At 41.0% G+C, this 71,767-nt stretch overlaps 3 protein-coding genes across 4 annotated transcripts in view; 2 read left to right on the top strand and 1 right to left on the bottom strand.

Annotated features, from left to right (window-relative positions):
• The first annotated feature begins 8,659 nt into the window (after positions 1-8,659).
• SLC25A14 (solute carrier family 25 member 14) lies at positions 8,660-39,778 on the top strand. 2 transcript variants are annotated; one of them, XM_035008618.1, is made up of 11 exons: positions 8,660-8,800; positions 8,897-9,050; positions 14,339-14,432; positions 15,724-15,871; positions 18,882-18,976; positions 20,651-20,736; positions 25,288-25,383; positions 30,181-30,305; positions 31,393-31,528; positions 38,277-38,357; positions 39,334-39,778. In XM_035008618.1, exons 2-11 carry the CDS (start codon positions 8,919-8,921, stop codon positions 39,373-39,375), a joined length of 1,035 nt encoding a protein of 344 aa, XP_034864509.1. In that variant the 5' UTR covers positions 8,660-8,800; positions 8,897-8,918; the 3' UTR covers positions 39,376-39,778. The 2 variants fall into 2 exon arrangements, with proteins under 2 accessions (XP_034864509.1, XP_034864518.1); XM_035008627.1 differs by lacking the exon at positions 8,660-8,800 and having other exon boundaries at positions 8,983-9,418; positions 39,334-39,775.
• Positions 39,779-54,176: 14,398 nt separating this feature from the next.
• On the bottom strand, positions 54,177-55,431 carry GPR119 (G protein-coupled receptor 119). The gene has a single exon (XM_035006468.1). The coding sequence runs from the start codon at positions 55,182-55,184 to the stop codon at positions 54,177-54,179; it is 1,008 nt and encodes a 335-aa protein (XP_034862359.1). The 5' UTR covers positions 55,185-55,431.
• A 7,530-nt stretch (positions 55,432-62,961) lies between these two features.
• RBMX2 (RNA binding motif protein X-linked 2) overlaps positions 62,962-71,767 on the top strand; it is an 18,980-nt gene continuing 10,174 nt past the window's right edge. Inside the window, exons 1-4 of the mRNA XM_035005680.1 lie at positions 62,962-62,971; positions 63,211-63,335; positions 70,540-70,706; positions 71,482-71,715. Coding sequence (XP_034861571.1) covers positions 62,962-62,971; positions 63,211-63,335; positions 70,540-70,706; positions 71,482-71,715 — 536 coding nt within the window. The remainder of the gene's footprint in view (positions 62,972-63,210; positions 63,336-70,539; positions 70,707-71,481; positions 71,716-71,767) is intronic.

The raw sequence follows: 71,767 nt of genomic DNA on the forward strand, positions 1-71,767 counted from the left end.
TAAAGGTCTTAATGATGGGGGAGTAAAGGATGATTAGGGATTGGGCACCATTTGGTCTATAATCACATATAACTAGGAATCATTTGTTTTAATGGAAATTACTCTCTTTTTTGTTTAAAAATATAAAGGATAGATACCTCTGCTTTCTGTAGGCTTGCTTTCTCCTTATTATGTCAACCTTCCCAGACACTTAAAATAAAATCTAAAGTTTTTATCATAATATACACAGCTCTACCTGATCTCTCTCAACCCATGACCTCTCCATCCTCATCTCCTACTGCTCTCTCCCTTCATCCCTCTGCTCCAGTCACCCTGGTGACCTCAAGGTTCATCAAACACACCTCCTGCTTCAGGGCCTTTCTTGTTGTTGTTCTCTTTGCCTGGAATGTTCTCAGAAATCCTCATAGCTTACTCCCTCACCTCCTTCATGCCTCTCCTCAAATATCACCGCATTAGAGGAGTCCTTCCTATTTAATCTAAAGCAGCAGCCCCTGCCATTCTCTGTGTCCTTTCCTTGCCTCATTTTTCTTCACACCGGACGATGTCATTCACCTGAATATTGACTTCCTTTCTGTTTGCCCCTCCTCCCCCAACTAGACTATCTGCTTCATGGAGGCAGGGACTGTTTCTAGTTCACTGCTAGATCCCTCTGCCTAGCACAATGCCTGGCACCCAACAGGTGCTTCTTAAGTACCTATCCAGTGACTGGATGAATAAATTGCATCTATCTATCTATCTACCTAGCTAGCTAGCTAGCTAGCTAGCTAGCTATGTATCTATCTGTCTACGGACACTGAGTGGAGGAGAAGAAGGAAGGTATTTGGAACATGTAAGATTCCTTATTCTCAGCTCCAGAATGCCAGAATGTAGAGGAGATGCTCAATGAAATTCTCAACTTTTCTCTCAGGATTCGAGTATGCAAGCATTATGTTTAATATCATAAAACTTCTCTTATAAAGATGATTTTAGTTGCCCCTTGGAGCTTAGCCCTGTCTAAAAAATTTCTTTTTTTTTTTGATAAGAAATAACAGTTTTGTAGAACACATAAATAATGCAGAAAGAACTGAACTACACGGTGAGAGTTCTCTGGGCTGGAGGTCGGGGGGTGCCCTGTGACGGGGACAGCGGGAACAGGCCCCTGTGTCAGGTGTCAGGGCAGCTGCGTCAGGAGGGCTCACCAAAATGTCCCCAGGCATACACATTGGACTGTCTTGCTTGACTGTTTCTATCCTTCACCTATTTTTCCGGGAAAATACCGTTGTTCGTATTTTCTTTATTGTAAAGCTTGCTGTATATTAAAGACCTTTTTATCTGTCAAATTAGCTACATTTTTTCCCCCCAAATTATTGCTTACCTTCTAACTTTTTGGTGTTTTCTGTCAGTCAGCCATGATTTGTATTGTGTGGTCAGTTCTAATAATCCTTTGCTTTGATTGTCTCTGCCTTTGACAGTGTGCTTAGAAGGACTTCCCCGCCCCCAGGGTTATACTTCTAGTATATTCTATTTTTTTTTTTTCATAGAGTGTGGGGGGGAGGTGGAGGGGGGCTGAGGGGAGGCATAGAGAGAGAAAGAGAGTATCTTAAGCAGGCTCCATGTCCAGTATGGAGCCATATGTGACGTGGGGCTTATTTCACAACCCTGAGATCATGACCTGAGCCGAAATCAAGAGTCAGAGGCTTAACCCACTGAGCCACCCAGGTGCCCCTAGTATATTCTATTCTTTTTTTTTTTTAAGATTATTTATTTATTTATTTGACAGAGACACAGCGAGAGAGAGAACACAAGCAGGAGGAGTGGGAGAGGGAGAAGCAGGCTTCCTGCTGAGCAGGGAGCCTGATGTGGGGCTCGATCCCAGGACCCCGGAATCATGACCTGAGCCGAAGGCGGACGCTTAACGACTGAGCCACCCAGGAGCCCTAGTATATTCTATTCTTCGAGTACTGTGAGTACTGTCATGGTTGGATTTCATTTTTCATGTTTAAATTGTCAGGGTCCCTGAAATTTATTTGGTGAACATAGACATTTCTTGAGTGCTGATAATGAGCCAGTCTCTGTTCCAAGTGCCTTATGTGGATCACCTCATTTGAATGCTAGTAACTCCAGAGGTAGATGCGAGTAGGTTCTTTGTTTTCACGGGTGAGGGAATGTAGGGACAGGAAGTTTGGGTACTTATTCAAGACAACACTGCTGGCAAAACCTGGCCCATCCAATGGTAAAGCCTACATAGGGCTGTGGTGAGGATTAGAGTCAGCATGTGTCAAGTTTCTGGAATACAGTAGGCATTGAATAGAAGATAAAGCTTATTATTATGATTGCATAGTTCTCATAAACATAATTTCTGATGGCTGCATATTATTTGAAAAGTGGTGTATTTTTAAAGCAAGTACATTTCTAAAATATTATTCCTTCAAAAGCATGTTTAGAATTCCATGGTAACAAACAAAACCTTTATTTATTCATTTATTTTTAAAGATTTTATTTATTTATTCGAGAGAGAGAGAGCACATGAGCAGTGGGGAGGGGCAGAGGGAGAGGGAAAGAGAGAAGCAGATTCCCCACTGAGCAGGGAGCCCCATCTTGGGGCTCCATCCCAGGACCAGGGATCAAGACCTGAACCAAAGGCAGATGCTTAACCAACTGAGCCACCCAGGTGCCCCATAAAAACCTTTATTTTAAGGAACAACTGTCATAAAAAGAAATCCTGGAAGAATCTTTATGAACATGTGAAGAGTTTCATTGGATAATGGGATTACAATTTTTTAAAAATCTTCTTTCTCTCTATAGTCCAGTTTTCTTAAAAGAGCATTTTAAAAAATTTTCTGATCAGAAAAATAACCACAATGACTATTATTAATTTTTATTTATTTATTTATTTATTTATTTATTTATTTATTTATTTATTTTATTTAAATTCACTTGGTCAACATATAGTACATCATTAGTTTCAGATGTAGTGTTCAATGATTCATCAGTTGCGTATAACACCCAGTGCTCATCACATCACGTGCCCTCCTTAATGTCCATTCCCCAGTTGCCCCATCCCCCCACTCACCTCCCCTTCAGCAACCCTCAGCTTGTTTCCCAGAGTCCGAGTCTCTCATGGTTTGTCTCTGTCTCTGATTTCTTCCCATTCAGTTTTCCCTCCTTTCCCCTCTGCACTATTTCTTATATTCCACATATGATGACTCCTATTTTTTAAAGGCTATGATAAAATGGTACAGCTGCTGTGGAAAACAGTATGGTGGTTCCTTAAGTTAAATATATATAATTACCATATGATCCCCAATTCCACTCCTAGGTATTTACCCCGAAGAATTCAAAGCAAGGACTCAAATAAATTCTTGTACACCACTGTTCATAGCAGCCTTATTCACAATAGCCTAAAAGTGGGAACAATCCAAATGTCCATCAGTAGATGAATGGATAAACAAAATGTGGTACATACATACAATGGAATAATTATTGTAAAAAGGAAGGAAATTCTGATACAGTGTACAACATGGATGAATGTTGAAAACATTATGCTAAGTGAAATAAATCAGACACAAAAAGACAAATATTGTATGATTTCACTTATATGAGGTACGTGGTCAAGGTTACACAATATTATGAATGTAGGTAATGCCACTGAATTGTACACTTAAAATCGTTAAATGGCAAATTTTTATGTTTTGTATATTTTATTGCAGTAAATGGCGACAACAACAAAAGGAGTCAAAATTGGCAACTATCTCATAGAGTATTGGGCTTAAATGAGATAATTGATGTGAAGTTCTTAGCACAATGCCAGGCTTACAGGGAATCCTCAATAAAGGAAGAACAAATGTTTTTCTAATAATTAGAACCATTTAAAGATGGGATGGGCTTCCTTAGGGATGAGATAGGGAGTTCCTTGTTACTGGAAGTGTTTAATACAAGGCAGAACAGACTTCTTAAGTTTCATATGCAAACAGTTCACCTGGGCATAGTGTTAAAATGCAGATTCTAATTTAGGTAGGTCCTGTGTGGGGCCTAAGAGTCTGCATTTCTAACAAGCTCCAGGTGATACTGATGCTGCCAATTGGCCACATTTGAGTAGCAGGGTGCTAGATGATTCTTGGAGTGGGGAGGGGGGATGCTGGAGAAGGTATGTGATCAGATGGAGCAATGAGTTAGATCGCTGCTGCCCAGTATGGTGGCCAACTCACCAATGTGGCTATTGAATGCTTGAAATGTTAGTCTGAACCGAGATGGACTGTGAGTGTAAAATACACAAAAACTTAGTATCTAAATAAACTGTGAAATATCACAATGTTTTATACTGATTACATTCCAAAATGATATTATTTTAGATATACTGGGTTAAGTAAAATATTGTTAAAAAATTTTAAAGGAGGGACGCCTGGGTGGCTCAGTTGGTTGAGCGACTGCCTTCAGCTCAGGTCATGGTCCTGGAGTCCCGGGATCGAGTCCCACATCGGGCTTCCTGCTCAGCAGGGAGTCTGCTTCTCCCTCGGACCCTCCCCCCTCTCATGCTCTCTCTCTCTCTCATTCTCTCTCAAATAAATAAATAAAATCTTAAAAAAATTTTTTTAAAGGAAAAAAAATTTAAAGGGCTAGGAATGGAAGGTGATCTGGCAGTATCTGGAGGGTGACACAGGGTTAGAAGATTTTCTCTCTTCCCATGTACCCTGGGAAGAACATGAAGCTAATAAGAAGGATAAATGGAGGGAGACGTTGGCTGTCCAGGATGGGGGGGGTGGATGAGTAGGGGTCTGAGATTTGTGAGAAGCCAGGAGGTAAGGCAAGGTTTATGAGGTATATATACAATTATATAAAAGATGGAAAGACAGGAAGGAAACACATAGAAATGTTAATGGTGTTATCTGGGTAGTGGAGATGACTAGAAGGAAACACATAGAAATGTTAATGGTATTATCTGGGTAGTGGGAGTGATGCTTACTTTTTTTTTTTTTTACTTCTTTTGCATTTTTATCCTCTTGTTTATGGTTTTTATATTTTCTTTTTCCCTTTATAAAGATACATAACTTTTAAAATTGGGGAAATGTGGGAGGACCATAAGAGGTAGCAGGGACACTGACTTCAGCACAGAGGCCACCCTGTAGGAACATGTGACAGAAACATGCACATCCCAAGAATGATAGTATAGTATGTGTGCATGCACTGAGGAAGGACTAGAAGGAGGTTCTCCACACTGTTAAGAGTAGCAACCTTCGGATGTTTGGGTTTTGGGTGATTTTTACCTTCTTCTTTCCACTTCTGTGTACAGTTTAAATGTTTTATAATGACTATGTACTTTTTTAAATCAGAAAAAGAAACCATCCTAATTTTGAAAAATAGGTGTAGACTTCATCACAGAAAAATAATAGTCTCACTATATTCTGTGTTGATAAAACCACATCTTAGGCTCTCATTCTCCTGCTGGCGTCGAAGAAGCAAGTGGCCGTATTGTGAACTGCCCACGGAGAGGGCCATGTTGTAGGAAACTGGGACAGCTTCAGGAGCTGAGAGTGGCCTTTGGCCAACAGCCAGCAAGAAACTGAAGCCCTCAGTGCTACAGCTGCAAGGAAGTGAATTTCACAACAACCTGAGTGAGCTTGGAAGCGAATTTTTCCCTAATCGTCTTGAGATAAACACACCTTGATTGTGCCTCCTGAGACCCAGAGCCCAGGACCCTGTTAAGTCATGCCTGGATTCCTGATCTGCAGAAACTGGAAGACAATAAATGTGTGGTGTTTTAAGCTGCTAACTTTGTGGCAATGTTTTTTACACAGCAATAGAAAACGAATACATCCTTCTACCAGCAGTGTATGAGAATTTGAGATGCTTTCCACCAAACCCCTTGTACTGTCAGTCCTTTTAACTTTGGCCATGTTGGTGGGTGTGTATTGTGATTTTAATTTTAATTTTTTAGATGACTAATAATGTTGAACATTTACTCATATGCTTATATGTCATTTGGATATACTCTTTAATGAAGTACCTCTCAAGTATTTTCCCCATTAAAAAAATTGAGTTGCCTTTTTTTTTTTTTTGGCATGTATGCAGACTTAAGAAAAATTTTTTCATTATTGGAGTAGAATTGACATACAATGTTATATTAGTTTCAGGTGTACAACATAGTGATTCAACAATGCTGTAAGTTATGCAATGCTCACCATGGTAAGTGTACTTACCATCTGTCACCATACAATGTGATTACAATATTATTGACTATATTCCCTATGCTGTACTTTTCATCTCCGTGACTTATTTATTTTATAACTGGAAGCTTGTACCTCTTAATCCCCTTCACTTATTTCTCCCATTCCCGCATCCCCCTCCCCTCTGGTAACCACCAGTTTTGTTCTCTATATTTATGAGTCTTCGGGGTTTTTTGTTTGTTTTTTAGATTCCACATATAGGTAAAATCATATGGTAGTTGTCTTTCTCTGTCTGACTTGTTTCACTTAGCATAAAATCCTTTAGATCCATCCATATTGTCACAAATGGCAAGATCACATTCTTTTTTATGGCTGAATAATATTCCATCGTGTGTATATGTGTATGTATACATACATACTGAGTTGCCTGTCTTTTTACTGCTGAGTTTAGGAGTTCTTTATTTATACTGAATATGAGATTTTGTAGGATACATGGATTAGAAGTCTATTTTCCCAGCCTGTAGCTTGCCTTTTCCCTCTCTTAATTATGTCTTTTAATAAAAATAAAAATGTTCTCAATTTTATTTTTTGTTTTTATTGAGATATAGACATAATATTGTATTAATGATGTAAACTTCACCTTAATGAATAAAAAAGATTTCTTCTGGCTCCAAATACAATGCTCTTTTCATTCTTTAAGACCAGGTGTTTCTCTTGGGAGAGTAGAAAGAGGAAAGCATATTTTGGTTCGACATAAATGAGAACTTCCTAACAGTTATCCAATAGTGTAATGGGCTGACTTGTGATGCATACTTATACTGGAAGTATTCTAGCAGAGACTGGATAACTGTACATAATGAATATTATAGAAGGGACCTCTAAGTGCCCCTCCAACTTGAAGATTCCAGGATTCTATCCTCTTGAATACCTTCTCTCCTGGAAAGATCAGAATTCAGGCATAACATAAGACAGAGTATAATCAAATACTGGTCTGTGAGATAGAGACTACAAATAGAAGGTAATTAAAAAGGAAAATGGTCAACTTTGATAATGAGGATTAGATCTTTTTTATGTTGTTTTAGGAAAATGTTGAAAACAAACTAAACAATCAAATAGCAAAAATGTGTTAAATAAAAGTGTGGTATGTGTTTATGTTTCTACAAATGCTCCTTTTAATTCATCTATTGTAGAACTTTTAAGATAAGTCATTTGAAAACAAAGCTGCTTTTAACAAAGTTTACCTGGGTGGTCAGTGAGACTAGCTGGTGGTGGCAGTGGCTGAAGAGGCAAAAGTGCAGTCTTGTAGAAAAGTTAAGACAGTGATTTGCTCACAGAGAAAGCCTTAATTTTATAAAGTTCAGTGACTTGGATGTGAGGGACAGGACCAGGCCACAGCTGGAGACATAAAATTCACATCGTTGGAGAGAATACAGTTCTTCCAAGTAAGAAGGACTCTAAGCTACAGCCCTTTTTGGCTAGAAGGGAGTGTTCGCTGAGATGTAAATTTAAGGGAATTCACATTTTGGAATGCGAAGGTAACAAGGGTACTATTAAAGTCGAGAGCAGTATAGCAGGGCAGTTAAGAGCCTAAGCTCTGAAGTCAGACCCAGATTTGAGTCCCAGCTCTGCCAATACCAAGTTACTCCTTTAAAACCTCAGGTTTCTCATCTATCAAAAGGGGAAAATAATAGTACCTGTCTCATGGAGTAGTTGTCGGCACACGAAGCTCTTGGCACTGTCCTTGGTAAGCACTCCACATCAGGTAATATTATGTGTGCTGCCTGAAGAAATTTTTTAATGGGCGGAGAAACCTAAGTGTTAACTAAAATGAGAAAAATCCTTTCGGAACAAAGTATTCTAAATACTTATTAATTCAACAATAATTTAGTGCCACTTCCTTGCATCGACCCACTTTTACTTACACGCAACACGCAAACTCTGTTATTTTTGTATTCTCGCGTGATTATGGAACCTTTGCGTGAGCGGCTTAAAAATCGAATGTAGCCCATTGGTCAACGGAATTACCCAGGGTGCTTTGCAAATACTCCTTCCGGTCCCTGGGGGCTAGAGCTAGAAGCCGCATCTCAGGCTCGCTCCTCATTTTCTGGCCGATTGTAAGGTACGGATTAATTTGGACTCTCCCTTTAGGTTTTCTACTCTTCAGATTCTTTAAGTTTTTATGGTCTCCCTTTCTGTTTCCAACCTGTTTTTTCTCAACTGTGTGCTTTGAGTACAGGGCCCAAGTATGATTCCTCAGTCCCTAATACCTGGCGCCCATTCGGTGCCGCGGTTTATTTACTTGATCTTTATTTTCTCTCTGACTTCGGGCACCTCACTAAATACCCTTCACTCCTTTCCTTCATTTTCCTACTTTTAAGTCCTCTGCCCCGCCCCCCTCACTTTCCCTCCTTTTTCGTACTTTGCGCGCAGGCGCCCCGCCCCGCCCCTTCACTACGATTGTCCCGCCCCTCGCGTCACTTAGGTTCTGGCTGGCCGCTCTCCTCTTAACCCCCGCCCCTTTCCTAGCCCTAGTACGCGCGAGGTGGGTGGTAACGCGGTAACCAGGCGACATCTCTGCCCCCGACTGGCGAGCATGTGAGCTGCAGAAGCTGTCAAATTCTCACGCCTTAGTTCTCTCTCCCTACACCTTCCAAAAGGTTGCCCTTTCTGGGTCTTGGCATCCGCAGCCGGCTCGACTTCCCCCGTTAAGACCCCTGTCGTTTCCACCTCTCATTTCGTGCCTTCTTTTTTAGGCTTTGAGGAGGTGGTGTTGGAATGCCTGTGCCACTGTTGCCGGGGCGACGACTTGGTTACTTCCGTTGGTCTCAATGCTTCCGGGTTGGCATTGCGGTGGCGTTTCCGATTGTGGGAGCCTCGGCTTCCCAGTCGTCCGATGAGCCCGAGCAGGTGAGGGGGAGCTCCTGGACTTCCAGGCTGGGGAGCGGGGCTGGGCCGCGCCAGGCCGCGCGGGGCCGGGCTGGCCTGGTTCCCGGCCTGGGAGGGGCTTAACGGTCCTTTGATCTCTCTCTCCCCTCAGCTGAGTCCCTTCCCTGTCTTTCACTCTTCTGGCATCGGTGGTTTTACTTCTTCGATTGAACCCTGCTTCCTCGACCCCCTTGGGAGGCCGCCTTCTTCAGGCGCCTCCCTTCTCTCCACGAACTCGCTCTGACAGCTGAGGAACTGGCAAGATCCTGCTACCCAGAGGGTGAATGGGTATCTTTCCTGGAATAATCCTAATTTTTCTAAGGGTGAAGTTTGCAACGGCGGCCGTGATTGTAAGCGGAGTAAGCAAACACCTCCATTGTGTTAGTGTGAGGGATGCTGTTAAAAGATGCTCCCCTTCAGTTTCTATCCCCTGCCACTCCTTAAGGTCAAGGCATTGAAGGCATCTATTAAAATGCAGTTCAGCTAACTAATTGGGATGACAGCCATTATCAACATGAATTAGATTCTCAGACAAGGTAACAGCAGGGACGTTTGTGGTTTTCTGTCAGTGTTTGCTTGTTTTTTCCAGGCTAGGGATGCTTGCAAGGAGTTATTATGAACTCTTGTCTTGATTCCCTACATCATCAAGTTCCTTTGTGTTTCTATTTTATAAGTTTATCTCTAACCTCATTGCCAACAAGCATCTTGTCTGCTTTACTTTGTCTGCTTTACTTCATACCATCTTAAGCTAGTTTCCTTGCCTCTCTCCTTTGTAATCCACTGCTTGCTGCAGCCCTAGTAAGCTAACTAAAATGTGGATATCCTCATGTCCCTTCCCTGTTCAAAAACTTATAGTATCCCTCTCATGCTGCCACACACGCATTTTGGTTTTAAGCTTTTCAGTGTAACCTTTTCCTTACCGTACTTCTTGTCTGATAATTGTTTCAATCTGTTAAGGGAATTCTCTGTTCCAGTTAGGTTCCACTCTTCCTTCTCGGAACAAACTCTACTGATGCCTGCCTCCACCTGCTGTGCTTTTTCAACATTTGTGTCTCTGTTCATCCTGTTTTCATCCTCCACCCCTCTCTTACCTACACCTATCCTGATTCTGCCTGCACTCTGGCAAGGCCCATTTTAAGTCTTTCACATCTAGAAGCCTTTCAAATTATTCAGGCCCATGCTGTTTGTCTCCTTTTCCATGCTCCTGCTCTTGTAGTTTATAATATATAATTTAGTGCTTAATTTTTCTCTAATGAACTACTTTGATTTCTTCTGCCAGACTATAAGCTTTTGAAAGGCAAGTGCTATAATTTGTACAACTTTATCCCCACCCCAATCTCCTTGATTATCCAGGAAAGATAGGTTGAATGATAGATATTGTCATATGTTAGAACATATGTTTGTTTTCTTTTAACATGACGTTTATACCCATAGCATGTTGCAGGTTTGGGCATTAAGTATGCCTTCAATAAATATTTGCTTCTCTTTCCATTATTACCTCTGAAGTCTGAGAATCTGTAATGCCTACTCTTTTTTAAAGGAGAAAGTGAGAAAAGCACCCAGATTTATCTGAGCAGATATTTGGAATAGTGTAGTGCTATCTAACTTGTGTTCTAAGACATTCTTCTCACTCTTTAGGAGATCAGATTTTCCTTAGACTTCAGAACACATTTGCATTTTAAAGACATTTTTCATTGGCTGCTTTATGCGATAAATATTTAAGGTACTATATTTCTGTTTTAACTCAGATGTGACTTCTTTCCTTTTACCCATATCTGGGGATAACCCTCACAAGTAAAAATCATTTTTAGCACTCTTGGGGTCTTTTACACAAGTAATTCTCTGCAAAAAGCCAAGGGAAGAGAATTAGAGAATCGCTGTGTTGTGTACAGAGTGTGTAGCATTGCTCAGGTCTAGCAAGTTAACTTTCTAATTTCTCACATAATCTTTTACATACACACTGCCTACATAGATAAAGGACATTTCACTGGAATCAACCAAGTATTTAATGGCTATATACCCAATTCTGTGCAAGGCTTATGAAAAGTACTGTGAGACATGGTGTTTGCCTTCAGAAATCTTACCTAGATAAGAGAGAAAATAACATGGGGCAACTAGAAGAGAAACCTCATCCTATGTGCCTGAAATTAAGATACAGAAGGGGTAAATGAATGTTCAAAAAACGTTGCACAACTGTGGAATAGATATAACAGGACATGCATGTATGTGTATGGCCTTATGTAAAAGACTTAGAGGTTTTAGCTGGCATTTTAATGATTTCAGTAGTGTGAGATGGCCTCCACAAAAGTGACTGCAATTTTCAGCTGTAGTAAATGGAGTATAATATAGTGAGTGATGAAAATTATTGTGGATGTTTACACTGAGAAAGATGTAGGAGAACATGATAGCTGTCTTTAAATACTTGAAAGACCCCCATAAGGAAAAATAATATGTTTAATATTACCTCCCCAAATGGTTGAAAACTAGAGGAAAGCAGACTTTTGGCTCCGTATGAGGAAAGAATGTCTAAAAGCAGACCTAATTAAAGATATAAAGGACTTTTTCGTAACAAGATTCTTTCCTAACATGGAGGAAAAGGGATTTTACTGACAGATGAGGGAGTGGTAGCAGTGTTGAATTTGGCCAGTGGTCCCTAGACTTTTGGATTTCGTGCACCAATAACATTTAAGTGAAAGTGTGGGGAGGAGGCACAAATTAAGGTAGCCAGTCTTATTTTACTAAGAAGAATACTAAACCAAATCAACTACCAACTACATTTCATACAGGAAAGGTGATTTAAAAAAATGCTCCAGGAGGAAGAACATGATTTCCTAATAGATAGTTCTTTAAATTAAACATATTCAGCTGAAGAAAAAAGCACTAGGTGCCCTTATTTTCTTCATTTCACCTCAGAATTGTGAAAACTTCATTAAGGAACCACTGGGCTGACTGACCTAAAATTCCATTCCCTGCTATGGCTCTGCCCCCTGCCTTTAACTGATGTATTGTTCCCTGAACCCTGGGAACATCTTCCTTATTAAAAGTCTGGGCAGCAGGTAGTGAAGTTCTGATAGAGGCTTTCTCTGTAATGAGATGAGTGGAAAGAAGTTGTAAAAAGAAAACTTTGGAGAGAAGCATAGCAGCCATTTGAAATGCTTGACTGTTTTGGGAAATCTCTAAATTGTGTGTGTGTGTGGGGGAATGCCCTCTCTGTTGACTAAGAGAGGGGATATGCCATGGTCCTTGCTTTTCCATGCTTACCCTCTCACCATGTGTGTCACGTTTTACTATCAATTGTAATAAAATGTGGTCATAACTGAAAATGTTAATAAGATAATAGTACTCAAGACTCATTTCAAACTGCAGCTCGTACTTGAAGTGCCTATTCCTACTTTGCTTTTTAGAATTTCTTTCAACAACTTTCCTCCAAAAGAGCTATCTATTCCAGACTCTATGTATCAGATGGACTGGCTGATCACACTATGCTTAAAGGAAGTGTCCATAATTATTTTTGTGGCCTCTTACTAAAACATTTGTCTGCATGTTTGCTGTCCTCTTTGGAAAATTGTTCATTTGTGCTTACTTACAGAGATTTCCTTTTGTGGAAATAAAGCAAAACTTTGTCTCCCCTAAAAAGAGACTGTGACTCAATGGTGCTAACCTCAGTTTGGGCAGTGGGGGTGGTGAGCAGCAAGTAATAGCTGTTAAAATGTAATTTTGAGTACTTTTCAAAATGTAGTAATGATAATAGCTAATAGTTGAACTAGAGGGTGCTTGGTTGGCTCAGTTGGAAAAGCATGTGACTCTTGATCTTGGGGTTGTGAGTTCGAGCCCCATGTTGGGTATAGAGATTACTAAAAAAATAAACTTAAAAAAAATAATAGTTGCACTAGGTGCCAGTTACTTTTCTAGGTATTTTACATATATCATTTAATTTTCACAATAACCTATAAGATAGTATTTATTATCATCCCCATTTTATGAAAATGCAGGCATGGAGTAGTTAAGTAACTTGGTCACAGAGCTAGTAAGTGGTAGTGTCAGGATTTGAACGTAGGCAGTCTGACTTCCGAATCTTTATTCCTGACCGTAAAACACTTGAAGATGTTTTTGAAATTCAATAGTATACGTACTGTGAAGTTCTGGAAAAGGAATAATTTAAAAGAAATCTCAGAGTCCATCTTAAATGAGATTACTTCCATCTGGACCAGGATTTAGTAGGTGATGCATAGAGCAGTAGTAGATCTTAAAGTGTGGAAGCACCAGCATTATTTGGAAACTTGTATATTCTTAGGCCAAACTTGGGCACTAATCAGAAATTCTGAGGGTGAGGCCCAACACTATGTTTTAATTCACCTTCTAGATCATTTTGGTGCACCTAAAATTTGAAAACCACTAATCTAAAGGGCAGAGCTGTGGAAAAAAAATAAAATCCAACAGAGAAATAGCTGAGAGTGGCAGGAAAAACAAAAATGAAAAGATTGAAGATGACAGGTCTAATGGGGGTGGGATGGGGAAGAAGGATAGGGGGCTGGAAATAGAAGTACATTGTTAAAGAGTCTAAACATCAAAGAAAAACAATATTTATATGTATGTGCTTTAAAAGGCCAGGGAAAAAGAAATTCACTAGATGGATATATGTTAAATGTCAGAGAGAAGAGAGACATCATTATATTGTTTTCATTCCTCTGGGAATCAGAAGGAAGACGAAAAAGTACTTAGTTCAGCTTGGGCTTTGAGGGGAGAAGTTGTATACAGCTAGAAGTAGCTAGATGAACTAAACCCCTGAAGTTTAGTAGAGAGATGAGAGGTCTAAGAACATGAAAGGGGAGTGGTGTCAGCCTTTGCTTTGCACCTGAATCAAGGTAACAGAATACCATGAACTGCTTTTATGAGATGCCTCAGCCTATATAATTTGAACTCCAGGTTCCTTCACTTGTAATTGTCTAGTTGAATGTCTAAGTTGGTTGTGCTGGATGGACTGAAACCTCTTCTTTGGGTGGGGACATGGATAAAATTAAACTAGAGAGAATGAAGGGTGCAAGTTGATCTTTGAGGGAATTGCACGCCTACCCATACAGAATGGCAGTAAAGAACACATTCATGATCATCCAGCACATAAAACAGGATTCCCCATTTTGTTTCATTCCACTTGGTAGGGTTTTTCCTCTACATCTGTTTTATTTGTCAATTTTGTTGATATAAATAATATGATCAGACACAAATGCTCCTCACTCTTGTGCCTTGTTCTGATTTGTGTTTATTTTTAGCACCAGAAAAGTGCCACTGTAAGCCATGAGATGTCTGGTCTGAATTGGAAACCCTTTGTATATGGCGGCCTTGCCTCTATTGTTGCTGAGTTTGGTAAGAATGTGAAAACTGACAAATCTGCTTCTATGTTATAGATGGTAGCTTATGGTGACAGTTATTTTGGTGAAAACTAGAAAAAAAGTGAAAAGAAGCTCATTCTGTTTGTTTTAAAACTATTGTCTCTAAGCCATCAAGTAATATTTTCTGAGAAAGTACTACAAATGGTATGGTGAGTGAGATTAAGAAAAGTCAAACTTAAGAAGCTCTTTTGATAGTTTAATGATTTGTTAATTTGCTCTAGGCTTAAGTAATATGAAAAGGTAAAGGGAGTTAGATAATATAGGGGTTTCTGCTATATTTTTGCACTAATGGTCTTTCCTTTATGCTAAGTTGTTTATAGCTTTCTTAGAGAGTATCCAAACTTTTTTTTTTCAAACCTCAGTCCCATTTTAGAAGAAAATTGACTAATAAGATCAAACTAGATTCTTCTCTATTTGGTTTTAATTTTGGAATATTTTTAGATTGTGTTTTTTCATTTTCCAAATTTTCTCTTTCCTAAAATATTCATAAGTGACTCTAATCCATTAATCTTTGTTGACTTTCTTGGCAAATGCTCTGGTGTTGTGATATCAAGGTCATCAGTGGCCAGAGCTACATAATCACCTTGTTAGTTTTAGACTTTGAAAGATTCCCTGGAACATATTTTGTCAATGTAATGGCCACTTCTGTGTGTTGATGTAATAAAAGAAGTTGGTTAAAGAAATTTCCTAAGCACTCTGCTGGCATTAGTCCCAAATTACCTGGGAATCCAGATGAGTAGACCAAATAGGACTTTGCCGTTATCTTTCATAATATTAGGGAACTATTTGTTTCTTGTAAACAGGTAAAAGAAAAAAAACCACAAAGCTTTCTAATAGTATATAAGGGTACCTGGAACAGCAATCCCATGCTTTCTTATCCTCTTTGTGAAAATTTGGGGAGATTTTATGAAGGCAAAGTGGGGAGATGAGATGGGGGACAGAGGAAGAGACAAATGCCAAATTGAATGTTACAGATGAATAAAACATTTAAATTATTTTGTATTTATAGTATATTAGGACCATCTTAAAGCACTTCACAGTTTCAGTTATACTGTGGGTCAAATCCTACTGCCTAGATACAGTACAGTATATTTCACTTTACCACATTCAACTCTTCTGACAGTGGTACTCCTAGTAGAGATACCCTCTGTGTGTTATAAAAAGAACTTTGTCTTATGTTTTAAAATTGTCATTGGCTTAAATTTGGCCAAAATTTTAACTGTGACTCTTTGGAAAAACTTATAAATCATTGTGTTCCTTTATAGGAACGTTCCCTGTGGACTTGACCAAAACGCGACTTCAAGTTCAAGGCCAAAGCATTGATGTTCGCTTTAAAGAGATAAAATACCGAGGAATGTTTCATGCCTTGTTCCGCATCTATAAAGAAGAAGGTGTATTGGCTCTGTATTCTGGGTGAGAGTGGATTCTTTCCTTACATCATGAAGGGAAATACTTTTTAAAGGAGCCATGTATTTCAGCTGTCTGATAGTGTGTGCCCTTCATATTCACCATTCCAATTTGTAATTCAATATTGACGTGCCAGTTTATATTTCACTTGCTTGTAGGTCTCGAGCTTTGGATTTTGTGTTCATCTGGCTTTAAGTGATATGTTTTAAAATGGATATCTCATTGCAGCATTGGCTTTCTCCTGTTTTCCTGAGAGTCATCGATAGCACACTGTGAATAGCAGCACCAGTTAACTGTATATATTTCTGTAATATTCCTCCTGAGTTGCCAAATACTCATTTCTTTTAAAATTTTCCTCTTTAAAGAAATACTGTTCTGGGAGCTGAAACATAAAATGCAGAATGAGAGAGAGGGAGACCCATCTATTTGTCAACTTTTAATGAGCTGTAGATTTGTGCTTTATCATCCATTTTGCCATGTATCTGTTGCCATTTCCTAGGTCACTCTTGCATTCAGGTTACCAGTTTACTGCTCAGAAAATGGACATCAATTTTACTATTAACCTGTGTTAGACTTAATTTTATTTATTTATTTATTTATTTTAAAAGATTTTTATTTATTTATTTGACAGAGAGAGAGATAGTGAGAGAGGGAACACAAGCAGGGGGAGTGGTAGAGGGAGGGAGAAGAGAAGCAGGCCTCCCGCGGAGCAGGGAGCCCAATGCGGGGCTCGATCCCGGGACCCTGGGATCATGACCTGAGCCCAAGGCAGACATTTAACGACTGAGCCACCCAGGTGCCCCTAGACTTAAATTTTAAAAGATAATTTTCTTAGGGAAAAAGATCAAGTAATACATTCTGAAGCTAGTGAATCATGGATCAGCTGTTTCATCTTATTCTTTAATCAGCATGGATAATCACAAGATTATTTTTTTCTAATAGCAAGCAATAATGTCAGAAATATGCATATTTAGTCATCATTTTAAAAATCATAACCATCCAAGCTGCTGTCTTCTTTCTATTTATAACTACTAAAGTGTAGTTCTGCAATTTGGAAGAATCTCAAAGGATACGGTATGAGTGAGAATGTCTTCAGTTTATAAGCAGAACTTAAATAGGGTGAAATCTTGGCTCTGTACCTCCTTGATAGATTAAAGATGTATCTGCAATTGTTAGGAAGTACGGTTGATTTTTAAAAAACCTCCATGAGGGGGTTGGGGGGAGGATAGAGTAACTGGGTGATGGACATTAAAGAGGGCACGTGATGTAATAAGCACTGGTTGTTATATAAGACTGATGAATCACTGAACTCTACCTCTGAAACTAATAATACACTATATGTTAATTACTTGAATTTAAATTAAAAAAGAATTTAATAAAAAACAAATGATACCATATAACCCCCCCAAATAAATAAAAAAAATAAAAAATCTCCATGATGTGAATAGTGGTGTATACTTCTTTTTCTCATTGCTAGATTTGGTTTGCTAATATTTTGTTAAGGATTTTTGCATCTAAATTCCTGAGAGATATTGGCATATAGTTTTTTTGCTTTTGTACTCTTTTTGTATGGTTTTGGTATCAGGGTAATACTAGCCTCATAAAATGAATTGGGAAATATTCTCTCTTCTCTTTTCTGGAAGAGATTGTGTAAGATTGGTGTTGATTTTTTAAATGCTTGGTAGAATTCCCCAGTGAAATTATCTGGGCCTGGAGATTTCCTTTTTGGGAACTTTTAAATTATGAATTAAAAATGTTTTAATGGTTATGAGACTATTCAGATTATCTGTTTCATCTTTTTTTGATGATTCCCATATTTTTATCTATTTCATTTTGAGTTTTGGTAGTTCGTAGTTTTCAAGGAATTAGTCCATTTCTTCTGAGTTCTTGAATTTATGAGCATAAAGTCATTTATAGCATTCCCTTATTATCCTTTTAATGGCTGCAGAATTTGTGGTGCTCTCCATTTCATTCCTGATATTGGTGACTTATGTCTTCTTTCTTTTTATTACTGTGAACCTTGCTAGAGTTTTATCAATTTTAGATTTTTTTCAAAAGAGCTATCTTTTTGTTTTATTGATTTTTCTCTGTTTTTCTGTTTTCAATTTTGTTAATTTATGCTCTTTATTATTCCTTCCCCTTATGCTTGCTTTGGGTTTACTTTGCTCTTCTTTTTCTAATTTCTTGAGTTAGGGACTTAGATTATTGATTTGAGACTTTCCTCCTCTCTTTCTCTTCTTTTTTTTTTGGGTGGGCAGCAAAGCAAAGTTTATTGAGATAGTAAAGTGATAGTACAAAGCTCCTAAAGAGGGAGGGGACCCCAGAGGGTTGCCCGAGACTTTCCCTCCTTTCTAACGTAAGCATTTTGTGCCATAAATTTCCCTCTCAGCACTGCTTTGGCTGTATCCTACATATTTTATTTTATTTTATTTTTTTTAAAGATTTTATTTATTTATTTGAGACAGAGAGAATGAGAGACAGAGAGCATGAGAGGGAAGAGGGCCAGAGGGAGAAGCAGACTCCCTGCCGAGCAGGGAGCCCGATGCGGGACTCGATCCCGGGACTCCAGGATCATGACCTGAGCCGAAGGCAGTCGCTTAACCAACTGAGCCACCCAGGCGCCCTATCCTACATATTTTAATAGGTTGAATTTTCATTTTCATTCAGTTCTGCATATTTTTAAAATTTCCTTTGAGAGTTCTTGTGAACCATGGATTGTTTAGAAATGTGTTGTTTAATTTCCAAGTGTTTGAGGATTTTCCTTATTGATTTCTAGTTTAATTCCATTATTTATGGTCAGAGAACATACTCTGTATGACTTCAATTCTTTTAAATTTGTTGAGGTTTGTTTTATGATCCAAATGTGCTCTCTTTGTGAATGTTCCATGGGTTCTTGAAAAACATATTCTGATGTAGTTGGGTGGAATGAGGTGAGTAATGGAAATGAGTAAACTAGATATGTATAATCTACAAGTGCACATTGAATATAATTGACTTTTTCTTTCTTTTTTGGCAGAATTGCCCCTGCCTTACTAAGACAGGCATCATATGGCACCATTAAAATTGGCATTTACCAAAGCTTGAAGAGATTATTTGTAGAACGTTTAGAAGGTCAGTATACACTCATTCTCTTTTAGGGTAATAGAGGGATTATTGAAATCATGCTTACTGAGAAGCATGCATCATGGGATGCCTGAGAGTGGGTGACAGTCATTGCAAGGACAAAGCAAGGTCCTACTGACTTGGGATTAATCCTTGCAGAGGTGATATATGGGATAGAGGGACCTGCTCTTTAAGTTTGTCCCTTTTCCTATCAAAGAAAAAAAAAAGGTTTCTGCTCATCACAGAGGGAACTTGAGTTTGTCCAGAAAATTAATGCTGTCCTCATCAACAAAAGGACTTCAGCTATAAGCAATTCTCTAGCTGCCAATTTTGATAAGCTTTTGTTAGATGGAGTAATTTTAGACTGTTCTAGATTCTGTTATACTGTGGCCACCTTACCCACATTCAGCATTATCCTATGTCTCTAAATGTGCTGCTGCAGTGTTTCCAGCTTGATACTGTACTTAATGGTTATTTTACCACAGGCCTAGGGCTTTTGCATGGTTGGGGATAGCTGGAGAGCCTTTTGATTAGTAATGTCTTTGAATTACTTTATTGTCCTAAATTGACTTTTTCTGGAGCCTCTTTGAGGATTCGGAAGGGTTTGCTTCCTAAAATAATTTCCTTTCACAGATGCTTCACTTGGGTTTACCTAGTTTCTATTTGTAGGCTCTTCATGGTAAGGAGGCATGGTGAAGATGGAATTTTCATTTTGGAACATTATGCTCTGTGGTTTCTTTTTCTCTCTCTCTCTTTTTTTTTTTTTTAAGATTTTTTATTTATTTATTCATGAGAGACAGAGAGAGAGAGAGAGGCAGAGGGAGAAGCAGGCTCCCAAGGAGCAGAGAGCCCGATGCGGAACTCGATCCCAGGACCCTGGGATCATGACCTGAGCTGAAGGCAGACGCTTAACCATCTGAGCCACCCAGGCGCCCTCTTTTTTTCTCTTTTGCTGAGCAGATTTAGTTTCAAATGACTGGTTTTTCATATTTGTCTACAGAATCTTCTTTAAATAAATAGAAGCTAGTAGATATCAAGGCCAGTCAAAATCAATATTTAGGTAATCTTTTCTGTTAACACATAAGTTTTTATTTTTTAACATTTGGTTCCTAAGTCTTCTAGAGTTGATGATTCTCCAGAAAAGGACAAAAGAATTTTCTTTAGGTGTTTGAAATGATTGAAGAAGAAATACCACATTCTGAATTTATGTGGGTTACTGGCAATTGCTGTATATAGAATAATAGGACATGTTCCAGTGTCTTTTAGAAATACTTTTAAAAAATAATGATTTATGTTTCAGTACTGATTTGGGATCTAGAAATATTTGAGTTTCTTTAGTTTCGTAAGCTTTGTGGTTCATTTCTTTTTTTTTTTTTTTTTAAAGATTTTATTTATTTATTTGACAGAGAGAGACACAGTGAGAGAGGGAACACAAGCAGGGGGAGTGGGAGAGGGAGAAGCAGGCCTCCTGCGGAGCAGGGAGCCCGATGTGGGGCTCGAACCCAGAACCCTGGGATCATGACCTGAGCCGAAGGTAGACGCTTAACGACTGAGCCACCCAGGCGCCCCTGTGGTTCATTTCTTACAGTCATTTCTCTGCCCAGGGTTCCTTTCCTCTGATAGATGAGTACTCTGTTCTTTGAAATTAGTACTTAATACAGACTTTTTTTTTCCTTTTTACAGATGAAACTCTTCTAATTAATATGATCTGTGGGGTAGTGTCAGGAGTGATATCTTCCACTATAGCCAACCCCACTGATGTACTAAAGGTAAGAGAGGTCTGGTAGCATTGGATGTATACAAAGTGTTATGAAAAGAGCATGAACTTTGAGTCAGATTTGGGTTTATTTTTTTTTTTAAAGATTTTATTATTTATTTGGCAGAGAGAGACACAGCTAGAGAGGGAACACAAACAGGGGGAGTGGAAGAGGGAGAAGCAGACTTCCCACAGAGCAGGGAGCCCGATGTGGGGCTCGATCCCAGGACCCTAGGATCATGACCTGAGCCGAAGGCAGACGCTTAACGACTGAGTCACCCAGGCGCCCCCAGATTTGGGTTTAGATCTCCACTCTGTCACTTGCCAGCTATAAAACCTTGGGCAAATAACTGCTTTAAGCCTTGGTTTCCTCATTTGTAAAATGAAGATAATTCAGTACTTATTGCATAGGGTTGTTTAGGATTAGAGATAATATATGTGAACTGCCTATCATACTTGGTAGATGTAGGTGCTCAGTAAATAGTAGTCAATTTATTATGATATGCATTAATCCATTGGTCTTTAACTTAGAGTACGCAAACCCCTGTAAAATTCTTTCCAAGGACTATGCAATTTTAAGGGAATCAGTTTCTAGATCCCTTACTTCCATTTGTTTTCTTCTAAAATTGATCTGAGAATGAATATATGTTTTTTTTTTAAATTTATTTATTTGTCAGAGAGAGAGAGCACAAGCAGGGGGAGCAGCAGGCAGAGGGAGAAACAGGCTCCTCACTGAGCAAAGAGCCCAATGTGGGACTCGATCCCTGGACGCTGGTATCATGACCTGAGCCGAAGGCAGATGCTTAACCAACTGAGCCACCCAGGCATCCCAAATTTGTGTTTTTAAAAGTTCTTTCTCCACTTTACAAAAGAAAGGCATATTCCCCACACATTTCAGATCTTAGTATGGTATATTGACCTGTGGTGTAATCTGGGGTACCGGACAAAGGGATAAATTAAAATACAGTTTTTGGAGAAGCCTCCTTTAATAGCTAATTGAGGTACCTTAGTCTATAATGCATCTGTTTTCTTATCTTACCTATATTTCCATGAAGGGTGAGATTTGGCTTTAAAATGGTATATTTTGGTCTGTGTTGGGATATTTTGAATTCAGAACTAGAATAGCATAGATTAGTGGTGTTGATTTTTTAAAGATTTTATTTATTTATTTGACAGAGACGTAGTGAGAGAGGGAACACAAGCAGGGAGAGTGGGAGAGGGAGAAGCAGGCTTCCTGCTGAGCAGGGAACCCTGTGCGGGGCTCGATCCCAGGACCCTGGGGTCATGACAGCCGAAGGCAGATGCTTAACAACTGAGCCACCCAGGTGCCCCAGTGGTGTTGATTTAAAAAAAAAAAAAATAAATAAATAAACAAATTTTGATTTCTTTCAGATTTTATCAAAACAGGATGAAACATTTAATAATATCAATACTCATTTTATCTCATAAAGTGGTACACATTTTCTGCATAGTTAATAACTTATTTAAACTTATGATTAATTAAAAGCAGTAAATATATGATTATAATGTGTGAGAGGTTCCCTAAGTTTTTGTCATTTATTTTAGGGGAAATGTGAGAAAAAAGAGGACATATGCTTTATTTATTCGAAACCACAGGTGACTAGGTTAGTGAAAGAGAGACCTATTGCAATTCAGAGAATTTTGAGAACTGAGAGGTGACTTGAAACACAGCACACCTGAAAGAAACCAGTGATGGTTGATGGAGAAAAGATATGACATTATCTTTCTGGGTTAAACTGAGAGTAATGTAGCTACAGAATTTTTATATCACTTTAGGTTTACAGAGCAAGTATTTATGAGGAGAATTGATTGTATCCTAAAAGTCCAGAACATTTGCAATATAATTACACTTGACCTTTTCAAGAACAACAATACTTAACTCCCTAAAGCTTCCTTTCTTATCCATCTGGATCCTCGATTTAATCACCTAAGTGATTTGCTTCAAGTTCCTGTCCCTCTGACCTGCCTGGTAAGATTACAACCATGGACCAATGCTATAATCTCCCTTTTCCTTTCTTATACCTAGGTAGGGCTGAGGGTGCTGGGAATGGGGAAAATCACAAACTTAGACCATGACAGTAACTATATAGGATCTATAATCACAGTTGAGCTGTTCACTCCTTTCACATATCCTTGGACAACTTTTTCTCTGATTTCTTTTGTGTTACTTCCTTGCCTTTGTGTATGTAGCTGTCTTTCTGACTGTAATGCCTTTTCCCCCTTTCTTCATGAATTTATCCTTCAAGGCTGCTCAGGAACAGGGACAGGACTAGGATAAGTGAGGTATTCCCTGGATGCAAAATGGAAGGGGACACCAAAAATTCAGTAATCAAGAGAAATAACACTTTTATGCAATATTTTTCAAAAACTAAAATGAATGCAAAATACTCATGATGAATAAAATACCAATATTTTGTATAATTCATCTCACTTCACCCGAATCTCACCCCTTTGGATCCTGTCTTTAGTTAACTACAGTTTTGATATTTGGTTCATTGTGGGTTTTGTGCATAAATTTTCATGTTTTGAAATATTGCATTATTATTTGTCTAGATTACTGAGGTTTTTTGAGTCCCCCTCCTACATTTTGTGCTAGAGGAAAGTGCCACACTTACCTCACCATAGTCCCAGCCCTGCTCAGGAATCCCCTCCTTCAAGAAATCTCCTACTTAGAATAGGATATTTGTAGTTCCCATTTGTCTTTGTGACAGTTTCTATTCCAATTTAATTGAGTTTAGGTTTTTATTTCAAAACTCTTACTAGCAATTGACTTTCCACATAAAAACATGCTGTTCCATGATATCCCAGAGACATTTATTGAAACCTAGAGTTGCACGTCATGAAAATCAGGCCACATCTGGGCGACTAATATTTAGTGACTGACTACTATGATTCTAAGTGTGCAGTCAGTGGGAAATTGTACCAAATCTTTCACAGGGCTTTTTAATGTTAGCTCTACTTTCTTGCACTTCTCAAAGGCTACTTTGCAGAATACAGTATCATGCTTTTTACAAATAGAATTCTATTTAAGGTCTTGTAAGCATGAAATTATATTTTAAAACCTTTTTTTGCTTTTAATAATTACATAAAGAATGCATGTTCAGTGTAGAAAAAAGTAGAAGGCAGGAGAAAAACACAAAAGAGGAAAATGCTCCCTTGTCTTATCATTCAGACTTAAACCACTGTCTACATTTGGGTGTGTATATGTTCATCCAGTCTCTTTGCTGTGCATAGTTATTTTTAAGTTTACATCTTTTTTTAAGGGTTTTATTTTTTATTTATTTATTTTTAAAGATTTTATCTATTTATTTGAGAGAGAGAGCACAAGCAGGGGGAACAGCATAGGGAGAAGGAGAAGCAGGCTCCCTGAGCAGGGAGCCCGATGTGGGGCTTGATCTCAGGACCCTGGCATCATGACCTGAGCCAAAGGCAGATGCTTAACTGACTGAGCCACCCAGGTGCCCCTAAAGATTTTATTTTTAAGTAATCTCTACACCCAACCTGGGGCTGAACTCACAACCCTGAGATAAAGAGTTGCATGCTCAGAGCGCCTGGGTGGCTCAGTCGGTTAAGCATCCGACTCTTGATTTATGCTCAGGTCGTGATCTCAGGGTGGTGGGATAAAGCCCCGTACGTATCAGGCTCTGCACTCAACAGGAAGTCTGCTTGAAATTCTCGCTCTCTCTCCCTCTCCTCCTACCCCCACTCATGCACATATGCACACTCTCTCTCAAATAAATAAGTCTTAAAAAAATAAATGTATAAAAAAAGTCTCGGGCGCCTGGGTGGCTCAGTTGTTAAGCGTCTGCCTTCGGCTCAGGTCATGGTCCCAGGGTCCTGGGATCGAGCCCCGCATCGGGCTCCCTGCTCAGCAGGAAGCCTGCTTCTCCCTCTCCTACTCCCCCTGCTTGTGTTCCCTCTCGCTATGTTTCTCTCTGTCAAATAAATAAAATCTTTAAAAAAAAAAAAAAGTCTCATGCTCTACCAACTGAGTCAGCTAGGCATCCATTAGTTTACATGTTTTTAATAAAAATGACATACCATGCATACTGCTCTGCAACATGCTTTTTCTATGTAGCAGTTAATTGTTGACATTTTCCAATGTGAACAGATACTCTACAACAAAATTTGATGGCTGCATAGTATTCCATTAAATGGACATATCATAATTTATGCAACCAGTCCTTTGTTTTTGCTTTTAGACCTGCAGATTGTTTCTAGTTTTTTTACTAAACTGATCACATTTTAAATGAATTATTTTCTACCCTCATTGAGTACTTGTTCTCTCTTTCCTGCAAATTTTCTTTCAACTCCAGAATTGATGGACTTAGTATAAGGGATGTGAGGCTCATGAAAATAATTTTTATAAAATATACTTTGACACAAATTACATTTTTAAAATATATAGTTTGTCATTAATTTCATCATCATAGCAGGCTAATAGTTCTGATAATTCCTAAATACTGTTTTCTTTATTTTGAATAAGTGAAACATCTCATTTTGGTCTCTGTTAAAACAGAGAGTAAGAATCTTCTTATTTTAGATTCGAATGCAGGCCCAGGGGAGTTTGTTCCAGGGCAGCATGATCGGCAGCTTCATTGATATATACCAACAGGAAGGTACCAGAGGTCTGTGGAGGGTGAGTACTCTTTTCCTGGTATTATTTTATGCCCATTTCCTATACTTTGCAAAGAAATCTTTTTATATAGAGCCCTATAATTATGAATTGTCATCTTACACTGTTTAAGATTCTTGGTAACCCAGAAGATAAGGTAAGAAACTTCTTATCACCTATGAAAGGACCAAAACTTACCAGTTGTCTTTATTTCTGCTTAATGTTTGGGGGTTGTGTGAGAGAAGGTTATTATATTATTTGAGGTAGTCATTTGGTTTGCTCAAATTGACAGTGAATTTAGTTCTTCAATATATATTTTTGCTAGTTTTGTACTAACACAGCAGTATATGTTTATGATAGTCTCTGTTTACCTAAAACAACTTTTTTAACCTTATAGAGAGTAAAAATTGTACTATAAAATTTTGAGATCTATAGAAGAGAAAAAAACCAGTAGTCTCAGTAGCTAGAGATAATCACTGTTAACTTTTTATCATATTATCTTCCAGTTTTTTATCTATACTCCTTTTTTATTGTTGTTCCTATAACTTTTTATCTTATTTTAATCCCTTAATATTGTAATACTAAGTAAGACTACTAGTAGAATATGCAGAGAGAGTAGAATGGGAAATCCATTAATAAGCTCTTAAAGAAGAGAGCTTTGTTTTTTTCTTCCTTTATATTTTCCCCCAACTTCCTATAAAAATTTTCAAACATACAGAAACGTTGAAAAGAACAGAAGATACCCAGATTAAATGACTGTTATAGTCTGGCTATATTTGCTTTATCTGTGTGTATGTATATACACAGATAAACACACACACATTCTTTGTTTTTTGTGTTTCTTTTTTTGTTAAACTATTTGAAAGGAAGTTGCAGACATCCTGGTACTCTCCTAAATAGTTCATTATGCATCTCCTAGGAATAAGGACATTTTCCTACATAGTAATACATAATAACAATATCATTATCACACCTAAGAAAATTAACAAGTCCCTAATACGTAACATCTAGTTTATATTCAAATTTCCTTTATTGATGAGACCAGGCCAATTTTCTTACAGAATGTTTCCCCTGTATTTCCTGCAAACTGGAAGTTAGGTCTGTTGGCTTGATTAGATTCATGTTAAACATTTTGGTGTGAGAACTTCATAGGTGACACTGTATATTTCATATTGCACCACAGCATGAAGCACATGTTAGGTTGTCCCACAATTAATGATGCTGAATTTGATTACTTGGTAAGACAGTGTCCACCAGATCTCACCACCGTAAAAGATTTAAGTTTTCTCACTTTGTAATTAGCAAGTAATCTGTAGGATGACATTCTAGCAATATGCATATATCCTGTTATTTAATAACCTTTCACCTAATGGTCTTAGCATCCATTAATGATCCGTGAGGTTTGCTTTTTGATAACAGGGTGCACTTTCTTGATTAATTTAAAACCAGAAAATGGGCCTAACTAGAAATTTTTCACAAACTAATGCTAAGGGAAAGACAAAGAGCAATAAACACAGCAGGGAGATTTTGTCAGGGGAACATAGCTACTTTATTTTTAATTAAAAATTTTAATTGTGGTAAAATACATATAACATAAAACTTACCATCTTAACCATTTTTAAGTATACAGTTCAGTAGTGTTAAGTACATTTACGTTGTTGTTCAGCCAGTCTCTGGAACTCTTTTCATCTTGTAAAATTGGAACTCCATACCCATTAAACAACTCCTCCCCATTTCCCCCTGCCCCTAGCCCCTGGCGTCCATCCTTCTATCTGTCTCTATGAATTTGGCTTTTCTGGGTACCTCATGTAAGTGGAATCATACAGTATTTGTGTTTTTGTTACTGGTTTATTTTACTTAGCATAATGTCCTCCAGGTTCATTCATGTTGTCACATGTCCTTCCTTTTTTAAGGCTGAATGATCTTCCATTGTATGTATATGCCACATTTTATTTATCCCTTCATCTGTTAATGGGCATGTAGATTGTTTCTGTATCTTGGCTCTTGTGAATTATGCTACTCTGAATATGGGTGTGCAAGTATCTCTTCAAGACTCTGATTTCAGTTCTTTTGTGTATATGCCCAGAAGTGGGATTGCTGGATCATATGGTAATTCTGTGTTTAATATTTTGAGGAACAGAGCATAGCTACTTTTATGATCCAGGCTGCTCACATCATCCAGGCATGTAAGATAAAGAAGTGAAGTACATTGTGTTATGTGTTCTTTTGACACAGACATGTATCATTTGCATGTTAAAATACAGGAATATTTTTTCATTTCAACAAGGAAATAGGTTTGCATTTTTCTTCAAACACATGGTCTTCTTTGTTAGTGTTTTATTTTTCTGCTTTGATTTTCACATGGGTGGGTACTGGAAACATTTTATTTTCTAACTCCATTGTAAGAAATAACAGCACAAGTGCAGTAACAAAGTGTAACTGGTACTTATATCAGAGTTGGAGAGACTGTAGAGAGTGATGGGGACTCTGGTGAACTGGAGATCACCTGCCCTGTTCATTGCTGTCATGCATGATGGGAATCCAGTGTGGCCAAATTTTCTGGGCTTTCAAGAGAAGCTGGAGATCTTCATTCCTGTGTGAAGTATCCTGTTTTTTATAAGTTGACAGGTAATTCATCCTTCTAGAAATACTTTGTAGGCCACACACAACATTTCTGTGGCCTGAATTCGGCCCATGGGCTCCTGTTTGGGGCCTTACTATTCAGCAAGGTTGTCTTCTGTGCAGATCATCTTCTAACACAGTTGAGCAGGTGGGAAGGTCAGAGAGAAAGGCACTGTTGGGCCAGCCAGCCTGATCAGCAGAATCAGACATCTCCTAGTGATAGCACAGCTATATCATTTCCATTTTATAAATTGAGTTTGGCAATTTATAGATGATTGAGCACTTTAATATAACAGGTATCCAAGAAAGCAGTTGTTCCCATGGTGTATTTTCAATTTTAAATAACATTTAAACAGAGTTATAAAAGTAAAACATTCATTGTGAATTTTTTAAAATATAAGAAAGGCATAAAAATAAAAATTAATTTATGTTACCCTAATTCCAGATAAAGAAAAATATTTTGGTATATTTTCTTCTAATCCTTTATAAAAATTTGGTGTTTGTGCATAATATCCTTTTCCCCAAAGTTAGAATAATGCTATGTCTTGCCTTCTTTAATGTTACCAGCATTTTCTTGTGTCATTAATATTCTTCAAAAATGTGACTTTTAAAGTTCTAGCAGCCCTGTGTTGTAACATGATTTGTGATAGGAGTATTCTGCTAGTGAGTGAAATGCTGATAGCATCCACAGGAGGACCGCTTTGCCTTTCCTTCTCCCTGGCTGCATTATACCTTTGCTGTCATCCTGGTGTGTCTTTTCTGCATATCCTAAAATTCTGTAAATTAAACTTGGAAGCTCTCCTCTCTCCATTGACTTTTGCTTCATGGTTTTATTTTTTTTAATAACATCTTTATTGAGATAATTTGCATACCGTAAAAATCACCATCTTGAAGTGTGTAATTTTAAAAGATTTATTTATTTATTTTGGAGAGTGAGCGTGTGCGTGCATGCAAGAGAGAGAGAAGAGTACATGTGGGCACGTGAGCAGAGGACGAGGGAGAGAGAATCCTAAGCAGACTCCCCGCTGAGCAGGGAGCCGGACGCAGGGCTTGATTTCATGGCCCTGAGGTCATGACCTGAGCTGAAATCAAGAGTTGGACACTCAACTGACTAAGCCACCCAGGTGCCCCTTGAAGTGTGTAATTTAATGGTTTTTAGTTTATTTACAGACTTGTGTAACCATCACCAATGTGTAAGTTTAGAACATTTTCATCACCACTAAAAGAAACCCCCTATCCATCAACAATTACTTCCATGTCTCCCAACCTTCCCAGCCCTAGACAACCACTAATCTACTTTCTGTTTCTCTAGATTTGCCAATTCTGGCATTTCATATAAATGGAATCATAAAATATATGGCATTTGTGACTGGCTTCTTTCATTTAGCATACTGTTTTCAAGTTTCATCTGTGTTTTAGCATTTATCAGTACTTCTTTTTATAGCTGAATAATAATTAATTGGTGTGAAATTGCTAAGTCATATAGTAATTCTGTATTTAACTCCTTGAGGAATTCCCAAAGTATTTTCCACAGTGGCTGCCCCCCATGTTACATTCCCACCAGCAGTGTATAAGGGTTTCAATTTCTCCACATCGTCACCAATACTTTTTATTATTATTATTATAGCCATCCTACTGGTGTGTAGTAGTATGTCACTGTGATTTTGATTTGTCTTTTCTAATGACTGATGATGTTGAACATATTTTCTTAATGCTTATTGTCCATTTGTGTATCTTCTTTGAGGACATGTTTATTCAGATATTTTGCCCATTTTTAAATTGGGTGGTTTGTCTTTTTATTGTTGTTTTGTAAGAGTTCTTTATACATTCTGGCTACTAGCCCCTTATCAGATATATGATTTGCAAGTATTTCCTCCCATTATGTGGGCTGTCTTTTCACTTTCTTGGTGATACCCTTTGAATCACAAAAATGTTTAATTGTGATGAAGTCCGTTTTATTTTTGTTTCTTTTGTCACTTGTGCTTTTGGTGTCATACCAGTGATTTTATTTTTAGTACAGTAAGTGAATTGGGATTTATAAGTGTTCCACTATTAGCCACTGATTTGAAAGGATGGCCTCTGTACTTCAGACTTGGATTTTTATGTCACTTTGTAACTTCCAACCTATTTTCTTCACTTTTAGACTTATGTTACTACTTGTGTATTTCTTTGGTGTTTAATACCACTTATGTTTTGCAGGGTGTCGTCCCAACTGCTCAGCGGGCTGCCATCGTTGTGGGCGTGGAGCTGCCGGTCTATGATATTACAAAGAAGCACTTAATATTGTCAGGGGTGATGGGAGACACAATTTTAACTCACTTTGTGTAAGTGTGATAGGTTGTACTTGTTCCGTATTTCCATTATTTTGAGCACAAAAAGCATCTTTCACTGAAGTCCTTATATAGAATCAATAATGGGTACAGGTGGTCTAAATACCCCTGTCTTTCTTATCACCAGAACTTCGAGCCTTCCAGTACTTGTACAGAGATCCCAGATGCTATGGGTACTTTGGTACTTGGTAGCAGTGTCTATTACAATAGCCTATCAGATGTCTGTAGGATTTGAATTTGTTCATACACAGCCTCTGTATCTAAACTTATCTGTTATTTGCTCTGGTTAATTTTGGATCAGAAAGCAAACTTTTCTCAATGAGAATGAGAAAAAAGTGAAAATTTATAGGGCCTGTGAAACAAAACCACAGTTTTGGGCTGAAAACTGTTGCTAATCTCAATTTACATTCTCTTCATCTTACAACTTTTATGACACTTTACTGCTCAAATGCATTTGGTATATGATGCTGTGGTATGAAAACTTTATATAACTAATAGATGACTTGTGATACTTTCTGCTTAGGGATCTTGCTAGACTTAAAAATTGCTCCCCCCCCCCCAAAAGGCTGAGTTTTGGATTAAAAAGTGAAGGGGATAAATTTTTTTAAAAAAGATTTATCTATTCATTCTAGAGAGAGAAAATGAGTGAGTGGGGGGAGGGCAGAGAGAGAATCACCAAGCAGACTCCCTGCTGTGCACGGAGCCCAAGGGGCTCGATTCCACAACCCATGAGGTCATGACCTGAGCTGAAACCAAGAGTCAGAAGCTCAACCAATTGAGCCACCCAGGTGCCCCTAACTTTTTTTTAAGATTTTCTTTTCAAGTAAATATGGGGCTCAAACTTACTACCCAGAGATCAAGAGTTGCATACTTTACTGACTGAGCCAGCCAGACATCCCATGGAGATAACTTTTGAGTGATGTTTCTTTAGAAAATATTTCTCTTTAGATTGTAATGAAAGGGCAAGAGCCAGATTTTATCTGATGAGTCTGACTCACTGTACATTTATGCATTTATGTTTGGCTTAATTTCTGTTTAGTCACGGTTAGAAGTGAGGCAGTCTAAAAGTTTTCACCTTTAGTTCCAGCTTTACATGTGGCTTGGCTGGGGCTCTGGCTTCCAATCCAGTTGATGTGGTTCGAACTCGCATGATGAACCAGAGGGCAATCGTGGGACATGTGGACCTCTACAAGGGTACTTTGGATGGTATTTTAAAGGTATACACACTGTAGACTTGTTTTACATTTTTAATTTTCTTTGATATCTCAGACATTCATTCCTTATTCTTAGTTGCTATGTATCATTTTGAAGATGGAAGAATCATGATGTATATATTTAATAGCCTCTCAGAGTAATTCCCAGGTAGAAAAGCTATCTCTTTGGCAATCTGCTGATACACATTGGTCCTTAATATTATTATTCCAATTTGAATGCTTGAGACTGCAGGATACTTTTATTGATAGTACCTTGTAGAATTATTGACAGAAGGGACTTAACATATCCCACATTTGCCTGCTTCAGACAAGACGGAGACCCTGTAGTAGAAAATCCAGTACTCAATTTCAGTTTAGTATTGTGCTGTTGTTCAGACTTTGCCTTTGAAAAGTTTCTGCTCTTATATTTGTAGGAAGCTGAATATCATAAATGTATGATGTAATCACTAGTGATCATCCTTCTACAAAAAGCAAATTTGCGGCTAAAATATGACATTTCCATATGGTTTCTCTGCTGCTATCAGTTTAGTTTAACAACCATTTATTATCTACGAGGCACCATTTTGTAGATACAGAGAAATTAGAGTATACTGCAGGTGTGCAAACAACTAACACAGCTCGGTAAGTGATAAACTCAGGGACCTATGGGAGGGAATTTTAGTCTAATTTGGAAGTTTAGGATAGGCATCTTGAATAATAGTAACTCACGTCCATTGAATGCTTTACTGTGTATCAGAAACTGTCCTAATGAGACTTACATATATTCATTCACTTAATCCTCGTCATTATCCCATGAGGTAGATCCTGAAGCACTAACCTGACCAAGGTTTCACAGCTAGTGGGATTTCAGCTCAGACCATTTGGCTTCAAAACAACATTTTCAAGCTCTATACTATAGTGCTTTTCTCATGTTGATGGCTAAGGGTTAATTAAGTTATAAAGGATATTGAATGCCATGCTGAGGTGCTTGGGCTTTTTTCTTTTTACTTGATGAGGAGCTGTTGAAAGATTTTAATCAAGTCAGATTTGTATTTTAGGTCACTTTGGCTTTGTAGAGCCTGGATCTGAGATAGTGGTTCTCAGTCTTTGATGCACGATTGGAATCACCTGGGGAACTTTCACAGCTCCTGTGTCTACCTTTTCGACCAGTGAACTCAGAACTTCTGGGGGTAGGACCCAGGTTGAAAGTATTTTTAAAACTCCTCAGGTGATTGCAATGTTCACCTAAGGTTGAAAGTCATTAGTTTAAGGGGATAAGCCTGGAGCAGTGGTTCTTAAGACATTAACATGGAACCTAATTACCTGGAGGGCTTATTAAAATGCAGATGGCTGGTTGGGCCCTGTCACCAGAGGCCCCATCACCAGATTCTGATTCAGTAGGTCTGGAGTAGGACCTGAGAATTTGCATTTCTAACAGTTCTCAGGCAATATTGATGCTGCTAATCTGGGTACTACACTTTGAGAAGCACTGACTTAGAGATAGGGAAGCTGATTAGAGGGCTTTTATAGTAATCTAAGTTAGAGGCAATGAAGCCTGAACTTGAGCATTGTAGTGGGGATACAGAAGGTGGGATAAAGCTGAGAATAATTTAGTTGATAAAGTCAATAGGATTCGATTGACTGGGTGTGGAGAGGTGTGGGAGAAAGGAGGTGTCAGAGATATCTTCCTGGTTTTTTTGTTTTGGTGACCATGTGGTGATACTCACTGACAGGCATCACAGGAAGAGGAGCAGATTTTTTGGGAGACAGTACAGTTTTGGACACTTAGTTTGAAGTGCATGAGGAACACCCAGTGGATCTATTTGGATATCTTAGTCTTAACTCGGGGGGAGAGTTTGGGGGTATAGATAGGAGCCTGGGGAATCAGTAGTGTACAGGTGTTACCTAACTGTGGAGGGGAAGACCAAGGAGAAAAGGTAGAGGAATTCCCATCTTTTTTTGCCTTTATAGCACACTAGAGTATTATGAGCTCCTTCCATTAATAGTGATTCAGAGTAAATGATTCTCAGACTCTGGGGAGTAGAGTTTGGTAAAAGCCTCTCCTTAATATTTCTGACATGCTTATCCTTCCACGTGACAACTGGTGTAGGGACAAAGGTAGGGCCAAGGAAATAACTCTGGGGAGTACCGATTGCTAAGGGCTTGGCAGGTGGGGAAGCTAGGAAAGAAACCAAAAGATAACAGTCAAAAGATATGAGGAAACTTGAGTCATGGAAGCCAAGGGAGTAATGAGTTTCAAGAAGAGTACTTATTTAATGCCAACTGGAATAGAGAGATCCCGTATAAGACCTACAAAATATCTGTTGGATTTAATATGCTCTAGAGGAGGTTTGCTGGGTTGGTGTTTGCAAAAGCTAGATTGCATTGAGGAGTGTGTTTAATTATTCATTGAATACAAAAATGTTTAAGTCTTTTTTAAATTATTTATTTATTTGACACAGAGAGAGAGACAGCTAGAGAGGGAACACAAGCAGGGGGAGTGGGAGAGGGAGAAGCAGGCTTCCCATAGAGCAGGGAGCCCGATGTGGGGCTCGATCCCAGGACCCTGGGATCATGACCTGAGCCGAAGGCAGACGCTTAATGACTGAGCCACCCAGGCGCCCCCCAAAATGTTTAAGTCTTAAGTGCCAGGTGCTGTTCTAGTTGGGTGAACAAAAAGTTTCAGCCTTCATGACACGTGTAATAGAGACAGATAAACACATAGGAATCAAGGGTAAGTAGACAAGTGTAAAATGCTCTTTCAAGAAGGTTGGTTAAGAGGAGATAGAAGGTACAATAATAGAGTAATAGGTAGCATTTAGTGAATGCTTATTATGTGCCACACACTGTGGTATATCCTTTAACTCACAGTAACCCTATGGAATAGATATGTTTTCCATTTTTATAAAAAAGGGAACTCAGGTCAGAGTGGCTAAGTATTTACCCAAGATTACACACTTAATAAGTGGCAGATCTGGGACTTAAACCAGATTCTGATTCCAAAGTTTATATAACCACCATGTTGTGTTGTATTGGCAGAAACATATTTTCATATTGGCAGTAATCTTTACTTATATTTACTCATTCATTCACTTATTTGCTGTTGAAATTCTTTATAATGACTGCTCTATATTGTCATTATATATAATCACATCATGCTTTATTTTTTTCATCAGTAAGAGTCCCAGAGCACTAGTGAATGGAGTTAATGCATTCATCCTGACATTAGAAACAAACGGCAGCAAATCTTATCCTGTCACCTCTATCTTAAAACCTTTGGCCTCTCATTGACTGAAGGCTCTATATGATTTGGCCCCTTTTTCCTTCTACAGCTTTATTGCTGCTACCTTTATTCTACATTCCAGATGGACTGTACAAGTTCTGGTAGACTTTTTTTCATTCCCAAATTTTCATCCATGCCACATACTTTGTTAGATGCCCCCACACTAGCCTAAATATCCTTTTCACTTGGCTAGCTCCTATTCATTCTTCAGATCTCATTACTTTTTCATAAAGACCTTCCCTGACTGTTGAACTAGGTTATGTGTACATAGTTTCTTGTACTTGCTCTGTCAACATTTATTATATATATATATATTTTTTAAAGATTTTATTTATTTATTTGACAGAGAGAGACACAGTGAGAGAGGGAACACAAGCAGGGGGAGTGGGAGAGGGAGAAGCAGGCTTCCCGCTGAGCTGGGAGCCCGATGCGGGGCTTGATCCCAGGACCCTGGGATCATGACCTGAGCCGAAGGCAGCTGCTTAACAGCTGAGCCACCCAGGCGCCCCAACATTTATTATATTTTTTAAGACATCTTTTTTGAGAACTAATTTACATATCATAAAATTACCTATACAAAGTGGCTTTTGGTATATTCACAGGTATGTGTGACCATTATCACCACAGTTGATTTTAGAACATTTTCATGAATTCAAAAAGAAACCTTGTACCCTTTAGTTATCACCCCCCTTTTCCCTCCCTCCCTCCCAGTCCTAAAATACCACTAATCTACTTCCTGTCTCTGTAGATTTGCCTATTCTGGATATCTCATATAAATGGAATCATAGGATATGTGACCCTTTTGACTGGCTCCTTTCACTTACCATAATGTTTCAAGGTTCATTCATGTTGTAGTGTGTATCATTGTGTTTTTCTTTTTATGGCTGGAAAATATTCCATTGTATGATTATATCACATTTATTTACACTTGTTACATTTTATTGTAATTGCTTTTAATGTCCGTCTGTCCCCCTAGACTGTCCCCCTAGACATGTAAGTTCCATGAAGGCAGGGCTATGTGCATCTTAATCACTTTATCCACAGAAATTATTTATTGAATGGGTGCATAACTTTACGAAGTAGTCTGTTGTCTCTGTTATCTACAGAAGTTCTTGTTTGTTTTCACACAACTGCCTGAAGCCCAAAAGTGGGTCTCCCAGTCCTAATGTTCTAAAGGAGTTGGTCACTGTTTTGGGGCTCTTTAAAGATTCATATGGCTCATGGGAGTGTTAGAGATCCTCACTGTGTTTGTATGTTCATTTACTCAACAAATATTCATTAGGTATTTATAGGGAACTTTCTTGTGGCAGACAGTGTTAGGTGGTGGGGTTATAATGGTGAACAAGATAAACATAGTCCCTGTTGTCCTGGGGACCACATTCTAGTTGGGGGAGACAGACAATAAACACAAAAAATAATATAATTTTAGGTAGAAGTAAATGCTATGAAGACATTAACAGAGCATGAAACAGTGACTTGGTAATGATGGTAGGGAAATACTTCGGCTAGGCTAGCCAGGAAAATGCTGTGAGGAGGTGACATTTGAGCAGAAGTCTGAATGATGAGAAGAAGGTGGCCACATGAAAATCTGAGAGAAAAACATTTCATAAAGAAGGAACAGGTACAGAGGCCCTGAGTTGGGAATGAACTGGATATGTTCAAGGGTTAAAAAGAAGGCTGGTGTGGCTGAGTGTGGTAAATGAAGGAGAGAGTAGCAGGAAATGAAACTGGAGAGACTGGCAGAGGCTGAATCATGTAGGATCCTGCAGGTCATCGAAGAAAATATGCAATTAGGATGAAATCCACAGGGAAGCCATTGGAGAGCATCAGGCAGGAAAGTGACACTATGATTTAATACATAAATTAACTATTTATTATATTGGATTGTATCTCTAAGGTCCTTTGCCATTTTAGCAGTCTAACTCTAGGTTATCTGCATCTGGGCTTTATTTTGGCTGAATTTCACAATTTTCCAACATTAATTTTGGTCTGAGACCTTCAACATTGGCTGGTAATCCATTGGGGGGAAGCATATTACCACTCTGTTTCTATAAAAAGTGCCCTTACTCTGTTACTGTTGGCTCGAGAAAAGTGGTTATGATAATTATCTTGAGTATTCTAATCTATAGGATGGGATAGGGGACATTTATAAGTTTGGATTCTCATATTATTGTCTTATCCAAATATATCCATTTTTTAGTATAGTGGTGGATTTTACTTTACCAGTGGAAGGGCAGAATAACATTTTCAATGACCCAGTGCCTAACATACAGGAGTTACTTAATAGATATTTTAAAACAGTCTGTCCACTAAATAGGAACTGTTTCTGTTGGCTGAATTCAACACACACCACCAGTTTACGACCTTTAGTATGCATAATTTGTCATTTAATTTTAATAACCACTCAGTGGGTGTGTGTAGGGCTCCCACTGTATAAAACAGGAAACCTAAACTCAAAGCAATTCACACTGTTCCTCATGTAATCCTGAAAGCATTTGCATGAGGTAGTCCACGTTTCTGATGAAACAGAAGGATAGTGACTTACCCACCTCCCTATTCCCTTACCCTACTTCCGTTTTCCTACTAGAATTTGTCATTTCTGAATATAATATATATCAATCTGTGTATTTGTTTATCAGCTCTGCTGGAGTATGCACTCCATGAGGGGAGGAGCTGTATAAGTTCTCTCTTCCTGTATAACCAATCACTCCAAAACTCAGTGCCTTAAAACAACAAACATTATCTCGCTGTTCCGTGGGTCAGGAATTCAGAAGCAACCTAGCTCCATGATTTCAGCCTAGATTCTCTCATGAGATTGTAGTCAGATGTCAAGCTAGGGCTGCAGCCATCTGAAGGCTTGGCTGGAGCTGGGATATCTGCTTCAAAGATCACTCACATGGCTATTGGCAGGAAGCCTTATTTTCTCACCATTTGGGCCTCTCCTCATGACAGGACAGCTGGCTTTCTCTACTGTGAACAATTCAAGAGAGAAAAAGAAGCAAAAGCCTTTTAGATATAAAACATCTTTTACAACATAACGTGGAGGTGACAGAGTACTGCTGTATTCTCTTGGTGACACAGACCTCTCCTGGGATGTTGTGGGAGGGGTTACACAAGGGTATGAATAACTGGCGGTGGCTTTCATTGGGGTCATCTTGGAGGCTGGCTGCCACAGGTACTTCTCTGGTTTACTATAATAGTAATATTACTACTAATAATGTTACTATAATAGTAATAATAGTAAACTAGAGAAGAGTATAGTAAACATCAAGAAAGAGTACCTTGCATATAGAAGGTGCTTAAATATTTGTTGAATGAGTAGGTAGATTCAGAGTACATATGAATTCAAAATGTATGTCTTTAGAAAAACAGCATTCATGGAGCCATAAGTTGTTGGAGAGGGACATGGAAAAGGAGTACTAAAATAAAAGTTATTGTCAGTTATAAATAGTAAGGGGAAATCACTCTGTTTTTTATTATGTCCCTCAGATGTGGAAACATGAGGGATTTTTTGCACTCTATAAAGGATTTTGGCCAAACTGGCTTCGACTTGGACCCTGGAACATCATTGTATCCTTTTAGAATATGAGAATGAAATCCGATGCTTCAAGCTCCCAGGTAATTCTAGATTATGGGAAGGAAAATTTGATTATTGACACCTTTAGGCAAGTGAGAAACTGAAGCATTCTAATTGTGACCATTGAGGATGGAACTAATAGAGAAATGACTTTCAGCTGGAGTCTAGTACAAACTGAAGGCAGCAGAAAAGATATACCAAAATTTCCTCTTTAAAACAGAACAAGTACAACCAAAGCTGGAATGGGTTATGAAGTTTTTGGAAACCCTGTTGGGATTTGCCCTAGGAAAGTACATGCTGAGGTGGTCCGTATTTCCTACTCCTAACTATAGGACCAAAGTAATGGGAAATAATAAGACAGAAAACACTCTTAGAGCAAAGGAATCCAGGCCAAGTAGGGCTGTTTCCTCATGGGTGGATTTCCTTTCTTTAGCCATGTTTGAGTGCCTCCTCTGTGTAGAGAGATGAATTGGATATTGTGTGTAGTTTATGTGTATAGTGGTGAGTATTGCAGGGTTGAAAAATAACTCCTTGCCCTTGCGGAGACTATAGGTTGATGGAGATAGTATCTCTTCTCCCTCCTTGGGATTGATCTAATCACCTAAAGTCTGTAACAGTTACTCTTAGCATGGAATTATATATTGTCATTAATATTCTTTGGGGTGGAGGTGGTGGTGGTGGGTGTATCTGTGTGTGCGTGTGTCTGTGTGTGTCCCGTTTGCCCCTGAAGACGATAAGTATGTTAGTTTTAATCTGTTTTTATTACTACATGCCAAATCATAATGGGGACATGGTGGGCACTCAGCACATGCTTGACTTGCCAGGTATTGTTTTTAAAAAGACTTAAGCAAGTGCAACTCAGAAGAGCCCAGACTAAATACCTCAATGTAAGAGAATGCAGTACACAATTTTAGAACTTGGTTAGGTTTTCACTATCAATCCAGTGATCTTCCATGACTTACTCTTCAGTTTTTTATTACATACGAGCAGCTCAAGAGGCTTCAGATCTAAGGACTGAATTATATGTGAGCCAAGCCCTGCAACCTTTCTACTCTTTTCCCTTTTTCTGTGTTCTAATGTATTTTGACAAAGTTGTGTTTACTGAACCACTGATCTCCCAGGAGCCTCCTGATGGAAGAACTATAGGATGGTTCAAAATTGTTCATGTGTTTGTGTTACCATGTTAACTTTTTCCCTGAGAGGAAGTGTTAACATTGAGACTCTGGCCCCAGATTGGTATCTTCTATGAAGATGGATACTGATGGATGACATTCAACATGGCCTTCTTTTCAAATGTTGGTTAAATGTAGTTGGTTAGCCCCAGACTTGGGCTAGAGCAGAAGGCATAGGCCAGGGCAGTTACTGCTATGTATGTTTCAGACCTCGGTTCTCATTAAAGTATTTATTGGCAGAATCACTTTGGCTTTGTTTTCATTTACTGCTTTCTCTTTTGCCAGCTATTTAAGTTACATTCTCCAGAAAGTGATAAAGGTTACTATGAAATTGAGTCTGGACTCTTAAAGCACATTTATGGGAATAGACAAAGTGCATTGTGTTTTCCCACTGCCACTCGTCGTCATAATGCTACTTACTTGTAAACATCTGGTAAATGGTTCTTTCCTAAGCATGAATAACCAAACAAGTGGCTCATTTGGAAGTTTCTACAGATTAAATGTAAAAAGAGGCTTAAAATAGAACCTTGTGTCCAGGGTTCTAATTGTCTTATAGGCAAAAAGTTTTGGCTACTTTCTTGTACTAGAAAAGTGCCTAGCACATTGTAGGCACTCAGATATTTGTGGATGGAACTAGAGGGTGTTGGTATTACGCTAAGCGAAATAAATCAATCAGAGAAAGACAAGTATCATATGCTCTCACTCATATGTGGAATTTAAGAAACAAAACAGAGGATCATAGGGGAAGGGAGGGAAAAATAAAACAAGATGAAATCAGAGAGGGAGACAAACCATAAGAGACTCTTAATCATAGGAAACACTCATATGTGGAATATAAGAAACATTGCAGAGGATCATAGGGTAAGGGAGGGAAAACTGAATGGGAAGTCATCAGAGAGGGAGACAAACCATGAGAGGCTCTTAACTCTAGGAAACAAACAGGGTTGCTGGAGGGAAGGGGGCTAGGGTGATTGGGTGATAGACATTAAGGAGGGCACATGATATGATGGGTGTTACATGCAACTGATAAATTATTGAGCACGACATCTGAAACTAATGATGTACTATATGTTGGCTAACTGAATTTAAATAAAATAAAATAAAAATTTTAAAAAATTTAAAAAAATCACAGGAAACAAACAGGGTTGCTGGAGGGGAGGGTTACTGGAGGGAGGGGTGGGTTGCTGGATGGGATAGCTGGGTGGTGGACATTGGGGAGGGTGCGTGGTGTGGTGAGCACTGGGTATTATATAAGACTGATGGATCCCTGAACTCTGCCTCTGAAACTGGTAATGTACTGTATGTTAATTAATTGAATTTAAATTAAAAAAATTAAAAAGTATTTGTGGAATGAATAGTTTAGCTCTTCATCTTTATCCATTCATTGATTTGTTCAACAAACATTTATTGTGTGTCTATTATGTCCTAGATGCTGGGAATATAAAAGTAAGTTAAGAGAGAGTCTCTGTTTTCAAGCTCACATTATAGGAGGAGAAAGAGATATGTAAGTAGATAATTATAGTAGGTACTAAGTACTATGTGAAAGATGAACAAAGTGCTAGAAGCACGGAGAAGGGAACAGCCAGTTACCTAGGGGATTGGCCAAAGGCTTCATAGAAGAGATGACATTTGAGGTAAATAGCAGATGTTACCATATGGATAAGGCAGGGAAGGACATTCCAGGCAGGGAAATAGGGGAAAGTTCAGTAGCTAAAATGTAGGGCAGTGGTTTTCAAATACTGTGTGAGGCAGAATCTCCTGGAGATCTTGTGAAAATGTAGATTCTTACATTCCATTGCCCTCCTAACCTTATCTGGGGCAAAGGCATTTGCTTTCATCACGGATACTTGACACAGGTGGTCCTTGGACTACACTTTGGGAAGCACTTGTACAGAACTGTGGGCTGGAATGAAATGAAATAAGAATACTGTGACCAAAAGGGTCAAATTATGAGGGATCTTTATATGCACTAGGAAAGAGTTTGACTTTCTTATCCTGGAGTGGGGGGTAGGCAAAGGAAGTTAAAAATAGGGGAATAATATAACCAGCTTTTAATTTTAGGAGGATAACCCTGTTGTGGAGGGTAGCCTGGAGGGGAGCAACCCAAAAAAGGTTAAGACCCGCTGAAATCTACTCCTTTTTATGTACAGGTAGATAAAATACGGTCCACAAAAATGAAGACAGTTTGTCCTAAGTCACATAACTGGATTGTGGCAGATTTGAGACTAGCGCATAGTTCTCAGATTTCTTCTCTGTCTCATTCTACCACTCCACAGTGCTTTCTTAACTATCAGTTTAAAGTACTATCTTTTTAAAATTAATTTTAATATACTTTATTTTTTTAAAAGATTTTATTTATTTATTTGACAGCATGCACAAGCAGGGGGAGCAGCAGACAGAAGGAGAGGGAGAAACAGGCTTCCTGATGAGCAGGGAGCCCAATGCGGGGCTCGATCTCAGGACCTGGGATCATAACCTGAGCCGAAGGCAGTGACCCAATTGACTGAGCCACCCAGGCGCCCCAAATAGACTTTATTTTTAAAAGAAGTTTCAGGTTCATAGCAAAATTGTGTGGAAGGTACAGAGATTTCCTGTGTACCCCTAACCCTACTTTGAAATTCATCACCAGAGTGATTCATTTGTTACAGTTAGTGAATCTACAATGGCATATTATTATCACCCCAAAACCATTATCTACATTAGGATTCACTCTTAGGGTTATGCATTCTGTGGGTTTTGATGTGTGACATGTATCCATTGTTATAGTATATAGAATCGTTTCACTGCCCAAAAAATCCTCTGTGCTCTGCCCATTTATCCTTCCCTCTCCCCTAACCTCTGCAGTCCACTGATCCTTTTATGATCTCTATATTTTTGCCTTTTCCAGAGTGTTAGACAGTGGTATGTAGCCTTTTCAGATTGGCTTTTTTACTTAGTAATATGTACTTAAGTTCTTGTCTTTTCATGCCATGTCTTTTCATGGCTTGATAGCTCACTTTTTCTTTTCTTTTGGATGTACCACAGTGTATTTATCCATTTACCTACTAACGCATGTCTTGGTTGCTTCCAAGTTTTGGCATTTATGAATAAAGCTGCTATAAATACGTGCAAGTTTTCGTGTGGACACAAATTTCAACTCATTTGGGTAAATACCAAGAAGTACAATTGCTGGATGGTATTGTAAGAGTATGTTTAGTTTTGTAAGAAACTGCCAAACTGTCTTCCAATAGTAGCTGTACTGTTTTGCATTCCCACCAACAATGAACAAGAATTGCTCTTTCTCCACATCCTTGCCAGCTTTTGGTGGTGTCAGTGTTTTGGATTTTGACCATTCTTTTAGGTGTGCAGTGGTATCTCATTGTTTTCTTTGTTGTTTTTTTTTCTTATCAGTTGTCACTTTAAAAAGTTTTTTAAAGTTTTCAACTTTAATTTCAGGATAGTGAACATATAGTGTTATATTAGTTTCGGGTGTACAGTATAGTGATTCAGTAATTCTATACATTACTCATTACTCATATGATGAGTGTACTCTTACTGCTCGTCACCTAGTCCACCCATCCCCCCACCTCCCCTCTGGTAACCATCAGTTTGTTCTCTATAGTTAGGAGTCTGTTCCTTGGTTTGTCTCTTTCATTGTTTTTTCCTTTGTTCATTTGTTTAGTTTCTTAAATTCCACATATGAGTGGAATTGTATGGTGTTTGTGTTTCTCTAATGGACTTATTTTGCTTGGCACTATACTCTCTAGCTCCATCCATGTTGTTGCAAATGGCAAGATTTCATTCTTTTGATGGCTGAATAATATTCCATTGTGTACATATGCTTTTTAAGACTACTACACTAGTCAGATACCCTACTCATTCCTGAATAGATTAGCAAAAAGGAAGTCATTTTTTCACAAGGGTATAGACTGGAAGGTAGTTTCTTAAAGGGTTTATATATATTGGAAATTGGCATTCTATTCACCTCAGCTTAAATGTTATTCCTTTGGGGAAACCTTACATTGATTTTCTCTCTACCAGTCTAACTTTCTTCATTATAATTCTTTTTTTTTTTTAAAGATTTTATTTATTTGACAGAGAGAGACACAGCAAGAGAGGGAACACAAGCAAGGGGAGTGGGAGAGGGAGAAGCAGGCTTCCCGCTGAGCAGGGAGCCTGATGCAGGGCTTGGTCCCAGGACCCTGGGATCATGACCTGAGCTGAAGGTAGATGCTTAACGACTGAGCCACCCAGGCGCCCCTCATTATAATTCTTATGCCACATATTTATAACTACATACTATTATTTGTGTGATTATTTGATTAATATCAATATCTCCCATTAGTCCGTAAGCTCCATAAAAATAGGGATTCTGTTGATTTTGTTTACTGCTGTGTTCTCCATGCCTAGCACATATACTCAGTAAATATTTGTTAAATGAAAAAATGAATTTATCTGTATCCAAAGAGCTGATAAAATACCTAAAACATGGCAAAGATTAAACAAATACTGTGGGATTTAAATGGAATGAAATTAAGTTTTGAATTACTAGATAAGGCTGGAATGATAAAGAATAGGTTATTAAGGATAAATAGAGGTGCTTGGGGAGGGAGATGCACCTAATCTTTTATTTATTATTGTTATTGTTATTTTATATAATAAAGTAGGCTCCATCTCCAGTGTGGAGCCCAACGCAGGGCTTGAACTCATGACCCTGAGATCAAAACCTTAGCTGAGATCAAGAGTTGGATACTTAACCCACTGAGCCAGCCAGGTACCCTGATACACCTAATCTTTTTAATTGATTATCTGTTCAATCATTAAACAAATGTCCCTGCCTCATTGAGCTTACTGTGTACAGAAGGGAGATATAACAAAAAGATTAATGAGTAAAATATATAGTTTACTGGATGGTGATAAGTCATTTACAGAAAAATAAAGCAGGGGAGGGGGAATATTGGGGTAAGGTCACATACCGAGAAAGCCAAATTTAAGTCTATGGGGGTGAGAAAAGGAGCCATTCTAGGGTTAAAGCAAATGCAAAGTCTCTGAGGTGAGAGTCTACGTGGAGTCTAATGATTCAAGCAAGAAGTGATGATGGCTTGGATGAAGGTAGCAGCAGTGGAGGCTTTGAGAAGTGGTTGAAATTCATATATTTTGGAGAAGAGTGAATAATGACCCGCTAGGGCATAGAATGTGGGTTGTAAGAGAGAAAGTGAGCAGTGGTAAGGATTACTCCAAGACCCAAGTCTCTAGAAGGGCAGTATTGCCATAGAGATGGAGAAGGCTCTGGAAGGCACAGGTTGATTTTGTTTTTGGTCAGGAAAGTAGTAGTTTTGTTTTGTACATGTTAAGTTTGATGTGCCTACTAGATTTTAATACAGATGTAGAGTAGGCAGTGAGATGTGGAAGTGTGGAGTTCAGGGGAGAGGCATGGGCCAGGGATGTACATTTGGAAATCATCAGCATATAGATGGTGCTTAAAGCCATGATGAGATCACCAAGGGAGTGTCAGTAGCAAGAGAAGAGGTCTAAGAACTGAGCCTGGGCCAGTCCAGCATAAAACAGTTTGGGGAGGACATTGCAGAGGACACTGGTGATGACTAAGAATCAGTCTGAAGTATTAAAAAACCCAATATTTTAATGGTAGAAACAGAGTAAAAGGGCAGGAAGGGCCAATTATTTTCAATACAAAATTTGAAGAAAAAGAGTTTGAAGCTGATGATATCTTTATCCAAATTACCAAAGCTTTAAAGATTGATACCTTTATAGTAGCCATAATCATGGGTAGGTAATTCAAATTAAAGAATTTGACTTGTTATTTTTATTTTAGGTGTGTTATCCTATCCTATTCTTAGCCATGGATTAATACAGTAGCCCCTCGGATAACCAATATGATGAAGAGAGTATTTTGATTGAACACTAGGGACTAACCCATTTCTATAGTGAAATAGGCTACTACAGTAAGAGCGCCTCAGAGAGTAAGTAAGCGTCTCTTACCACAGAACATTTGAAGGGAATTATTTTACGTGTATGAAGAATTCAGTGTTTCACAAAAATATTCACCATAGAGTTCCCTTAAGTAATAGCTCCCCATTGTATATATGAATTGCAATTTTTGATTGAAAAATAACTTTTTAGGGACATAACGGTATGAAATAGACCCACCAGTGTCTTTTGAAGGGAGATTGATAAGGGAAATCTTTCAGAGTCCATGAGTACAAGGAAACAGTCTTTAAAGGGACTAAGGACTTTGGATGAAAACCTTTTTATCAGGGAGCCTGGGTGGCTCAGTCGATGAGCATCTGCCTTCAGCTCAGGTCATGATCCCAGGGGGCTGGGATCGAGCCCTGCATCGGGCTCTCTGCTCTGCAGGAAGCCTGCTTCTCCCTCTCCCTCTCCCCCCGCTTGTGTTCCCTCTCTCGCTGTGTCTCTCTCTGTCAAATAAATAAAATCTTAAAAAAAAAACAACCTTTTGGTCAAAAAACAAAATAAGACAAACTCTTTGTACTGTCAGCTCAATTTGTGTGTAAACTTAAAACTGTTCTAAAAAACAAAGTCTGTTGGGGCGCCTGGGTGGTCATTCGGTTAAGCGTCTGCCTTCGGCTCGGGTCATGATCTCAGGGTCCTGGGATCAAGCTCCACATCAGGCTTCCTGCTCAGCGGAGAGTCTGCTTCTCCTCTCTCTGCTCCTCCCCCCACTGCTCGTGCTCTCTCTCTCAAATAAATAAAGTCTTTAAAAAATCAATAAGAAATGAAGTCTATTAATTTTTCAAAAATGCTAGAATGAAAAGGTGTAACACAAAGATGAGCAGGCACCACTGATGTGGTAGAGAAATGATTTTCCCAGGTAAAAAGCCCAGCATATTAAAAAGAAAGCCAGACAGTAACAGGAGTTGGTGAGGATGTGAAGAAATTGGAACTTGTACATTGCAGGAGAGGTTGTAAAATGATGTAGCCCTTTTGGAACACAGTTGGGCACATTCTCAAAAGTTAGACATAAGATTACCATTAGGCCCAGTAATTCTGTACCCAAAAGAATTGAAAACAGGGACTCAGATACTTGTACACCAATGTTCATTACAGCATTATTCATAATAACGAAAAGATGGAAACAACCGAAATATCTATCAACTGATGAATGGATAAACAAATTGTGGTATATCCATACAATGGCGTATTCAGCTGTAAAGAGGTATGAAGGGCTGACAACGTTGCTACAACATGGACGAACCTTGAAAACATGTTAAATGCTAGAAGTAGACACAAAAGTCCACCTGTTGTTATGATCCCAGTTTTATTTCTTTATTTTTAAAGATTTTATTTATTTGAGAGAATGAGAGAGCCCAACCGGGGGTGGGGCATGCGGGGAGGAGCAGAGGGAGAGGGAGCAGACTCCCCGCTGAGCAGGGAGCCCAGTTCGGGGCTCAATCCCAGGACCCCGGGATCATGACCTGAGCCAAAGACAGACGCTTAGTCAACTGAGCCACCCAGGCGCTCCTGTATGATCCCAGTTTTATTTTTTTATTTTTTATTTTTAAAGATTTTATTTATTTGACAGAGGGAGACACAGCAAGAGAGGGGACACAAGGAGGGGGAGTGGGAGAAAGGAGGTCAATAGCTGTGGTGGGTCACTCTTTGACACTTCACTGTAACACTGGCTTTAAATTATTTTCCTGGCGACCTGTAACTGCAAATATATAATTTCCCTCTTATTCTCCACTTTCTACTTCTTCCCTCTCTTTTCTCTGTTGGCCTTCTCCACAACCTCCTTCCTCACGAGCCCACCCCTTCTTTCTCCAGTCTAAGTGAGCGCAATTCACCATACACACAGGAACTTGTTTTTGTTGTATGTTGTTATATTTGTTGAAGAACTTGGAATTATTGATAAAGAAGCCACTAGTTTGAAATGGAATAACTTGGACATGGGGCTAGACTTCTCACCCTCTCTCCTCCAGCACAAACAAATGTGTTGTTAGGCTTATAAACAGATTTATGGGAGGAATGATTAAACTACTAAGAACCTGATTATAAATACTTATTTTCTATTTACTAAAGCATATCACTTGAGGGGTAATATTTTTGCTAGCCCAGCCCAGTCAGAATATTGCATGTAGGTTAAAGTCATAAAATTGCTTTTTAAAAAACAAATATCTTTGGGGTGCCTGGGTGGCTCAGTCGTTAGGCGTCTGCCTTTGGCTCAGGTCATGATCCCAGGGTCCTGGGATCGAGCCCCGCATCGGGCTCCCTGCTCGGCGGGAAACCTGCTTCTCCCTCTCCCACTCCCCCTGCTTGTGTTCCCTCTCTTGCTGTGTCTCTCTCTGTCAAATAAATAAATAAAATCTTTAAAAACAAACAAACAAACAAAACCCAAATATCTTCTTATAGTAGCTACTCTGTATTAATTCCTGAGATTTCACTAGAGGATGTTTCTTCTAATAACTTTCTCAGCATCAGAATTCAGTTGTATTTTGGGCTGTGCCTAACTCACTATAAACACTCTTTATGCATTCTTTCCTGTTTATTTAGCAAATAAGAAAAACAATTTAATGCATCATTGCTTAACATTACTAAGAGAGGGGCGCCTGGGTGGCTCAGTCGGTTAAGCGTCTGCCTTCGGCTCAGGTCATGATCCCAGGGTCCTGGGATCGAGCCCTGCATCGGGCTCCCTGCTCAGCGGGAAGCCTGCTTCTCCCTCTCCCTCTGCCGCTCCCCCTGCTTGTGCTCTCTCTCTGTCAAATAAATAAAAATAAAACCTTAAAAAAAAGATTACTAAGGGACCTGGTAATCTTAAAGTGGTAGTTGGAATTTTGGATTATGAATCTTTTCCACACTTGAAATAACCTCATAGCCATTTGGCTATAGTTTCTTGGTTTAGGTTTCTTACTTTTTTTTTTTTTTGAGAGAGCATGCCAGCAAGGGGGGTGGGGGCAGAGGGAGAAGGAGAGAGAGAATGTCAAGCAGGCTTCACACCCAGCACAGAGCCCGACACGAGGCTCGATCTCATGACCTGAGCCAGGATGAAGAGTCGGATGCTCAATTGTCTGAGCAACCCAGGTGCCCCTAGTTGTCTTACTTTTTGAGCCACTTCTGAGATGACATGACACCAGTTTGCTTTCCTATAGAAAGTGCTTTAGTATTTGTTGAATGGCTCAGTGGGCAAATCTGCAAAAATATTATGAGTGGTAAAAGCACAATGAACAGCTTTACAAGACAGTGTGGCATTTTATTGGGCCAACGACTGTTATCTCTGCATGTTTATCAGCTTTTTAGTACCTTAATGTCAACACAACCGAGACAGAACTGGAACTGATACAGATTTATTATAGTAAATAGGAAATATGATTCAATCATGGGATTGTTGGGCAACATACACCAAATAAAAATAAACCTAAACCAATAAAGAGACTGTCCTCAGGCTCTGGGTCTTACATGACTTTAGTCCCCTCCTGTGTGTTGGAGCAAATGGATCCTGCCTGCCCTATTGTGTAGAAGGCATTTTCCAGAACCAGGAACTGCTTTGTCATTAAAACAGACTCAGACCCTTAACATCTGCATTGGTTGTTTCTAGGACTCCTCATGAGAGGGCTCTTTGAGCCCAGTGGCTGATTATGGTCCCAACAGCTTGTAAAGCCAGTGAACATATGGCTGGGTAGTAGCATGTTAAGCTCATGCGCTTTACCCTGCACGGTTGATCCATTAGGTGGAGCACACCTTTCACTTTCAGCAACTCAGCAAAACTATGGCTTCAAGATCTCATGTGCATCACGACCGGTCTCCTGGCTCCATGTGATTATGTGTTCATATTCTCATGCCTACTTAGCATTTTATGGTGTTGCACAAAGCAACTAACTCAGAAAATTTGAAGAGTGAAAACACACTGAAATTGATACCTGAATATTACACAGTGCCATATTGATGATGCAGTTTTAAGAGGTGTTCTTAAACTGCTGTGTCCCATTAATCCAGATTTCTAAATCTGCAGATTAACTCTAGCAGTAGGATGTGTCAATAGGCTTTCTTTTGTAAACAAACAACAACAAACAACTGGTTAAACCCTTGGCATGGTTTATGCCTTCAGAAACCATGTACTTTTATTTCTTTGAGATATTCATATCAGTGTGGTCTTTTCATTTGTGGCTTGCTCTTGACTTCTCTTAACAAATATCTTAGGCAAATGTTACACTTTAAGAAATGCCAGCAAAAATATGAATCAAAATTCTTATATATGTTTAATGCTCCTTGACCTGGTAATACTTCTTTGTAGAATTTATCCTAAGGAATTAAACAGATGTGTCAAAGATTTATACACAAAGGTATTTATAGGGGTATTATAACAGTGAGATATTGGAAATAACAAATGTACAACTATAGGGAAATGGTTAGAATATTATATACTCATATGTTGAAATAACATGCAACCATTACCAGTCATGGTTTTTAAAAATTTATTTATTTATTTATTTTAGAGCAAGCGAGCACAGGGAGGGGCAGAGGGAGAGAGAAACTCCAGCAGACTCCTCTCTGAGCTCAGAGAGGGACACGGGGCTCAATCTCAAGACTCTGAGAGCACGACCCGAGCCGAAACCAGGAGTTGGATGCTTAACCAACTGCACCACCCAGGGGCCCCACGAGTCGTGTTTTTGAAGAAAAGTTAATTACATAGGAAAATATGCGCAATATAATGTTAAGTCAAGAAAACACATAGAGAATAACAGTGATCATCCCTGGATGGTACAATTACGGGGAACTTTATGATTTTCTGTATTTTCAAAAATTTCTGAAATGAACAAAGATTATTTTTATAATCAGAAAAGAATAACGAACCTCATATATACCATCATCATATATCTCTGAAAGAAATCCCAGCAAAGCTGGGGAAATTTTAGCACCTAGCTCTCAAAAAATGTTTGTGGAGTAAGTAGATAGATAGATGGACAGATGAATGAATGAATAACAGTTGACACTTGTAGGTACCATTTTCTAGTTTATATGACTGCAGAAATAACAAATGATTTGTTAATTAAAAGGAGAAGATTCCAGACCAGGCAGCAGTTTGAAGGATGGCATGGGAGGTACTGAAGGAGTCACAAAATGAGTGGCTGATGGCAGCTAAGGAGTTGTGGTCTGGCCTTGGGTCCATTGCTGCTCTTGTTGCCCAGCTATCAACACCATGTTTCTTCATGTTCTATGTGTGTCCTTGAAATATAACTTGTGCTTGCTATTTTCATTGGTCTCTATTCAGTTTGGCCATTGATTGAGCAAGTGTGAATGAAATCAAAGTCACGAGTTCATTTTCCATTTGAATCAGTAAATACTTTTCCATATGGGGAGAAGATATCCCAAGGCTAACTCTGGCTGGCCAACTCTCAGAGATGGGCTTATTACACAAGCAGGAGAGTTTGGTAGATCAGGGCAACCTGCCTCTACCACTTGTGAGACCACTCAAAATGCCCCCGGACAGAGGATTGTGTGTTCTTATGTATTGGAGAGTAGTCCTCTGAAACAGGTGTGCTATGCATAATGTTAGCTACCCAAAGAAGTAGCAGAAAACTTAGTCATGTTGCAGTTTTTATAACAAATTCACAAGCTCTTTATGGTAATTATAAATGGAACCGATTGACCTACATTCTGTCCTTGTAATATCTTTTGGCTATTTTGATCAAATTGCTGAACAGGATCTGGCAAGTCCACCAGGAGACAGCGTCAGAAAATCTAAATGTTTCCTCCCCAATGCATTCCCTTACCTGTGCCGGAGCCTACATCAAAGAGCCATTAGATTTTGCATAGCATTCTGTATCTCTGCTCTTGGTGGCTTATTAAATACCGTGTCCATGATTGCAGTTACTCTTAAACCCAAGTGTATGATAATAGTGCCTTGTTTGTATCTGCTGTCTCTTGATCCTGCTAAGGTATTAGATTTACTGTTTGTCTTTTTCAACCTGAGTCATCTCTCATCACTCATTTTCAAAAACATTCAGGGGTTGAGGAATTCACAGTTTGGAGCCTAATTGTCCTTGTCCTGGTGGCCATATCTACAGATATGACAGACTCCCTAAATTGGTCAGCTAAATATTTTATTCTTCAGGATTTTTAAGGATGAGGAAGAGAACATTTTCTGAGTACTAACCATCTGCTGTAGTTTACTAGGCATTTTCCCATACATTATCTGAGCTAATCTTCTCTATAATCATATAAGGTAGGCATTATTACCCCGGTTTTACAAATGAGGAAACTGTAGCTTTGACAGTTTAAACAAATGAATCATAATTTGAACACTGGTCTATCGGACTTCAAAGCCTGTGATTTTTCTACTCAACATACTGCCTCCCAGGGATAGCAAGGTTTCTTACACTGAACCTAACAAACAACACAGCAGTCACTTAGCTTCCCCTCAGCTCCTGCCTTTCTCCTGTAACTGACTAATTTCCATTCCACTTTGCTTGTATTACCTTGGCAGGATCAGTCCTTTGCAGCAAGGCCAGGAAGTTAAGCTTTGAACCACCAGTAAGGAGGGCATGGATTTGAGCCAGCTTCCCATCTTGTCCCCAAACCCAGTTACTGTTTGTGTTTTACATAGTTCCCAGTAACTCCTACCCCAGTCCAAGAGGGTGCCTTACTGGTGGCCTAAGTGGTACTTGCTGGGTGCTCAGCACTTCAAAGCACATGGGGTTCCATCATCCACTTGGAAGCCAAAAAGTTCTTCAGTTGTAGGAACATAAAGCCTGCTGCGGTGAAGGCACACACGATTCTCCTCTGGGCCAGAGTGGCAAGCAAAGCAACCGCAAAAAAAAAAAAAAAAAAAAAAAAAAGTCTACCAAAGGAGGGTTGGTGTGTATTAGAATAGATCAGTGAGCAACAGACCATTTGTGCTGAAGGAAGAGGGTGAAAATAGAGAGAAGGGAATTTTCCAGAGTATGGAAATGGAAAGGGACGATCATGAACCTCCAAACAACCGAGGGAAGCCAGCGGGGCATTAATCTAAGACTGAAGGGGAATTAAAACCCAAGTGCAAAATATCATGGTGTGGTGCCATCCTTTGGAGAGGAGGATGGCCAGATTCCCTCCTGGTTCCGAACATTATAGTTTCAGATCTGAATGAAAAATTTCATGGGCCTCTTGGCATTAGCCTTTACACATGGGATTCAGATGCATCCTCAGGCCATCAATTTACACATATCAAGGGGTTAACCTTCCAAGGTTGTTTTGGCACCAAATCCCAGACAAATTTAATCCATTCTGTATTGGTTTCTTCTTGCCTTCTTTGGTTGTCCACTCAGCAGCTTTCTAGGGAGATAATCTAGTTGAGGGCCTTAAGAGGCAAACTTTCCTGCAATCCACTGTAGAGACCAGGAGATTGAGGAAGGGATTACATGGACGCTCAGGAAGATTGAGCATATTTCCCGGGTTTCTTCCCCACTCGGTTCTTGAATTTCTGCTGCCAGGGGTGCCCAGGGGGAGCCCGGCCACAATTCCTGGCTGCCAACAGCCATTTTCTGTACCCACAGAAAGCAGGAGGAGACACCGCTTCCTCAGCTGGTCTCCTGGGCCATGTCAGAGGCATCCTCTTATGCCACTGAGTTTCTTAGGAAAATGCGGATTTAAGAAGGTCAAGCTCAAAGGGAAAAAGTGGGTCCAGTGTGGAGAGCTTGGCAGTGCCTTTCTTGGTACTACCCCTTTTCCCTCTTCCTTCCCTTTCCAGTGTCTCAGAATTGGTGGTTCAGCTTTGTTATCAGCAAGTAGCTACACATGAGATAAGAAGCCAACTGAGGGGAAAGGGCACCACAGAGTTAGTTAGAAAAGTGGTGGATTGGGAGGGGTAGTAGCAGAAATAACCACAAGATTGGCTATTTCCAAAGAGACGGTGTTTTGAACACCATGAAATGTAAAAGAAGACAAGCTGTAGAATCTAATTCAAGTCCCTACATTTTAGGCAAACTCACTGCCTAAAAAGTCTGATTTACATCAGGGTGGGCAGGACTCCTCACTTTATTATAGTCAGTCACCAGTTAACAGTTAAAAGGAACCACCTCATTTCTCTAGTACTGTGCTATCCGATATGGTAGCTACTAGCCGTGTGTGGCTACTAAGCATTAGAAATCAGGCTAGTTTGGATGGAGACGTTCTGTAAAGGTAAAATACACGCCAGATTCAGAGATTTAGCATGAAAAACACAGTGCAGTAATTTTTATATCGATTACATATTGAAAGAATGTTTTAGATATGTTGGGTTAAATGAAACATTAACATACATTTTGCCTGGCTCTTTCTCTTTACCTTTTTAATGTGGTTACGAGAACATCTAAAATTATATGTGACTTGCGTGATATTTCTGTCGGATAGTGCTGCTGTAGGGCATTCAGAAATAGGATTTGATTTTTTATGATCATTTCAGTAGTACCTTTCCTTCGGTAAGTATACCTGTACAGGAGAAACAGACTCATTGCAAAAGAAAGATAGGGAGGAATGGAGATTTGCCGAGAAGGAAATGGATTATAGAAGAAAGTCAGCACCCTACCTCGGTTTCTCTCAGTCTGAGGTGAGGGGTGGTCAGCTGCCTGAAGCAAGGACTCTCATTCTCCTAGCTCCATCTGATTTCCTAGTTGGGGGCCCAGAGAGGGGAGGGAGAAGACACTTTGAAACGTCTCTGCCCTTACCGTCTTAGCCATCAAGATGTGAGTGGGAGATAATGGCAAAAGGATAGGAATTTTCCCTGCGCCCCTCTGGGCCACCATCCCTGGCTGAGAGAAGGCGGAGGCACGAGGTGAGCCCCTTCTTCACTCCCAGGGCCATCTGGTAGAGCTGCTGCTGCACCTCCTTCTGCCAGTAGGCGTAGATGAGTGGGTTGAGCAGGGAGTTGCCCACACCGAGCAGCCACAGGTACCGTTCCAGCACCAGGTAGAGGTAGCACTTCTGGCAGGCCACCTGCACAATGCCAGTGATAAGGAAGGGGGACCAGGACAGAGTGAAGCTCCCAATGAGAACAGCCACGGTGCGGACAGCCTTGAAGTCGCTGGGAGTCCGCGGAGACCGGTAGGCCCCGGTCATGGCTCCTGCTTGTTCCATCTTTCGGATCTGCTGGCTGTGCATGGAGGCAATCTTGAGCATGTCGCAGTAGAAGAAGACAAAGAGGAGCAGGGCTGGGAAGAAGCCAATGCAGGAGAGGGTCAGCACAAAGCGTGGGTGAAACACAGCGAAGAAGCTGCAGGTACCGTGGTAGCTGGTCTGCTGGAATATGGGGACTCCGAGTGGGAGGAAGCCAATGAGGTAAGACATCAACCACAGCCCGGCAATGCAGGCCCCGGCCACGAACCCATTCATGATCTGGAAGTAGCGCAGGGGTTGCTTGATGGCAAGGTACCTGTCAAAGGCAATCAGCATGACCGTGAGGACAGAGGCAGTGGCGGAAGAAGTAACAAATGCCATCCGAAGGCTGCACAGGGTCTTCTGTGTGGGCCGAGCTGGGCTGGAGAGCTGGTCTGTGACTAGGCCAGAGATGGCCACACCAAGCAAGGTGTCAGCCACAGCCAGGTTCAAGGTGAAGCAGAGACCGACACCATCATTCTTGTGGATCAACAACAGCACAGCCACGGCCACTAGCACATTAGCAGCAATAATGAGGGAGGCCAGGACAGCAAGGATCGCTCCAAATGGGAAAGATGACTCCATGTCTTGAAGTGGCAGGATTTCCACTTACCGGGGCATGCCGGCTCTCCAGCTCAAGTGGTCACGGGCTGCGGGAGAAAGAGCGGAGTTCAGAACCGCAACATAGCTCTGGCCACCGCTGGCAGTGCAGGCCGGCAGCCTGCCATCTGGAGATCTTGCGGCTCCCCACGAATCTCCCGCCCTCGCTCAGTCCTCAGCCTCTTGCCTCTCCCGCTCTCTGAAGGCGGCAATCCCAGTGCGGACCTCCCCCTGGGCCCCGAGCTAGGCCCTCCCCCTCCAACACTCCAGTTGCTAGACAACTCCCGAGTACCTGGTGCACCCTGTCTCCCCAGGCTTTCTTCCTCACTGATGCCTCAAGGACTTTCTCTGGAGGGACTGGGGCATTCATCGGGTCTCCTGTCTGGCAGCAGAGACATTTGACTCTAATCACACTTTTTCTCCCTCCATAGCTTGATATTGAACTTCCACTTCTTTTCCTAAGCCTCAAGGACTAGCTTAACAGCTACTCTTGGCTTAATGAAGCATTTACTTAATAACGAATTCTCAGTCACTACTATTACTGCCTTCAGTCCAGCAGGATGATCATAATCAGTTGAAGTGGGAAGTGAGGGCAGGCAGGCAATTTCAGGGCCCAGCATACTTTAAGGGGAGTCACCACACATTTAAGCTGGTTTGTTTTTTTTTATCTTTTGTTTCCTAACACCTCGGATTCTAATTCTCTCAAATAGGGTGTGCTGTTCCCCCCGTTCTCATCCCTCATAACTCAGCTGAATCAGAGGGGCAGGAAAATGAAAGGAGAGAATTGTTAATGGTTGTTATTCAGTTTAGAAGAGAGCCCACTCCCTGTCTAAAGCTGCTGTCTGGGGACACCTGGGTGGCTCATTCAGTTAAGCATCTGCCTTCGGCTCAGGTCATGATCCCGGGGTCCCAGGATCAAGTCCCACATCGGGCTCTCTGCTCAGTGGGGAGCCTGCTTCTCCCTCTGCCTGACGCGACCCCTGCTTGGGTGCTCTCTCTGACAAATAAATAAATAATTTTTTTTTTTAAAGCTGCTGTCTGTTGGGTATACTCATTGAAAACATGTCTCTGATCATAAGTAGTGGCCGCCAACCCTGCCCTTCTTGATCCTGTAGACCCAGGGGTTGAGACAGGAGAAGAGGAGGTGGGCTGCATTCTGCAAAGTATCTGTTCTCATGTTTGGTTGTGGAATTTTCCATTTTCCATTGTGGAATAGCGTTAGGCTGAAGGGTGGCAGTGTTGCTGAGGTAAGGGAGATGTGCTCAAGAAGGCAGCTGTGTTGGTCACTCCTATTTTAGGTTGTATATCCATTTGTTCGGGTACATTAGAACTAACCTTTTGCCTGCTACTCTCGGATACCAAGAAGAGAGGGGTGGGGAGAAGAGTGGTTTGAAGCGTATTTACTCAGTTCAGGTGAGAGCACAAATGGGCGAGGTTAGTGTTTTAAGTGAGGGAGCGGAGAGCAAGGTACAGGGTTGGAGGCAAATATTATATTCCAGGATGTTTTGACAGCCTGAGAGGGCCTCCGACAGATGTCTCTTCTACAAGGAGCAGAAGGGCCATGGCATGGGGGCTCGGTATCCCAGTTGCCAGTCTGAGAACAGTTCTTATTCTTATTCTTTGGTACCCCCGTTAGGAAGCTGACTTCACTTGCTTGGTACCTGGCCTGATTTTATGCCTGGATCGAAGGTTGTGCTCTTGTTTCCCTAGCTCTTGAGTACGTGCATGGTGTCAGGATGGTCCTTTTGAAGCCCATGCTCAAACTGGAGAATGCACCAGAATCCCCTGAAGGGGGATGTGCGTGTTTGTGTCCAGAATCTTGGGCCTCACTCGGAGTTTTGGATTCTTTATGGCTGGGGTGGGCCTGAGAATCTGCATTTCTAACAAGTTCCCAGGTGATGCTGATGCTGACTCAGGGACCCCATTTGAGAAGCACTACTCTAGTGAAATGTTTTTTAACCTTAGCTGTGCTGTGGAATTACTTGGGGGTTCCAAAAATACGGATGTTTGGGTTGTACACCAAGAGATTCTGATATCATTTTACTTGGACAAATGACTTCACCTCTCTGACTTAGCTCTGGCTTCCTCATGTGGTAACATGGGGACAATAATTTTGATGTTGCAGGGGTGACAAAATGAGGTATGATGGATAATTTGTAAGTAATCTCGATACTCAACGTGGGGCTTGAACTCACGACCCTGAGACCAAGAGTCACATGCTGCATGGACCGAGCCAGCCGGGTGCCCCTGAGGTATGATAGATATTAAAAGGCTTAGTGAACTGTAAAATGTTACACAGGTATTTTTATGGAGTGCCTTCTAGTCTCTTGTTAATCAAGGTGTGTTTCACATCAGGAGCATTGGTATGACCTGTGAGCTTGGGAGAAATGCAGATTCTTAAGCCCTGCCCAAGACCTACCGAAGCCGAGTCCGTCTTGGAGCAAGATCCCCAGGTGATCTGTATGCACATTCAAGTTGTCCTTTCTTCCCTCCCACTCTCAGGTGCCTGGTTATATTCGTCAACTTTTGCTGCTGTAACAAACCGCCACAAACTTAGGTTGGGTATAAATGTACTATCTTACCATTCTCGAGGTCAGAAGTCCAAAATAGGTCTTACAGGGCTCAAATCAAGGTGCTGGCAGGGCCGGATTCCTTTGGGAGGCTCCAGGGGAGAACAGTTTCCTTGCCTTTTTCAGCTTTTAGAGGCTGCATGCATGCCTTGGCTCATGGCACATCACTCCAGCCTCTGTTTCCATAGTCACATCTCCTTCTCTGACTCTGACCCTCCTGCCTCCCTCTTTTAAGGACCCTTGTGATTATATTGAGTCTACCTGGATAATCCATGCTATCCTCCACATGTCAAGATCCTTAACTCAATCACATTTGCAAAATGACTTTTGCTGGGTAAGGTTAAAAAAAAATATTCACAGGTTCTGGGGATTAGGACAGGCACACCTTTGGGGGGGGGCATTTTTCTGCCTACCACACCAGTCTTCTCTGCTGCTCACATCTTCTCCCTCCATTCCCGAAAGGTGCTCTTCTCAGTGTAATCTTCCTTTGCTCGTGTCCTAGACATTTATTTCTTTTAGCCATCAACACTTTCTTGTTTTCTGTCTTGTCCTCTCAGGCATCCACAAGCTGATTTAAACTAATCTCAGCAGCTTTGGAAAATAGTGAACTCCCTGTCATTGGAAGTATGCAAGCAGAACCTGAATGCTCACCTGTCGGGAGGGCCTTAGAGGAAATTCCTGCGGCAGTGCAAAACATCTGCAAAACATTGTTATTCCCATTGAGTTGGCTTTCAGTCCCTATACAACCTGGTTTTGATGGGCCCCTGGGAGTCTTTTCCCTCCCTCAGCCCCCTCCCTTCCTTCTTAGCTATCCCCTCCTCTGTGTCCTCCTTGGGCTTTTCTGTCCCCTTTCTCACACTACCACATGGACTCAGCTGTATGTCCTATGACTGTGCCCAGGCTGGGGGATCAAAACTACAGAGAACATGGTTCCTTCCTGGAAGGTCGGTGGTTGGTCCTCACGATCCTGAGGCTGAGGGTTCTCAGTCTCTAGAGTGGAGCACTGACAAGGTAAACAAGCTGGGGTTGACAAAGGGGAGGAAGGTAAAGGATGAGAGGGCTTATTCTCTGGTCAAACTATCACGTAACCAATGCATTAAATGCTGGTCATAGCGGGCTGTCACCAACGATGCAATAGGGTGCTTCATCCACCCTGAGGGCATGGGACCGAGGACCAGAGGCTTCACCTGGAATGGGTGTGGAGGAGAAGCCAGGCTTCAGCAGAGACCACCTTCAGAGTGGGGCCTCTGGGAGAGGAGCTCTAGGAAGCTATCCAAGACAAATCATGCCTGATTCCTTGTGGTGCCTAGACCAGCCATCTGTTTCTATAGTTTAGCTGCATCTTGCCCAAGGACAAAGGCAGCAGTGACATTTAATATCTCTTCATGAATGACTAGACTGGTACCTCCATTGCTGTTAGATATTATGCAGTGGTATGAAAAGAACGGGCTAGGTTTCTATGTCCTGACACAGACCTCCAAGGCATATTGTTGATTGATAAATCAAGTCACACATCAGTATGTAGAGTCTGGACCCACTTATGAAAATAAAGCCCCCAACCCCAGCTTTGTGAAAAATACATAGAAATCACAATAAATGCATGTTAACAGAGAGAGAATAACTGAGGAGAGTAACTGTCACAATTTACTTTGACTACTTCTGACTTTCTATGTATTTTCACAGCGAGGATGTATTCATATAGTTTCAGAAGGAAAAAAACCCTCAAACCCCTCCCCATTCCAGCTCAAGCACCACTTTGCCAAGGCCCTTTGCAGACCGCAGAAAAACATATGTGGCACACACACACACATTTTATATATGAATATATATATAGTAATGTATTTGTTTTGCTCATATTGTTGTTACCTGCCTGTGCTGTAGTTGTAGAAGGAGGTGTGTGTGCGGATTGGGAGAAGTGGCAGGGCCAAACGGGGGAGAAATCAATCCGTATTTGAGGCTTTAGTCTCTTCGTGGGGTGGGAGGCACTTGAAGGAGGGCCCTAGGTTTCTGGGGCTTCTGAGCCTCCTTGTAGCAGTGATACAAGCTAACATTTATGGGACCTTTATTTTTTATTTTTTAAAAATATTTTTCTTACTTATTTGAGAGAGAGAGAGGGAGCATGAGCAGGGGGAGGGGCAGAGGGAGAAGCAGGCTCCCCGCTGAGCATGATCCTGGGATCATGACCTGAGCCGAAGGCAGAGAGATGCTTAACCAACTGAGCCACCCAGGCGCCCCGGACCTTTATTTTATTTTTTTTAAGATTTTATTTATTTATTTACGAGAGAGAGAGAGAGAGAGCAGGGGGAGAAGCAGAGGGACAAGGACAAGCAGACTCTGCGCCCAGCGTGGAGCCCAATGCAGGGCTCTATCCCACGACTCTGAGATCATGACCGGAGCCGAAATCAAGAGTCGGACGTTCAACCGACTGAGCCACCCAGGTATCCCTTATGGGGCCTTTAAATGCCGAGCATTTTCTCCTTTTATCATCACAAAAATTCTATAAGGTAGGTACTAGTAATACCTCAATTTTACAGGTGGGAAAACCCAGTCATGCAGAGGCTGACTTATTTGCCCAAGGCCACATAGCTCATAAGCAGCAGGTGTTGGAAACAGGTCAGAAACCTGTGTGGAACAGCCACCGAGAGTTTGTCCTGGCTCTTGTCAACCATAGAGACTACATGTTGTCCCCTTTTCTTGCCAGTTTGTGCCTCTGTGCCTTTGCCCATCCTACGACTTCAGGCCTTCAAGCTGACACGTCTATGCTTTAGGTTTTTTCACGGGTGCTTGAGCTGAACTTAAGTAGAAGATCCTCCCCTCTTCTTTGGTCACTAAAGCCCAGTGATTGTGGAAAATGAGGATTATTTTTTACCCTGAGCCCAAGGAAATATAGGATTCTGGACTCACTTACACTTCTCCATTTATCTTCCCACTCCTGCTTTCCATTCTTGCTAGTGCCTCTCTCATTTAGCACTTCATTGTCTTTCTTTTTAAAAAAGATTTTATTTATTTATTTGAGAGAGAGCGCGTGCAAGCATGAGTGGGGGGGGAGGGGCAGAGGGAGAGGAAGAAGCAGGTTCTCCGCTGAGCAGGGATCCTGATGCGGGGCTCCATCCCAGGACCCTGAGATCATGACCTGAGCCAAAGGCAGATGCTTAACCCACTGAGCCACCCAGGCACCCCTAGTACTTTATTATCTTTCATCTGCGTTGTGGTCATAGCCTTCTAAATGCTCGTCCTATCTTTCCCCATGTTAACTTCCCCTTCCAGCGTGTTCATGGAGCACCTGCTCTGTGCTCACTACTATGCTTAGAGCTTTTCATACATTCAAGTGTATGACACCTTGTGAGCTAGGTGGTATTATTCTCCCCAGCTTACAAGTGAAGAAGCTGAGGCTTGGAAAGGCCAAGGGACCTGCCTGAGGTTACCCAGCCAGGAAGCGGCTGCAGAGCTGGGAGCGGCATCCAGTTCTCATCACTCTTTGTCCACTAGCTTTTTGCTCCTCCAGGCTGCAGAAGCCTGGGTGTGGTAGGCTGAAGAATGACCCCCAAAGATGTCTGTGTCCGAGTCCCTGGAACCTGTGAATATCTTGCGTTACATGGCAAAAGGGACTTGCTGATGTGATTAAGTAAGGATCTTGAGATGGGGTGATTATCCTGGAGTTTCTGGGTGGGCCCAATGATATAATCCCAAGGGTCCTTATAAGAAGAAGGCAGGAGATCAGTGAGTAATATTGGGGAAGATGGAAGCAAGAGATTGGAGTGATGCCAGAAAGGGGTCACAAGACAAAAATTGTGAGAGGCCTCTAGAAGCTAGAGAAGGCAAGGGGACAGAGTCTCCCCTAGAGTCTCCAGAAGGAACTGGGCCTGCTGATGCTTTTTTTTTTTTTTTTAAGATTTTATTTAAAGGGTTTTTTTTTTATTCATTTGAGACAGAGATACAGAGAGAGAGAGAGAGCATGAGCAGGGAGAGAGGCAGAGGGAGAGGGAGAAGCAGGCTCCCCGCTGAGCCAGGAGCCCGATGTGGGGCTTGATCCCAGGACCCTGGGATCATGACCCAAGCCGAAGGCAGACGCTTAACCATCTGAGCCACCCAGGCACTCCTAAGATTTTATTTATTTACTTGACAGAGAGAGAGCGAGAGAGAGCGAGAGAGAGCGAGCGCACAGACAGGGGGAGCGGCAGGCAGAGGGAGAAGGAGAAGCAGGCTCCCCGCTGAGCAGGGAGCCCGACACAAGAGGTTCAATCCCAGGACCCTGGGATCATGACCTGGGGCGAAGGCAGACGCTTAACCCACTGAGCCACCCAGGCTCCCCCCTGCTGATGCTTTGACGTGAAGCTGATTTCGGACTCCTGACCTCAAGAACTGTAAGGTAATAAATTTCATGTTGTTTTAAGCCATAGGTTTGTGGTGATTTGTTACATCAGCAATAGGAAACTCATACATTGAACTAAAGGGTTAATATGAGGAGACAGTTCAAAAACTGTGTTCTGGTTATATTGCTGCTTGGCAGCGCCTGCCACCTGAGAGACATTTGGTTGTGATACGACAAAGATTTCTACTTACCAGGAAAGAGCAGCTTGCTGGACTGAGGTGCCAAATGCCAATGACCATGAAGCCCAGCAGAGGGCAGGCACTCTGCAGGGAGAAAGCAATCCTTGGAAAGCTTTGCTCCAATCTAGCTATATACAGAGGAGGGGTCTTTAAAAGGAAGAAAGTTCCTTCTAGGCACTTCTGGGTTGCTCTGATTGTTTTGCATCTTAGCTATGCCTTCATGCAGGCCAGAGGGGCACGGCGAGTACAGAAATGTTTTCATTTGCCACCCAGGGCTCAGAAGTTTCTTGCTCCTTTTATTTATTTTTATTGTTGGGACTAGAGCATGGAAAGCCTTCCCTCTCCTGCAGATTAGGAGTTGGGTAATGAGGTACAAATACTTTTGGTTCATTCCCATGGCTTGTGCAGTGGGGCTGGGGTGAGGGGAGAAAGTATACATTCAATTAACATTTGGTTTTTTTCATTGAAAGTCTTGAAGGCTATTCAGGGTATTTTTCAAGAAAGACTGCACTCAAGGGGCCATTCAAGCCTAGTTTTATATTGCAGCCCTCCGGCTCTCAGATGGCCATTTCCAGCTTCCTCCCGAGGAAGATCTGGGGGTAAGATTTGGGGGTTGCAGAAGGGGTGGAGGGATCATAACAATGGCCGGAGGTATTTGGAATCTGAGAAGAGGATTATTATTAATATTCATAATACCTCTTATCACACACACTTTTTTTTTTTGATAATCAGAAAAAATTTTTTAAATTTTTTTAATGAGAGAGGGTTAGCCTGCAGTTTGTGTCACCGATGAAATGGATTGGTCTGTATGGAAGAGGGCTGGGTTTTTGGCGTTTATGGTCCGGACTGCGCTTCAGTGATGAGATGTCCACTCTCTTTCTGTCTTGCAGCTCTGGTCGTCAGCACCACTTCGGCTGGATTTGCACTGGCCCCAGGACCTTTTGACTGGCCCTGCTTTCTGCTTACTTCTCTGGGCACAGGCCTTGCATCCTGTACTGCCAACTCCATCAATCAGGTGAGTGGGTCACTTTTCAGCTCAATCGTGGTATTACTACTTTTTCCTAGACTGTGGTATTGTCACATTTTTTTAAAAAAAGACTTACCGAGGGGCGCCTGGATGGCTCAGTCGTTAGGCGTCTGCCTTCGGCTCAGGTCATGATCCCAGGGTCGTGGGATCGAGCCCCGCGTCGGGCTCCCTGCTCTGCGGGAAGCCTGCTTCTCCCTCTCCTGCTTCTCCCTCTCCCACTCCCCCTGCTTGTGTTCCCTCTCTCGCTGTGTCTCTCTCTGTCAAATAAATAAATAAAATCTTAAAAAAAAAAAAGACTTACCGAACCACATATACAGATGGAAAAGTTCCAGGAACTTGGGACACTGCGTCTCCTGTAGAGGTCTCTGGGTAGCAGAGCTGATCTGTCTCATCTCTTGAGGTGAATGGTTTTCGGGTGAGAGAGCAGTCATGTATCTGCTTCAACCGACCAGGAGTCCTTGGGTTAGAAGCGTTTCAGAGCCGTCAGACTTTCTGCTCTCATCCGGTTCATGCACATTTCCCTGAGCTTATCATTTTCTGTGTTCTTCTTTCTTTGGTTTGATTTGTTTGCATGTGTTTACATATACAACAATGTATTTGTTCTAAGATTTATTTATTTATTTCACGGGGGGCGGGCAGAAGGAGAGAGAGAATCCCAAGCAGACTCCGCACTGAGCGTGGAGCCCAGTGTGGGGCTCAATCTCACGACCCTGAGATCACGACCTGAGCCAAAGCCAAGAGTTGGATGCTCAACTGACTGCGCCACCCAGGTGCCCCACTAATATATTCTAAACAAGCATATCCAGCTTTTTTAAAAAAATCAGTAATTCAGTATTCAGTAAACTTGGTGTATGTGGAATCACAGAATATATTAAAATTAATTAGCATATTATTTTTAATGCATCCTTTTGTCCCCCTTTTATTTTAAACATCAAAATAGTTGTCTAAAAATTAGTTCTCCCCCCACCCCTGCCTGGTTATTGTGGTGTGTGCCCCCACACATCCTTTTTCATCAGATACCAGAGTGAAAAAGTCTTGGCTAAAACTTAAGGAAAGTCGTTTTCATCACCAGAACACCCACGAGGAGTTGGCCCAGTTTTAAAACAGGAATTCAACTTACAAGTAGGAAAACAGCGTGGCCAAGTGGATATATAAGTTGGCATTCTGTAAAATATGGGAATTTTAATTTGATGATGCCTCAAATCATTATGCTTTCACAATGTGTAATCAGCTGTTTGGGGAGGGATCAATCTATTTCAAATAAGGTTTATTTATTTTTCTTTTTTTTATTGTTATGTTAGTCACCATACATTCCATCATTAGTTTTTGATGTAGTGTTCCATAATTCATTGTTTGTGCATAGCACCCAGTGCTCCATGCAGAACGTGCCCTCCTCAATACCCATCACCAGGCTAGCCCATCCCCCCACCCCCCTCCCCTCTAGAACCCTCAGTTTGTTTCTCAGAGTCCACAGTCTCTCATGGTTTGTCTCCCCCTCCGATTTCCCCCTCTTCATTCTTCCCCTCCTACTATCTTCTTCTTTTTTTTTTTTCTTAACATATATTGCATTATTTGTTTCAGAGGTACAGATCTGTCACACACACTTTCCATGCATGAACTCATTTAATCCTCACAATATGCCCGTGAGGTGATATTATCACCAATGCACATAAAGTTAATCGAAGCTAATTAAATCCCCCGAAGTTCCACAGCTAGCATGTGCTAGAAGTGGGATTTGAACCCAGGCCTGCCGAGTCTCGGAGTCTATATTCATCTAACTGCCAGCCGGTCTCTTCAGAATTGCAATGTTGTTACAGAAGTGTAAGTTGCTGAACAGAGGCAGAGTGAAAGCCGTGTGGCATCACCCTATGGCTTTGAAAGCTTGTGCCCAGCCTCGTGACAGATGCCAGCATCCACCGTGCAGAAGAGGAAAGCAGTCAGCCTGCCTGCAATGTCACTGGGTTTTGAGCCAAGACACAGGCCTGTCCCGTGTCTCATCTCTGAGGGCTTTGCCTGCTTCTCAGTTTGTCCCTCTGATCACCCATCTGCTCTAGTCTCTACAAGCATGTGTCTCGGTTGTCTGGCTGCTCAGCCACGTGGCCGCCTACCCCTTTTCCTAATCTACAGACTGTCTCCTACCCTCTGGATCAGTGTTTCACCTGGCACCCCTGCTAAATGGCTTCTTCCCCCTTGGTCTCAGTATGTCATCCTATGATGTGGCTCAGCAACAGAACACCCTAGAAGAAGTCTGGCTCAAAACAGTGAGAATCACAGAGAGGGCAATAAAAGCTGGTAATGCAAGGAATATTTTGAAGACTAGAGGGTAGGGCACTCACTAGTCATTGGCTTGGAGATTGACCTGCTTCAGTGCCAAGACCTTTTAGGAACTCCTACTCTAAGCAGGCTCCTGCCATCCCTCAAAAATACTTTTCTATTCAGCTCCAGTCCGATTGGCCCACCTCTACTCCTCATCCCACCCGGTCTGATGATCCCATTCAGTTCAATTCTGCTCACATGGTCCATAGGCCTGTATGCCAATGGGGACTTCACATCATGAATTGAGAGTAAATTTGTGATTACAGGTGGGCTCCACTTGAATCAGAGCCGTCTACTGCCCCAGCGATTTCTTCTTTAGAAACCGGATTCTGTTTTTAAAGTCAGCTCGTCAGAATTCTTAGCCACTTCTGAAATTTGTGTTGCTTGAGGTTTGGAAAGCTACTGCTTTGGCCTGGGCACTGGAGAAAAGTTGAACAACGACAAGCACGTGATAAAAGGACATCTGCCGTGTATCTTCTAGAAGGCATGTTCACCCCTGGAAGTGACTTGGCCTCCTCTTCCTCAAGATTTTGGGATTCTCTGTCCAGCTCCTCAAGATTATACCTAAGAGTCAGATTGCTGGGAGCAAGCAGCTGTGCTGAGCCTGGGGGGAGCCAGCGGGGGTGTGGTGTGCTTCCAATTGGTCGATATCTGACTCACATAGCTCATGCCAGTTCTCCTGCAACAGCTTTGCAAACTGCTCTGAATTATCTGTACATGACGATATTCACAGATAATGCTTAGATGCTCTAAGGCAGTGGTCCTCAGCTATTGTTTTCCCAACCATGGAACCATTTTGGAATCTGCTAGAAGCTATGGACCTTCTCCTTAAAAATGCACATGTTCATGTAACATAGACATCATACGAACAAATGCAGGGTCCTTATAGACTCACTGAAGCCCGTGTATGGATTCAGGTTAATATTCCCAGAAGAGATGGTAAGATGCTATTAACACAACCCATCATTTCTTATTCTCTATTCCTCCAGACAACCTATAACTAAGGAACAGACATTGTTTGTCTGTTTGTCAAATCTTAATCTTAACGACTGAGCCACCCAGGCGCCCCTTTTTGCTCTCTTCTTGAATCCTACTTTCTCCTGCTGCTTCATCTTCATCTGTCCTCCTCCTCCTTGGTCTCCTTTGTTGGCTCCTTGGGTGCTTTAAACTCAACAATTTGCCAACCAAATTCATCTGTTTTCTCCCACCCCAGTCTTCCTCCCTGCCTTTCAACTGTCCCCTGCTGCACGGTAGCTTTCCCTGACACTCTGCTTTCCACCCCCACCTCCCTCTGACTCCCAGTAGTCAGAATTAATTGATTCCTCAACTGGTTCCAATGACATTTCACTCACACCTTCATTTTGACCCTCATCCCTTTGTATTATGTTTATTCACATATACAACTATCTGGCAACTTTGTGAGCTGTTCAAGGGCAGCGACTGGGTCTTGTGATCTTGTTTACTGTAGTATCCTCAGCATCTAGCCCAGCACCCGAGCACTCATAAACATCATATACCTTTCTGTTGATGTCATGTGTGTTCTTTACTCTTTTTAATATATTTTTTAGTTTAAAAAATACCAACATGGGCCACCCTCTCCTTAGCTGCTCCCTGAGGCAAACCACCATCATCTCTTGCCTGAATTATTGCAAGGCTTCCTAGTCTCCCTGACTCTACCCTAGGCACTCTTTCCAACCCACAGTTTGCAGCCAAGGTCATCCTGCTAAATTGTAAGCCAGATCAGAATGCTTTGTTGGTTTCTCACCTCACACTGAGTCAAATCTAAAGTTGATACCCAACATGCCCCTGCCTGATCTGTTCCTCTTACCCCACTTATCTAAGGGTGCAGACGTTGGAGCCATACCACCTGGATTCAAATCCTGGCTCTACCATTGACCAGCTGTGTGACATAGGGCAAATGACCTCTCTGTGCCCCAATTTCCTCATCTGCAACATGGGGTTATAGTGTCTACCACATAGGATTGTTGTGAGAAGCAAATGTGTTAATGTATATAAAGTACCTAGAACAATGTCTGGTACATGGTGGGTATTAAATCAGATTTTGTTAAATAAACAAAAATCTGTCATTCTCTTTCTTGCCTGCTCCTCTCTAGCCACTCTGGCCTCCTTATTGTTTCTCAAACACACTCCTGTCTCAGGACCTTTGCACTTACTGTTCACTCTGCCTGAACATTCCTCTCCTGAACATCCCCATGACTTGCTCCCCATCTTCTTGCAGGTCTCTGCCTCCATGTCACCTTATCAGGGAGGGCTTCTTTGACCCATCACCTTTTTAAAATAGCAAAACTTTGTCATTCTCTGTCCCCTTACCCTTTATAGCACTTTTCAACGTTGGATGTATATTTATATGTTTATTTTCCTCCTTCCCCAAGAATGTAAACTCCATGAGGAAAGGAACTCTCCTTGCCTTATTTATTGTTATAACCCTAGCACCTAGAACAGTGTCTAGCATGTAAAAGTTGTTCAATGAATATTTGTTGAATGAACAAAAGACAAAAGTGAGAAAATAAAGGTCTGCCAAGATAACATGGCAATAAAAAATGTAAGTGATGGGGCAACTGGGTGGCTCAGTTGGTTAAGCGTCTGCCTTTGGCTCAGGTCATGATCCCAGGGTTCTGGGATCAAGCCCTGCATTGGGCTCTCTGCTCAGCAGGGAGCCTGCTTCTCCTTCTTCCTCTGCCGGCTGCTCCCCCTGCGTGTGCTCTCTGTCAAGTAAAATAAGTAAAATCTTTTAAAAAATAAAAATAAAAAATGTAAGTGATAATCTGGATAAAGGGAAGAAAATTCTTTTTTTCTTTTTTTTTAGATTTTATTTATTTCTTTGACAGAGAGATAGACAGAAGAGCACAAGCGGAGGGAGTGGCAGAGGGAGAGGGAGAAGCAGGCTCTGCACTGAGCAGGGAACCCGATGCGGGACTCGATTCCAGGACCCTGAGATCATGACCTGAGCCGAAGGCAGACGCTTAACCATCTGAGCCACCCAGGAGCCCAGGGAAGAAAATTCTAACAGTATAGAAAGAAACAAAGGGTAAGTAAAAGCTTCTCTCCTCCTTTCCTCATCTGCTTCCGCAAAGGTAACCATAGCTCTGTGTGTTTTCAATTTCATTAACCAATAGTTGTATTGGTTGCTTGCTATGTGTGCAGAAAGGTGTTTGAGGTGCTGAGGGCTTAAAAAGAAAGAACCTTTCTTTTCCAGGATCTCACACTCTTTCTGGGGAGATAACATGAAAATGTTATGATGTGCTGCAGAGTTCAGAAGTGGGAACCATCACTGTGTACTGATGAGGTCAGGAAATGTTTCCTGCTTAAGGGGTGCCTGGATGGGGGTTTGGAGCTTGGGCAGATTTCAGAGAGAGAAGAGCCATCCAGGGGTGTGGGGCTTTCCCAGCAGGGTGTCTAGGTTGGAAATGAAAGGAGCCCCTGAGGAAATGGATAGAAGTGTAACCTGGCTGAAGTTGAGGCTTTGTGTTGGGGAGCAGTGGGAGGAAAGACAGGAGAATAGGGGCCAAGGCAGTTCTGAGAGTAGTGAAAGAACTAGAAGTCATGTGATAATGAAACAGAACTGTTGGGGCGCCTGGCTCAGTCGGTTAGGCATCTGCATTCATCTCACGTCATGATCCTGGGGTCCTGGGATTGAGCCCCGTGTCTGGCTCCCTGCTCAGCAGGGAGCCTGCTTCTCCCTCCACCCCTCCCCTTCCACTCGTGCTCTGTCTCTCACTCTCTCTCAAATAAATAAGTAAATAAATAAAATCTTTTTTAAAAAAGAAACAGAACTGTGACTAGATGAGATGCATTTTATAGACACTGCAGTAGCACAATTATTAGGACTTAGTGATTTGATAGATATCTTTGGGTGAGGAATAAGGATGACTGAAATATGAAACCCCTGTTTGTACCTGGGCAACCAGGAAAATGGTGATAGCATTGCTTGAAATAGGGAAGTCAGGAGGGAAAGCTGTTTTGGGATGTGGTGTGGTGGGAAGTGAAGAGATGAAATTGGCTGGACATGTTGCTTGGCCTTGCCTTGAATGTGAGGATTGCCTTTGGCTTCCTTAACATTGCCCAGAGGACCTAGACCTGAGCTGTCCATCCAGTGGGTGCTAAATCAATGTTACTGGTGGAGATCACTAGTAGCCACCTTGAATAGCAAACCCTGGTCCTCCTCTCAGATGCTAAGATCAGAGGGTCCCCTCGATCCTCATCCCCTTTCCACTTACACTTGTGGATATCTCTAGGCATCATCTTACCTACCAATTCCTACCAATTGGAAGCATGTTAATGGAGATGTCCCGGGTAACCTGGGATGGTTTGAAGTTCTCCCGGGTTCAGAATATCTCTGCTGAACCTACTAGCTAGATAGTAGCAATCTTCCCACGCCTTCCTCCAACTAAACTGTCCTTCCCTTTGGTTGGTCTTAATCTCCTCTTTCACTTCAGCTTCCTTTTGAACCGTCCTGATGACCAAGACACAGGTTTAGCCCTATTTCTCTCATTTCACAGTTGCCTGAAGAATCCAGCCAGATAATGCTGCATGCTAGTTTACCACTTTGCAGTGGCTACTTCAACCCTACAACTAAGCAACCTAAGATTCCCAGGAGCAGATGAAACCTGTATGCAATCTGTCACTGTTTAGTTTTCATTGCCAAGATAATTTCACAAAGTTAATGAATAGCTGGTTTGGACTGGGGGAGGGGCACAAACACAGAATGAATGAAGAGAAACTGTCATTGGTGGGGAGTTTCCTGCTTTTTGGCAGGATATGGGTAGATGGTGAGTCATTGAGGGTAGAGTTGTCATCATCACCATCATCATCAGAGTACTTGGTGAAGTGCCTAATTTCTGGGGTTCTGAGCTAGGCTTACAAAGAGAACTACACAGCTCTGGAACTTCACTTTTATACCATGCATGGTCTGATACCAGTTATTGATGAGGACACATGTGAGACAGAGTCAAAGCTTCAATATGGCTTAAATCACACATTATATGCCACCATCTCTTCTATGGATTCCTGGTTATTTCTGGAGTGAAATCTACCAAGCAAATTTATCTTGTCTCCTCAAAGATATTAGCTCCTTCGGGCAGAGAACCTCACCTTACATTCCTGTCTACAGACATGCCTTATAGGACAAATATAGATACTCAGTAAGAACTGATTAAATCAACCAGACCTGATAGGTAGAGGCAGAGTACCTCCTTTGAATTAACTAATTAACTCCTTTGAATCTCAGTTTCTTCCTCTGTAAAATGAGGAGGGTAATTGTATCTATAGACTCTATGGGGGTGGTTGTGAGGATGGAGGGCCAGTACATGTGAATTTCTTAGCACACAATCTAGCATCTGCTCAATTATTAGCTTTTTCACTATTTCTTTCTGCCTCCTGCTTAAGTAGAAGCGAGACAATGGAAAAGGGTGGCTGAGGGTAACAGCTCTTAACACAAATCTGGGTATTCAATTCAGCCTATGGAGGCACACTGGTCAGTTGCCTGTGCATTTGAATTTGAGGAAGAAAAAAAAAAAGATTTACCCTCTCACATATCTTCTTCACTTTTCTGCTGTAATTCCTGAACAGGGATGCTTTGATGGGTGTGTGTGTGCGTGAGCAACTGGCTGGGAATGAAGCCCCAGTAGGGATTTGCACTGAGAGCAAGCAAAGGCTGGGACTTAAGTCGCCATAACGGGCACATTTTTCAGTCTTTATTCAGCAAACATTTATAGCTCGCCCAATCAATGCCAGGCATCGTGCAGGGGCTGAGGGTCCTATAATAAACCCGGCTCACACCCACGTCCCCGTCCCACAGAGGGACGGACCGAGGGACTAGACAAAAATTCTCTGGCGGAGCGAAACACGCAGAGCGAGGAGTCCCTTTCCGCGCTAGTGCGCAAGCGCCACACCCCGGCGCGGCCCAGCTCTTCCCGCGCGACGCGAGCTCCGCGGAGTCCAATGGGAGCGCTGCGTCGGGGCTGCGCACGCGCGGTGCAGACTCGCCCGGAAGTCAGGGTCTCGGTGCTGAGCGCGAACCTGAGAAGATGAAGTAAGGACTCAGTTTACCTCTGAAGAAGTAGGGATGGGCCGCGGGAGGTGGC

This window comes from Mirounga leonina, unplaced genomic scaffold (genome assembly GCF_011800145.1).
Source record: "Mirounga leonina isolate KUSES-001 unplaced genomic scaffold, KU_Mleo_1.0 Mir_101664, whole genome shotgun sequence".
Taxonomy (NCBI): Eukaryota; Metazoa; Chordata; class Mammalia; order Carnivora; family Phocidae; genus Mirounga; species Mirounga leonina.

Bases quoted from the DNA above. Each gene is read 5' to 3' on its own strand.
- SLC25A14 (XM_035008618.1), top strand. From the start codon at position 8,919: ATGCCTGTGCCACTGTTGCCGGGGCGACGACTTGGTTACTTCCGTTGG. The intron at 20,737-25,287 runs GTAAGAGAGGTC...TTCTTATTTTAG, and splicing joins ACCCCACTGATGTACTAAAG to ATTCGAATGCAGGCCCAGGG. The intron at 25,384-30,180 runs GTGAGTACTCTT...TATGTTTTGCAG, and splicing joins GTACCAGAGGTCTGTGGAGG to GGTGTCGTCCCAACTGCTCA.
- GPR119 (XM_035006468.1), bottom strand. From the start codon at position 55,184: ATGGAGTCATCTTTCCCATTTGGAGCGATCCTTGCTGTCCTGGCCTCC.